Here is a 66,083-nt window from a genome sequence, read left to right as displayed (position 1 = left end):
ATCCAAAAGTCTAATAGCTCTCAAAATTGGCCCAAAACACCTTTACAAACAATAAAACCTGTGGGTACAAGCCACTTCTCAACCCCACTTCCCAACTTCACAATTTTTTGCAAAGTTCAGGATACTACAAAACCCTAAACCCTAAACCCTAAACCCTAAACCCTAAACCCTTAAACCCTAAAACCCTAAAACCCTAAACCCTAAACCCCTAAACCCCTAAACCCTAAACCCCTAAACCCTAAAAAAAAAAAAAAAAAACCCTAAAAAACCCTAAGCCCTAAGCCCTAAGCCCTAAGCCTTAAGCCCTAAACCCTAAACGGGCTCAAAAGCCCCTTAATTTCTTAAAGGCCTTTAAAATGGCCCCAAGTCCATGCGCTTGAAGCCCGTACCCCTCAGCCCGAAATCCTAAATCCCCTAAAGGTCCTAAAAGCCCGAAGCCTGAAAGGCCTTTAAAAGGCCCCAAGGCCCCAAGCCCCAAGTCTCGTACCCTTAAGCCCGAAATCCTAAAACCCCTTCAGGTCCTAAAAGCCTGAATCCCTAAAAGCCTTTAAAAAGCCCCAAGGCCCCAAGGCCCAGGGCCTTACACCAAATAAAATTCAAATAAGTAAGCCCCTGAAGGCCCTAAAGTCCGCAAAGCCCGAAAGGCCTTTAAAAGACCCCAAGCCCGAAGGCCACACATATAAATGAAATTCATAAAGGTAGGCCCCTAAGGCCCCCAAAGCCCCCATGCCCCCCAAAGCCCCCAAACCCCAAGGCCCCACACAAAATGAAATTCAAAAAAGTAATTCCCTAAAGGCCCCAAAGCCCGAAAGCCCCCCAATATGGAACATGGAATGAGACTAACCTGTATGCAATATGGAATGAGACTAACCTGTATGCATTCAAGTCAAACCACGATGCATTAGAGTGGGACACGTCACCTCTAGGATATTCACTCTCGGGATATTTATTCCATACTATACATTGGATGGTTGATGTAATTTAGTATGTATTACAAACTCCATATCCTGATATGTAATTCTTAAAATGTTAAACTCTAAACCCCAAACTCTAAAGGTCAAATTGTTTATTTTATTTTAATGTATTTATTTGTTTATTCTTTTCTTTTTTTTCCCTGCCCTCTTTGGAAAAGCGAGTATTTGCATTAGGTAAAATATCCGTTGTTTTTAGGGACAAAATTGAATCTATAAAGAAAATCATATGGAACTATTTTTTTTTTGTATATCTTCTGGCGATAAACCATTAAAAATGATTGTAATATGTAATATTTTATCAGCTCTCAATGTGATCATAAAAAAATTGCAAAATAGACTGAAGAGCCATGTGATTTTCCTCGATTCGGCCTAAAAAACGGGATTGGGTTCTCTTAACCGTAGCCCATAGGCCTAATAAAAGGGAAAGTTGCAGTGACTCCAAAGACACCGGGGCCCCTCCTTGGGTATTTTCCTCCCAATGACCATAGGGCCGTAAATAATAGATTCAAAGGCCGTGGGCCCTAATTGGTTTGGTACGTTGTGAAATCCAGGGTTCAATAGGTTGCGAATGCAAGCCCGATCCAACTATAAACATATATGTTGGGTACTGCTGCACTATAATAAACACCAACTCCATCATCGGAATTAGGCCCAATGTTCGTTGACCGGGCTTCGATTTTCTGTTAACATAGGCCCATTGGCCTAAAACATTTGTTTAATAAAAGAAATAGAGGCCGTGAACCCAAGCCCAAATATGAACAGAGATGAGAGGCAACCTTTTTCCAAAAGAAGGTCCAAACTAGTTTAACGGTGTGGTCTACCGTAGGCATATAAATAAAAATATATATAAAACAGGTTCGGGGTTTAGGGTTTAATTTTAAAAAATAATTAAGGGGTAGGTAAGGCCTACCTGGCTGATTGGCTCTAAGAAAGATATATTTCACCATTTCGTTGTTAAGCAGAGATGGTAATATTTATGGTGACTAATGAATCATCACAGAAATATATCTCTCTTTACTCCTTACTATAAGGGATGGAAATATTTCTTTTCCTTCTTAGTATTGAAATGTGTTTTAATTTGTTAATTGATTTTATGTTCTTTTGGTTACATTATAAAAAATTATATTTCAGTTTCAATAAAATCAGCTATTAAATAAGGCGGATTCATCATTATTAAATTTTCATATTCACTTCCTTCCACAAGAAAATCAAACCAACCAATTTTTGTAGGACAGATCAACTTAGGAAGGTCCTAAGAATAGAATAAAATGGGTTTGGACAAATATTTTTTGCTGGGAGATTTATTTTTTATTCTAAAAATAGACATTTCCAAACTCATGAGGATAAAATTATATGAGAACGGTCGATTTTGCTAAAATCGTGGGATTTATTTTTTTCTTTTGATTAATCACAAATTATTAAAATTTTGCATAATAGCATCAAAATAAAAAAGGTTCACTCAACTGCATGAAAACTTTGCACAATCCTTCAAAAATCTGATGCTTATCTCTTTGAACTATGAATAAAATTCATATAAATAAAACACGATTTGTTGAAATTGTTCCTCTTTGTGAGCGTAGACCACTTCTTACTTAAAAACTATCCTTAAATCACTTCTTTCAATAAGTAATTTCTTCACTGCTCAGGGCTAATGCTAGGAACTAAACATGACTTTGATTGCGTGGGATTTATTTCAGGTTAAAAAACGAAAACACTCCAAAGGTAGACAGACCAAAGCCTACTACTGATCAGGCTTTGTGTGGGTTCTAGGCCTCTTTTGCCCCAAGCTAAGTGCCTAGGCCCATTTTGTTAGACGAAATTGTGCACAAAGTCGGTGCGACGTTTTTGCGGCCCGGATTGAATCCAATGCTTACTTGTTCGGCCAGATTAATTTTTCAATGGCGCATAAACCCACAACGGGTTTAGGGTTTAGGATTTCGGGTTTAGGAGCTCGTTTTATTCTATGCGCATGCTAATTAGCCGGATTCTGTCTGGTTTAACGATTGCGTGCACAGATTTCCATCAAGCTGACTTCAAAGTTTAAACTCCGAACCTTACACGTCATTTTTGGGCCCTTCCGTATCTATAATCATTTTCAAGCAAAAATTTCTATCATTTCAATCCAAAATCCTAAACCTTAAAATCTAAAAATCCTTAAACCTCTTAAACCCTAAAAATTCTAAAATCCTAAATCTAAACAGAGCTCTTTTTTTTTTTCCAATAAGAAGTGCTAATATTCGACCAACATTATCTGGCCGGTGATGCCTTGGACGAAATTACACACCGATATTCGGCACTATCAGATTGTCAGACACTAGGTATTTTAATGGGCCTATTAACGCATTGGGTGTATTTAGTCCTTCGCTTAACACCGTATATACACTCCGGGGATTGGACCTACAATAAGGCCTGGATTTGTAGGCTGGACCAAAATGGGGCGTGTAAATAGGGAGCCGAGGTTGTAGCCCACCAGGCTCGTGCCTCAGCTGCGACGGAGCGGGCGGCAGAGGTAGGCCCGCCTCCCTAATCTACTTCGTACTAAGGCCATGAAGCGATAGCCTGCCAGGCCCGGCCTCTGATCATTACCGCCGTATGGGCCGGGAATGACCCAATGAATAGAAACAGGACCATGAACAATTTGTCCAATCTTCGTGCTTATATTGGGCCTAATAAAAAGGCAAAGTTGGGTGTAAAACAAATGTTACTCGGTACACAGTTATTAATGCAGAAAAAGTGTATTGTGTACAAAGGATCATTTATTGGTTATGCAATAGTTTGGGACCGGCTCTTGTCAACTGGATGAAAGAGTCCAAATTACGCATAGGCCGATCCAACGATCATTCGGCCGTATCTGGCCTCCTAGTAGCAGATTCAGGCCGTTGTTCTGTCGACCCGGTCTGTGAGAATACGATCAACAGGCCCAAGATTGGAACAAACTTTGGACGCAACATGCCGAGCATATTCAAGAACATAATGGAATTGCTTGGGCCCTTTCTTGGCCCAGGGACCTTGCATTATAAATAAAAATAAAAATATATAAAACTTATCTAAATTATAGACTATTTAGTTTTTGACTACCTAAACTTTCAAAATTTTAATTTTATTATCTAATCTTTCAATTTATTTGATTTGACTCAATCAATGGCACTTTTACTCTAAAATTGAAGCTAATTATTTACTTTAATGAACTTATAGTTGTGAGAATTGTATCAAATATATTAACCAAACTTATAAAGATGAACGGCGCATTTATTTTTTGTTTACAACGTGCAATCGACCAACTCAACTCAATTAAATTGAAATGTTAAGTAGTACAAATCAAAATTTTGAAAGATTGGATGGTCAAATTAAATTGTACATGGTTTAAATAAGTTCCATATGTTTTTACCATAAATAAATATATGTTCGTAGTTGGCTGAAAATTTGAAATAAAATTTATGCTTCAGAAGTTAGATTGGAAATTAAAGAATTTTTATTTTAGTATAAAAAAAAAAAAGAAACACTCCGGCCTTAAACCCTAATTTTTAAATTCTAACTCCTGAAAAAAGTCCCCTAACATTATTTTAATTATTATATTATAAAAGAAAGCCTAAGGGGTTTTTTAAACAATATATTTCTGAAAATTTTCCATCCAGTCTATGCCCTATTTGTGTCCTTGTGACCTTGTCTTGCAAGATGTCATCAGTGGCATTGAAATATTGATTGTTCCACAGGTTGTTTTTATCAAAAGGGCCCATAGGCCGGATGGGTTCGTTCATGTAAAGAAACATCAGGGGCTTTTGTAAAATGAAATTTGCTGTCAGAATGTCGGACAGAGCTCGGCTCACATATAGAATCAGGTCCGGTTCCTCAAACAAGTCCTACTGTACTCACAGTTCAGCCTAATATTCACCCACATCTGCAACTTGTAGCGTTGGGCCGAAAGAGAGAGCTACGAAAACATTGACTGACAAATGGCCCAGCTCTTTGCTTTATTTTATTTTGAATGCAACAATTAAATTAAATCTTTAATAGAAAATTCTAATATTTAGATTTTTTTTCAAGATTAATATATTCGTATATTATATTTTCGTATTTCTTTCTAACATAGTTTTCTAAGAAATAAGGTAAACATATTAAAACATCTACTAGTTGTTATTATTATGCCAGTAATTTTTTTAGTACAAAATAAATAAAATATAATTGTCTTATAATTTATGAAAATAGCCTCGTCGGAGAACAACGATTCACTGTTAAGTTCAATTTCTTTCTTCTTTTTTGTTTTTCCATCTTTGATTATGGTAAACTTGATTACTATATTAACAAATATTTAGTGTAACGATTTTAATTGTTTATTTTTTTCAATTACAAAATTATATTCCTTTATTATAGAATAGATAATATTTAGTCTTTAGTCATACATGATAAATCTTGGTTTTGTGATTGGGCTTTCGGACCGGACTGTGCCCGCCCCCGATTTTGAAGATAACGTGGCCGTCGTCGCCATTTTCCCTTCCCTCCTTCCCTCCAGGAGTGAAGTGAGAACCGCGCCGCCATGTTGATGAGCGGAAGCCGGCTCCCCTTGCTCTCCTCTTCCGCATCCTCCTCCGCCATTCGAAGACTCTTTTCCCCTCCTTCTTCTTCTTCTTCTTCTTCTTCTTCTTCTTCTTCTTCTTCCGTCCGACGCCGCAGCCTCCTCTCCCCGCTCCTCTATTTCCCCTCGCGTCGCCGCCGCTGCTTCTCCTCCACCTCTAAAGCGACCACCCAAACCCAAACCCAAACCCAAACCCTAACCCTATCCCAAGCGGGCTGATATGGGCCTAATCTGCAAGTGGGCTGGGCTCCTGCGAAGTTAGCGGATCGGGTTCTACCCGTTAGTTGCCCATTCACTCTACAGTGCGCCCGCTCCAATAAACTTATAATAATGTTTACTTACCTACTACGCCAGACTGATATAGATCCTGGCGGATCATTACTTCAACCCTGATCTTCTCATCTCCTTCCCTCTTTCTCCACTTCCTCTTTGCCACTGCTCTCGCCTCCTCCGCCCTCTCTCCGCCGGTCGGTACATTCTTGTTTTCTTTTGCGATTGGATTGGCGTGAAAAATTCTGGCTTAATCGGTGGCGATTCTTGCAGTTGTTGTCTGGGATCGGGCAATGTGGAGGCTCAAGATTGCAGAGGGCGGGAGCCCGTGGCTACGGACGACGAACAACCACGTGGGGAGGCAGGTGTGGGAGTATGATCCCGATCTCGGCACTCCCGAGGAGATCGCGGAGGTCGAGAAGGCCCGCGAGGCCTTCCGCAAGAATCGATTCAAGATGAAGCACAGCTCCGATCTACTCATGCGATTGCAGGTTCTTCTTCTTCTTCTTCTTCTTCTTCTTCCATGTACATATATAAAGAGATTTTGTATCTGGTTGTTAATTGCAGTGTTGTCGGAGTAGCTGGAGACAAAATTCTAAAATTCTACTTCTTAAGATAATTGCCATTTATAAATTCATCATTAACTTTCGAACTGAATTGAAAATGGACATACAAGAATGATGTTTTTCAATATACATATAAAGAAACTTTTAGTTCTTGCAATAGCACAGTCATTCATCATTAAATTTCCAACTAAAATGAAAATGGACGTGCGAGAAGGATGATGCTGATTTTTTCTCTGATGCTCCCATGAAATTTCCTTTTCGGAACTCCACCCACTGATCCTTTTTTTCCGATAATACGGCACGGAATGCATTTTATTTGATTATTGTGATAATTGCGAGTACTAAGGTTGAGCCACGCCAATTCTTTGGCTCTCTTGCTGCTGAAGCATGTATGTGCATTAGTTGGGATCGCCACTTTCTGCGTAAGATTTCAGCTTCATTTTAAGTATATGACAGGGCATGGGCATCAGAATTGCATATTTGGAGCTAGATCATGCTGACCCGGCCGGATTATAACTACTCATTTTGTACTACAAGTGAAATACCTCAACTTTTCAGCTGGCCAGAAGAATTTCATAAGATGTTTATGTAACTATAAGCTATTATCTATAGGATGTATGTTGCATGATTTGCGGGTACATGTAAATATCTAATCACGCATGGGTGAGTGTGCAAAAATAAACTTTCAATGGGCAGTACTACAGTTTTAATGTCTTCAGGGGTATTCAAGTAAATAATTTATAGAGTAATAAAACTAAAAGACCTTTTTTTTTTTTATGGGAATTTAAGTGCATGCACTTTATATCGTAGTTACATGTAAGTAATCTACTTCTTAAAAGGTATTTATGCAAAAGTTGCACACATGGGCCTTTTCATCCAATCACATCTATTGCATGCAGGAAAAGGGAATTATGGTAATTTGAACCCATGCAAGTTATATAGGAATAAAGCATATCATTATTTTATTACATGATATAAAATGTAAATTATGGTCAATAATATGACATATATAATATGCAAGGTACACTTCAATTTGCCTCGTTGTGGTTTAGCACATTTTCACTTCGCCACCCTGCAGTTCAAAAAGTTGCAATTAACTTCCTTGTGGCTTTTATTGTTGTTTCACCCTAAAGATCAACCGTAAAATAGGGTTGTAAAGTGATATTTTTTGCAAACCATAGGGTAGTAAATTACAAATTATGAAATGGTAAAACACTGCTCTTTGGTTTGCCAAAAACATCACTTCACTATCCTCTTTAACAGTAGGTATATATAGTGGAACAAAGATAAAACCACTGGATAGTTAAGTGCAACCTTTTGAACCACAGGGTGTCATAGTGGAAATGCGTAAACCACAATTGGTCAAATTAGAGTTTACCCAAACATATATCATATTGGAAACTAAGGAAGAAATAAACATTTGATGAATCCTTTAGTCTCCTTTCTCTGTTGTGTAGTAGATTTCATCAGAGGTGAAGTTGATGAAAATTTCTTTCAGGGGTATTAGATATGCTTTTCAATTTTCTTGCCTATCTGTCAATTCACTTACTGGGTAAAGATGTACAATTGTACACATAAGTATGCACAAAGTGTATATATGTGTGTGTTTATTTATGCACGTAGATATATATTTTTATGTTCATATGTGTTTGTGCATGCATATGGAATACACACACACACACACACACACACACACATATATATATACACATTCTAACTCTTTCTTTCTTTCTTTCTTTATGTGTATGCATGTCTCTGCAAGTATTTAACTATTTATTATTTTTCTATCTCTCTTTACCGCAGTATGCTAAGTTGAATCCTCTGGAGCTGAACCTCCCGATTATCAAGCTCGAAGACCACGAAGATGCTTCAGAGGAAGTCGTATTGAGCTCCCTAAGAAGGGCTATCGGCCGTTATTCTACTCTCCAAACACACGATGGACACTGGGCGGGTGATTATGGTGGCCCTATGTTCCTCATGCCTGGCTTGGTATTTCCTGGGAAACTTGACAAAAGAAGTGAACTCTTTGGATTGATTTTTGTTGATTAATTATTTGAACTTTTTACCTTCAGAATTCTTATTTATATCCTATTTTTTAGATTTCAAGATATACAATCATCTACAACGCCAAGTACTGACCTCTTGTCATTTATAAATTGCAATCCCTGCCATTCTGTATTCTGATCAATTACTAATAGCATGGGAATATGCGTTTTATTTAGCTTCTTTGATTTCAGTGACTTGGGAAAGCACTGTAGTGGTAGTTTTTTATATATGACTGGTTATTTCAAATTTTGGGTGCAGATAATAGTTTTGCATATCACTGGTGCAATAAATACCGCCTTATCTTCAGAACACCAGTGGGAGATCCGCCGTTATCTTTACAACCATCAGGCATGAATATCCTCTTCATTTTTAAACTTCTAGTTAAAGTTTCTTTGTTGGGCATGTTTTTTTTCTTTTGAATTTTAAAACAATAAAAACTGAAAAACAAAAATGTGGTTTTCTTATTGCATAATGCAGAACGAAGATGGAGGTTGGGGTCTGCACATTGAGGGCCCTAGCACCATGTTTGGTTCAACTTTGACATATGTAACATTAAGACTGCTTGGCGAAGCGGCAGACGGCGGTGATGGGGCGATGGAGAAAGCGAGGAAATGGATTTTAGACCATGGTGGTGCAACTTTTATAACATCATGGGGGAAGATGTGGCTCTCTGTAAGCAAACTGTTCTAAGTTTTTTTCATTTTGTTAGAAGGGAAAAACATACTGATTTTACTTGGACTTTCAATATGAGCACCTGAACTTAAAAACTTTTGATTTACTATTTAACCTTTCATTACTTCTGAGGAAAATTTTGTCAAGTTCCATTAGAACTTATTGGTTTCCTTCTGTAAAGTTATAGAATATTCCGTCGAGTGACAGGAAACTCCATTAGGTTATAATTTCCTTTAAAGTTTAATAGCAGTGTTAATTTTTGTGAAAAGTGAAGATAATTAAACCCAATAACTGATACTTTTAGCTAGTAATATAAAATTGAAAATATTAAAGATCAAGTAGCCTTTTCACAATGGACTATTTCAGTTAAAATCTGCATTTATTTACTTTTATAGAAAGATGGCTTCTTTCCATAGAGTGCATCTGCTGATGCTGACTCTCTAAATCACAGGTACTTGGAGTATTTGACTGGTCTGGCAATAATCCATTACCCCCAGAAATATGGTTACTCCCATATATTCTGCCGATTCATCCAGGTTTTTGCTCATCTGTTCCCTATAGATTGATTTCTTTTGGCATTTCGAGTCTTCTTTCTTTCTTCACTGGTTATAGTAAATGGTTAGTTTCAGAGAAAGCTGATAAGAACTAGATTATGGACAACGCATAATTGTCTTAACTTGATCTCAGTGAATAGAAGTCACCTTTTGCAGTTACCTAAATTTGTCTTTCTTATGTAGATCAACAAGAGGATTGCTAATTGATTGTAGTGTGAGCTGTCCATCATCTCGATCAAGAGAAGTCGCTTCTTGTAGTTACCTAAATTTGTCTTTTAGATGTAGATCAACAAGAGGATTGCTAATTGATTATATAAGTATAAGCTATCCATCATCTCTTCTAGCTGTATTGAATTGGAAGCACATGGTCTTTTAGCTGTATTGAATTCTCAATGTGTGTTCCTTGTATTATGCCATCACTAACTGTACAACTCGAGTGTTGTTTTGCTTCATTCAAATTCCTCTAGCTAATAATTTCATTCTTTTTTTTGTCTCACAGGAAGAATGTGGTGTCACTGTCGGATGGTTTATTTGCCAATGTCTTACATTTACGGAAAGAGGTTTATTGGTCCAATTACACCAACAGTACTGTCACTCAGAAAGGAGCTATATAATCTTCCCTACGACCAGATTGATTGGAATAAGGCTCGTAATGAATGTGCAAAGGTTTGTTTGAGTTGATACCTGTATGCCTTTCGTGTAACTTGAATTTATTTCGACAACATTTCCATCTTCAATCTGAGTAGTACCTTCTGTCTCTTCAGCATACTTTCTTTGTCAGTTTCTGCAATGTTTCTTAAGCCTTTGTGTTGTGATATTCTTAGTTTCTTTCTTTCTTTCTTTATTTATTTTTTTTGGGGCGAAGGCGCGGTGAATTAAGAAAAGACTTGATGTAATTGGTTTGATTTCATAAGTTTACAATATTAGAATTCTTTCTATAGTCAGTATCCTTTCTTTTATGCCTAATTATATGTTCTTAGATACAAATTTCCCATCTTTACATCCTTTTTTTTGGCATAAATTCTGCTACTCTGAGCATTCACAGTTCTGTTTTAACTCATGATTCATCCATCATGGCTTAGCAACTGAAGCTTTATATGTATATATCCTAAGATCTCTTTTGTCTGTCTTGATAAATATGATAATTCTCTTCGAGTTACTAAGAACCTCAATGTATCTCTTCTCAATTAACTTTCAATAAAACTATCTAAAAGCCAACTTAGTGATGATCTTGCCAAAGTTGTACGTAGATTATCATAAAGTGAAATCTATTGATAAAATATTGCCTCTGAGTAAGTTCACTTTTTAGGTATCTGGCTTTGTAAAAGTATCATTTGCAAAGAGTGGCATGTAGTTGAAGCTTTTGGCAATTGCTTCTGTGCAGGAAGATCTATACTACCCCCATCCTCTGGTACAGGATATTCTTTGGGCTACTCTTCATAAGTTTGTCGAACCTGTTCTGATGCATCGGCCTGGTAGCAAGTTGAGACAGAAAGCTCTAGACACCGCCATCCAACATATTCACTATGAAGATGAAAATACCCGATATGTCTGCATTGGTCCTGTTAACAAGGTATTTGATATTTTAGCATACTCTTTATTATTCGCGGATGCTAAAGTTGATCTTGGTATTCTTTGGTTAATGCCTCGGCATAGAAATGATGAAGGTAGAAAAGTTAGATCTATAATATGTGCGTGCCAACTTTATATTAGGTTTGTTAGGACATTGTTTCTATTTATGTAACTTCATTTTAACTCCTGGGTTCCTGCTGATAGGCAGAATACAATGGATTGTCATGTGATATCGCCGTTAGGTACCACCGATCAACCAACTGGATTCCTTAAAGGCTTTTTTCTTCCTAGTTTTCTGAAACTAGACTTTTTATCAATTTGAGAGTCCTTAGCTTTCTCTCATTGCCTTTATGCCAGTTAGTCCTTCTGGTAGTAAAGCTTGTAGTTATCATTTTACCATATGTCTACAATTAACGTGGATATATGCCATTAACTTTCATGTGGCCGTTGTCAACTTGATTGCGAGTATATTAAGTTTCAAACTCTTGATCATTTTTGGAACCCAAATGGCATATTTTTCTGTGTCTTTAATATGGTCTGCGTGAACTATTAAACCCGTTGTATTTACTGTATGGTTCTTGACATAAGATGCATGTGAGCTTGTACTTTTCCTAAATCATTCGTGTTGTTTTTCTTCATTCGTGCCATGAGCAAATGGCAAGACACTTTACATCCAATTTATTTCTGTGAATCCGCCGCTTGAATGTGAAGGTTGTCCATTCAGTATCTGGCCCTCATATTTGAGATTACTATGATCTTCTTTCTGCAATTAAAACATCAATCGAGGATAACAGGGAAACCACAAATTCCACAATCAGCAGTACCATATTGTATTAACTGTTGAAGAACTGACTGTTTCTTGTATGATGTTTACTGAGCAGGTACTAAATATGCTTTGCTGCTGGATAGAAGATCCAAACTCAGAGGCATTCAAACTGCACATTCCAAGAATCTTTGATTACTTGTGGCTTGCAGAAGATGGCATGAAAATGCAGGTTTTGACATTTATATTCACCTCATTCCCTCTTTTTGTTATTGATTGTGTGATCTTCCTTAGTTCATGCCCTTGTTAAGATGATTATGTTTCCATAAATATTACATTTGTAATGCTAGTTATGTAACAGTTTGCCGCGGCCTTCCACTACAGAAATATTTAATAGCTCAACAAGTATGTATATTGACATGCAGGGATACAATGGCAGCCAATTGTGGGACACTGCTTTCACTGCTCAAGCAATTGTCGCAACTAACCTTATTGGAGAATATGGTCCTACTCTTAAGCTGGCTCATGAATACATAAAAAATACACAGGTTTGTTCCATCATACTAGGGCATCTTTTTCCAGATGTATCTATTGCATTTTCCATACTATTTTTTATAATTATATATTCCAAATTAAAAAGGTTCGTGATGACTGCCCGGGTGATCTGAATTACTGGTACCGTCACATATCCAAAGGTGCATGGCCCTTTTCAACTGCTGATCATGGATGGCCTATATCAGATTGCACTGCAGAAGGACTTAAGGTAATAATTTTCCTATGAAAATGAATCTGTTGGGGTTCTTAATTTTCAATACCCCTCTTTGTTATCCAGGCCTCGCTGTTATTGTCCAAGATTTCTCCAGAAATTGTTGGCGACCCGGTGGAAGCAAGAAAACTATACGATGCTGTCAATGTCATTCTATCCCTGATGGTAAGCTTCTAGTGAATTGGATCAACATTGAAATTTTCCTTGTTGCAAGATTACTATACATGTCATACTTTTTGGCTGAATGTTCTTAATTGTCATTGGTGTCTTGTTTAATATATTTATATAGAATTAGGCTACTATACTATCTATAGTACCGGAGCTCCAATACTATAGTCTTGTTTTCGATCTTAGGGTGTTCAAATTAACGATCCACATCGTTAAATATGATCTAGGGTATATGAAGTTCTTAGGAATAAAATTTTAGTTTTTTTCGACATCGTTTACTTAATAAATAAATTATGTCAAAATGGACGGTGGAAATTGAATAATCTTTAAAATTTGGTCATAGGACTTTTAAATTCAAGATCAAGAATGTTAACCTTAATCTAGAAAGTTTAAAGTATTTTCTATCAAAATTTGAAGAAATTTAGATTCTTCTACACCGCTAAACTCCAAACTCGCTATAGTAGCCATTGAAAATTGACAATTTTGAAATGGTTTGATCATAAAGTAAACTATGTTGAAAAAATATAAAATTTTATTTCTAAAAACTTTAAATACCCTAGATCAGTTTTAACGGTATGGATCGTTGATTTGAATAGCCTAAGATCGAAAACGGGACTATAGTACCGGAGCCCCGGTACTATAGATAGTATAGAAGACTAGCTCTATATATATATATATATATATATATATATATATATATATGGAGTCCGGCTATGGTGCTTGTAAAAGTACCAAGCATTTGGTACTTGTAAATTTTTTACCGTTAGATCTACGCCTTTAATCATTTTCACCCGTTAGATTATACTATTCAACCAACCACCCACTCAACCCTAGGGGGCCCACATCATCCCTAACCGCACATTTCTTAATCTAATGGCTAAAAATCTACAAGCACCAATGACTTGATACTTTTAAAAGCATAGGAGCTCAATTCTATATATATGACATCTATTATCTATTATCTATCTATTACATTGTATTAAAGGAGAGTTGGGAGAAATTGGGAGTGACATTTGTCCCTCAATTTCTGTCAATTCTCATTAATCCCTTCCCTTCAACAATCTATTACACTAAATTATTATTGCCTACAGCCGGGCTGCTAATGCACTGAACCTATTTTTTAATGATTGAAATTATAAAATCAAAATCTATTATAATCTAATCTAAGAGATGCGCACTAAACTATATAAAAAGCCTATGTATAAGAAATTACAAAATTTAAATTTTCATAATGGGTTTTAGGAATGTGTTGTATAAGATTTTCTTATACTCCTGGTACGCGGAACAATTTCTCCTCGATCATCCCATCTCCCCCGTCTCAACTATTAAAAATTATTGCCTGCACTTGGTCTATTAGTGCATCGCGTGCATTGAACCTATTATTTAAAGATTAATATTGTGAAATTAAAATCTAATATGATAGGTACGGTCTACGCCATATAAAGAGTCTATATATAAGAAGTTAAAGAATTTAAATTTTTATAATAGGATTTCACGAATGTGGTGTATAAGATATATTTATACACCCGGTGCACGGAACAATATCTTTTCTGCTATTACTAACAATATTTTATTGATTATCTAAAAATATTTTTATAGTTTTCCCCTCTAACTTTTTTCACATATGCCTTATAAAATAATTTAATTACTAACAAGCTCTTATAAAATTTTATGCCGCACATATGCCAATTTATATTATTTTTAGTTAAAATCAATTAATTATTAAATATTTTTATTTAAACTTATTTAATTAATCAGGCTAATAAAATAATATAAAGAGATAAAAATATTAATTAAAATTTACTATTAAAATATTTTATATTTGAGGCATCATGCGGCTCCTTAACTAGTGCAGCTTTAATCCAAATTTCAATCTATTGCAATGCCAATCACCACAATTAATACATTGTTCTATAGAAGTATGATACTGCTGTGCTTATGAGTTCTCTTAGTATGTGATCATATTGTTTTGTTTGCGGCATTTGGACTATGCGTTTAGTGTATCATAATTCAAGAATGAGACAGTTTCTTCTGCAGCATGAAAAATCTTTTACACCGATTTTGAATATTGGTGCTCATTGTTGCTTCTATAGAAGTTAATATCTCTGCTTGCCTACTGGGAAATTCATGTGCTTCTTTTCTATGTTATTGCCAAGCCTGTTTAGTTGGGTTTGGAAATTATTCACCCTTATAATCAATAAGACAAACCATGCAGAACATGTAACATTTTTTGCATATCTCCTCGTGCAATGAATAGTTAAAATGTCCCTCTGTGATCATATGGTATCAACTAAGTACAAAATCTACTTGTATAAAATAATTAGCATTTTGGTGTTATAAAACGACAATACCATCTATTCTTTTACCTTTTTGAACTGTTCAAAAATGTTCAAAATTTACTTTGGATGGGCCCATTTACATGTGATCCCTCTGTCTCTATGTAGAATGAGAATGGTGGTTTTGCAACATATGAATTAACAAGATCTTATGCCTGGATGGAGGTATGTAGATTGAATTCTTTCTATTTTGCTATTTGTTTGCCTGGATGGAGGTATGTAGATTGAATTCTTTCTCTTTTACTGTTTGTTTATTCCTTTGCTATTTGAAAGCTTCTTGGTAATCTTTTGTAGATTAGTCTTAGTAATCCGAGACAAAACATTGTGCTTGGCTGTTAGTGGTGATAATATTGGCCTTGCAGGTGTAGTTTAAGTATCCGATTTTTTCTTTTCTTTTCAAATTCATACGAGACTTTCTATGAAGTAAACCATGCTTTTGGTCTGTTGAAGAAGACAATGTTCAAGGTTTAAGGAAATATATGATCATTTACTAACTACTGTAGAATAATAATGGGGAATGCTGACATATATCTTGAGTTATTATCATAGCCCTTTCAATAACGAATAACCATATGGCATTGGCTAGAAAAAGATCAAAGCTGAGAAACATACAAAGTTGCCAGATCTTTAGAAGGTTGAATTAAGTGAATAATTATCTGTTAAATCTTGTCTGTAGGCTAGAGTTATCTTTGCAGAGAAAGCCAATTAACATTTAAGAGGAGAAAATTACTAAAATTTGCCACTAGTATTGCCTTTGAAAGTTGTTTCCTAGCTAAGTTAGACCTTTGATGCACCTTTCAAGCCAGTTTATTTTCATCCAAGAATTATATGATAATTTGCAAATTATTCTAGAAAGATCAAGAAAAACATGCAGTGTTGGTTCTTGCGAATATTTTGATATATACACTTACGTGCATCTGTTGACACTTTCAGCTTATCAATCCTGCTGAAACCTTTGGCGACATTGTCATTGATTATCCGTAAGATGACATGGCTTTTAGTTCTTTTAATAAAAAGTTTGTTTGTTGTATTCTGTTGGAACAAATACCACACAGAAATCTGATTGTCATTAAAAATCTAACTAACTTGTGATAAAGATAAAATCAAACTTACAGATAAACGCAAATATTCCAATAAAGATATTTATCTTATCCGGAAGCGTGCGAAGCACTGCCCTAAGGCGTATTCCCGTCCTTACGTGCTGAATTAACCGGGAATAACACTCCAAGGTACGACCGGTATTCCTCCTCCTGCGAGCACGATCGTGAAGGTGGTTGACGAAGATTCTTTCAACATCCGGTAGATAAGAAAATATTAGAATAATATGAATAGATAAGGATTAATTAATTATCTGATATCCATCTTAACAGGGGAGAAAAAGAGATATATATAGAAAAGAGAATTCACGCTCTTTCTCGTTACGAGAAAGGAGCGGAACCCGCGCAACAGAATTGAATTCCGTTTGGCGGAAGAAACGGAACGGGAAAATATCCCGTTAGTTTCTTACTAATTAAGAAAGATAAAAATAAAATAAAAAAATAAATAAATAAATAAATAAAATAATAAATAAATAAATACCAAATAAATTTTAAGTTCAAATAAAATAAATTCAAATTCAAATTTTGAGTTTTTCTCCAACATATTCTTCCCTTACCGAAGCAAATTAATACTACAAGATCATTTTCAGATATGTTGAATGTACTTCAGCGGCAATTCAGGCTTTGATATCATTCAGAAGGTTATACCCTGGACATCGAAAGGAAGAGATAGATAGTTGCATAAAAAAAGCCACTGATTTCGTCGAAAAGATTCAAGAACCTAACGGCTCATGGTCTGTATACAGTTTCTCATCTTCTTATTTGAAGTTTCAATTGACACTATAATTCGTTGTTAATTACAAATTCAGTCAGTGAAGAATGATTTAGATTTCAATTTCAACCGATTGAATTATGACAATATAATCCCTGAAGTTGTTCCCCAATTTTTGTTTCATTCTAGGAGTTTCAATTTTAACCTTGAATTTTGACCTTCACTTCAATTTTATCATGAAGCTTGATCTTGATTTCAGTTACATTCTTGGAATTTCAAACTCATAGTGCTGATTTGGCATTTTTCTGATTGTAAACCAAGTAGACTTATTGTTATGCCAAACAAACTTCAAGGACTGAATCTTTACAATTGACACAATGAAGATGGAATTGCCACTTGGGTCAAACTTGGGGCATTAGATTGGCAATTAACCCAATAAGAAATACATTAATTTTTTCAGATTTTACGAGGAAATTTGGCACTGCTTTTTGACAGGTATGGTTCTTGGGCTGTTTGCTTCACATATGGCACATGGTTTGGAGTGAAGGGATTAATTGCTACAGGAAGGACTTATGAGAACAGCTCTTGCATCCGAAAAGCATGTGACTTCTTGCTGTCAAAAGAACTGCCTTCAGGTGGTTGGGGAGAGAGCTATCTTTCATGTCAAGATAAGGTCAAATTTTCTGCTTAATTTTTTCTCAGCTTTGTGCGTGAGCCTTTATATTTTTGTGATATTAGTCATATAGTGTTGGATTTATGTTTTACTTCTGATATTTGCATGACTATTGCAGTACTGCTAATTCTTCCTCCTTTTTAATTTTTAATTTTTAATTTTTTGGGTTGGTAGTTAGCTATGCTTTATATGCATGAATCAACAGACTTCTAGAGAACAGTGTTCTAATATTTTATATGTTAAAATATGATCCAGGCTTTTTATGATTTTATCTTATCCATTGGTATATTCTCTTGCTGATACTTAAGAATAAGATTCTTCTCCATACTCTTTAAAGGAAAGCTTAATTTACTCAATTTTTGTTCTTATATATGTATGCTTACTGCAGGTCTTCACTAGGCGGTAAAATCTAGTGAACTAGATTATGTTCCTGCCTGTAAAATCATAAAACAGATATACTTCAGGAAAACTGTTCCTTTGAGTATTAAGGATACTTACAGTTTCTTTTCTTTTTGAGAAAGATTCTTATGGTTTCTAATGTCTATAAGATGGTGGCCAAATAATAGTGTGAAGAAACATGATACTAGTGATACTAATCGACCAAATAAAGATTCTAAACCCGTACATAACACGTATTTCCAATTGAATACCCAGTTTCATCAAACTTCAAACTACTTGAATATAATGAAATTGCGGAAATCAACCTTTGCCAAAATTACTCCTCATTTTAATCAAACTTGGTCATTGAACGTCTTGAATAGAATTGTCGGAAAGGAGTGCGAAGCTCTTTTGTTTGAAAACAAGCGGAAAAGAAATTTTTTACGTGTATTGATACGGAAAATATATCTTTGAAGAGTATTTTCCTAATTGCTACTTATTTATGTTCAACAATTGATACATGAGATCTCTCAAAAAAAAAAACAATTGATACATGAGAGATTTTCTTGGTATGAGGACATGTTACTATTTAAGTCTTTTTTTTGGTTTTCTTTTCCATACATTACAGCAGCTACATCGGAAAGCATCAGAGTTTCTTTTAAAAAATTGTGTTTGGCTTGCTTTTTGACTTATTGGACAAATCAATTAATCTGTTTTGATCTGTTTTGCCTTTGATGGTAGCCCTGTTGTTTTACACTGTCAATATGATCAAAGCTGAATATGGCATAGTGGGCATGCTGATAAAAGTTGCGACTGGAATACTCCTGAAAAGTGTTTTTAACACCTGACGCAAGTATTTCTCTTGAAAATAGGTGTATACAAATCTTGAGGGCAACCGACCTCATGCAGTCAACACCGGATGGGCCATGTTAGCATTGATTGATGCTGGACAGGTTAGTTCTGTTATAACTTCTAGACATTCTAGATTATTGATTGTGATACTTATCAAATAAAACAAGGTATCATTATTTTTTTCTTTTTTGTGAACAGGCTGAGAGAGATCCAAAGCCGTTGCACCGAGCAGCGAAGGTTTTGATCAACTTACAAATGGAGAATGGCGAGTTTCCTCAACAAGTAAGTGGACTGTTATCACTGTCAAACAAATAACGATGCTTTCGTCCAATTCATGGGTGCATATTTTGAGCAGCTAGCAATATTTCTATGGGGAATTTCTGCAATTTAGTCTTTTAATAAAGCATGAAAGTTAATAATGCTATGTTCATTCGGAAATATATATTATTCTAGAAAGAAGTAAACAACAGTAAATTGAAAATGCTCTTCAGAATTAGCTAAATCTATTGTTTTATTAGGGCCTGTTTGGCCTGACTGGGGCTTTGATAGAAGTGCTAACTATTGGCATGGAGAAGTTCAAAGAAGCACCAACAGTTTGTTTCATGAAACCTTCCTGCTTAGCTAGCAGCAAAAGTTTCAAATTGGAGTTTTTGCATTTGTAAGGATCAAAAGCTGGTTTGAGCTTGAAGCCATTGCGAGCAGCTTTTCACTTGTTGTTTGCCAGAACACCTGGTTTCTACTTCTCAGTGTAGAAGTTTTTTCAGAAACCAGGCACAACAACTACTTATTAAGTTTAAATCTGCTAATTGGAATTGACATCAGAAATGACGTGGCAAGTAGAACTAAACATTTTCTGCACATAACAAAGTGCAACTTTTCTCATTTCTTTGTGTCCAACTACTTATAAATATATCAACCTAGCTACCTAGTTTATGCACGCAGAAAAAATAAGTAGGATAAATATGCATAAGCACCCATCTGTCTATCTACACCTTATGGTATGGTGACAGATGTACATCCATCTGCTACACTTTTGCTGCTATGTAGGTCTCCATCTTGATCTTTATTGCTTTGTAAGTTCTTACTGAGTATAAATTTCATTGAACCTGCTTAACAAAAAACAGATAATTTTTTTTTTTAAGAAAAGCAAGCCTGCTGCATAGAAAACATTTGGAAGTAACTCGAGGTTTGCACTAATTCATCACTTGAGATTTCTAATGCTTGCTTTTGTTTGTCTTTGATCCCTTGCGGTAGGAAATAATGGGAGTATTCAACAGAAATTGCATGATCAGTTATTCGCAATACCGGAACATTTTTCCTATATGGGCTCTTGGTGAATACCGTTGCCGTGTGCTGCTTGCGAATAAGAACAAGTGAATGAGGTTTGCATCTCTGCATTTACATTGAGATCAGAATGTTCGCCATTTCGCCTTGCTTAAGGCTACTTGGCTAACACCAAGAGGAAAATGGTATTAGGACGATTCTCTATTCTAAAGATATTTTCGATAAAAAACCATGTGGTCTAATGATCTGAAGAGAATCTCGTGTTCAATAGGTTGTTTGTTGGGTATCTCTTGTATTTCTGATCAGACAAAATGTTGTTCCTTGAATTGTATGCTCAGAACTTTTTGTTAGTTTAGAGGGCTCGATCCTGATAAATTATTGGGACAATTTAGTTGGGAAGATAATGAATGGTTTGAATAGCCATTTGGCTGAAGATAGTGGCAGGTTAAAACGTAACAAATATATATTTTGGTCCTCTGCTACTGTTTATCTGGAGGCACACCAAGTTACATATTTTGTTCCAAGTTTTGACCACTTTTGCTGGGTAACAGAAAGCAGATATGTTGTGCTTGGAGTGGTTTGCTATGTAAATAGTTATAAGTTTAATGTGCTTGCTCTCATCGGTAACAACTGCTTTGTTAATATTACATTTGAAAAGAAAGGCCGATTATGTTTTGTTTATATCATTAGAGATGTCAAGGTGGCGGATTCGGGGCGGATTTTTAAAAATCCGAACCCGAACCCGACTCCAAACCCGAGACAGACCTGAATCCGAATCCGAACCCGACGAATTTTAAGAATTCATATTCAAATCCGAACATGACCAAAAATTCGAAATCCGAATCCGAACCCGAACCCGAACCCGAAAATTTGAACCGAAAACAATTATTTTTTTTCAATATTTTAAAATATATTATTATATTAAATTTAAATTTTTAAAATACAAATTTAAATATAATATCAAATTTATGTATATATATTATATAATACAAAATAAATTCGGGTTTGGGTTAGATTCGGGTTGGGTACAGTTAAAATTCATATCTGAATTTATATCCTTCGGATTTTTATTTTTGATATTCATATCTGAATTCATATCCATTTAGCATTGGATATATTCGTTTTATTCGGATTCGGGTTCGGATTGGGATAAAATTTCGGGAATCTGTACCCCCAACTACCCCTGCGCTGCGCCCCACTCGACCCGAGCCTCCATTCTCGCTTTCTCTCGCTCTCTCTCTCTCTCTCTGTCTGTCGCTCTCGTCTCACATGCAGTGAAGCACACCCCCTCCAAACACCTGCCGCCACACACCGACATCCATCATCGCACCATCCCCCCGCCCGGCGACCAAGAGACCCCAGCGCTCCGTTTCTGGGGTTACGATTCCTCATTCTCGTCCTCCTCTTGGCCTCTTGCGCGATTGCCGCATCTCCGTGATCGCCGCCTCTGCAACGCTCGGTAAGTTTCCGTCCTTATTTGCCTTGTTTGTTTTTTCGTTGTTTGGTGAGTTTTTTTGTGATTTGTGGCGGAAGCAATCGGTCTAGAAGTTTGTTGTTTCCTAGGGTTGAAGCGGTCGATCTTTCATTTGGATTTTCGTATTGGATTAGGAGAAGATAGGGTTTCGTTTGATTTCTTTAGGGTTTCGTCGCCTAAAAACTAGGGCTGCTTGATCCGATGGGGGATATCTTTGGGTTTTTAGGGCTTTGGATGATGGTATAATTGGATGTTTTGATGGATGAGTGGGCATGATCTAATACAGAGGTTTGTTTTTATTGTGAAGAATATAGAATTAGATGATGTATCATCAAGTGTTCTTGTTATAATTGCTTTATTTGCCTTGCATTGTGATTGAAATTGGAAGGGGGCGTTTTCTGTGTTATACTGATCCGACATGTTTTTGAATTAATTTATTCAGGAATTTGGTGATTAATTAATAAAATATGTTTGAAGAACTTCATTTCCTCTCTCAGCTCGATTGATTGTCTTCTATAGTTGTTTGAGGCTATTTCACAATTTGCTTTCTTGTCTCTTGGTTTTATGCCCACTTTAGTTGTTTGGCTAGTCAGAAATAAAAGAAAAAAAACATTTGAAACTTACCTAAACTATGGACCATTTGGATGGTTATCCAAATTTTGATTTTACTATCCAACCTTTCAATTTGTTTGATTTGAACCAATCAACAGCACTTTGACTCTAAAATTTAAGCTAATTACTTATTTTAATGAACTTATAATTGTGAGAATTATATGAAATATACTAACTAAACCTGTAAGATAAATGATGCATTTGAATTTTTAAGTCGAAGTGCCATTGATTGACTCAATTTGAATAAATTGAAAGGTCAGGTAGTAAAATCAAAATTTTGAAAGCTTGGATACCCAAATTCAAATGGTCCATAGTTTAGGTAAGTTCCATACGTTTTTATCGAAATTAAATTTGCCCGTAACTTCACTTTCCCAAAACGGCCTGATTGACTTTGTCTTGGAAGTCAACTACAAAAAAGGAGAGATAGAAAATAATAATAATAATAAAAAAAAAAACATTAACTATTGTAACTCTTTCGTTCTCTTGTGTGCTAGTATGAAAAATTATAGAAAAATAAATAAAAGAAGTGAGATAATTTCAGTTCCAAAGTCATTGGCTTATAATATTTCACCTAAACTTCATTTCAATGAAGAGTCATTTCCAACTGGAAAATCACTTACGGCCAAACAAGCGGGCCCTTAATGCCTCTCATTGTTCTTTTTGTTCTTTACTCATAGCATTGTGTCAAGCTCGCGTTTGTTTCTTTGTATAAGTATCATATGCATAGATTCTACTTCGTAATACATATGATTATTATTAGCCTAAATTCTATCAGCTTTCCAAGGAGTCTAGAAGCTTTTGTGATTGGAGATGAAAAAAAAAACTCAATTTTTATATAGAAAGAAACTCAATTTTAAAATTCCAAGATAAGAGCTAAAATGTGGAATATAAAGTTTGAAGACGAGAATGAAACTTGAGTTGAAGTTCATGTATTAGTAGTGCAATTTACCCATTTTGATAGTCTCCAAAGGCAGTTAAGATCCATTACATTTAAGGGCTAGCCTGGTTTAGGCTCGTACAACCCTTCACTTTGGAGCTGGGTTTTACAATGTTATAAGATTGGGCCTGACGGTTCCCACAGTGATCTTGAAATTCCTTTAATTCATTTGTTAGTTATTATAATATCTGTTTGACAAACTTGATTTCATCTCTCTGCTCAATTGATTGTCTTCTATAATTGTTTGAGGCTATTTCACGATTTGCTTTCTCGTCTTGTGGTTTTATGATGTAATCCGTAATCTTGGCGTAACTCAAGCAGGTCCTAGGGTGCAACAGTTTCCTGGTGTGTTTTTTTGCACGTTGGAGAGGTATCTTTGCTAATTGATTTATGCTTGCATATCTTGCGATTTATTTTTTTTTATTTTTCTTTCTATTTTTTGCTTTTCTACATATACGGTGATTTGTTTGAAATATACAAACTGCATATTTTGTTTGATTTGTTTGACTTCTGAGTGTTGGAGGATTTGTTTGGTTACTTGCACACTGGAGGTTTAGTCATACATAACAGTATAGAAAAATGGCTTGTGACAGAGAAACTGGTTAATCGGTTTGCCCGAAATAGTTAACACTGGTGTAGAATGGCTTTCTATAACATTAGGGATTAAGGGAAACTGAATAAGGGCCAAATGTTCTATATACGTGGGGTAATCTATTTTGAACTCTTGAGATGATAATACAACAAATTAATCAGCATAGAAGTACTGCATTAAGAGAATTCATTCTTAATTTCTGACTTAGTTGAATGGAAAATTTGTATGCAGATATCAATGATAGGAAATACAAAATTGATAGGAGATGCTTCTGTAATACCCCCTTCCCCTAGAGACCCCACCTTGGCGCAATGACACTCTACTCCCTTTTCCTCGCGCCTGCCACTGCCCTGCTCTGTCAGGGAAAGAGGGCTCTGCCTAGGAGAGAGCCTTCGATTCCATCTTCTGCTGCATCCTCCTGATAGTGACCAGAGCATGAAGGAGAAGCACTTTTGGAACCCTCCGACTGCTGCCTTCGGTTGAAGTCCCTGCGCCTCCTGCCTCATTCCGTCCGCTGCTCTATCAAAAGCCATAATGTGTGTTGGGGTTTGGAGACCTGACCTTTGATGGCTGTCAAGCACCACATCCTGTTTTCCAGGCTTAGAGTTCTTGGATTTTGTCGAGTTCTGTCATCCTGCACCCCTCAGGCGCTCTCTGAAGTACTTGCCTCCATCGGCAGCCTTGATGATATCGAAGCTAGCCTTAATCAGTTAGATGTTGAGGTTACACCAGCAATTATCACTCAAGTCATCAATTCTTGTAACTGCAATACGGGCGGCGGCAGCAGCAGCACCCGAAAGCTTCTTCGTTTCTTCTCCTGGTGTCGGTTGAAGAACCCTGCTGCCCTGGGGGAAGAGGCCTTCAACCATGCGATCCAGACCTTTGCAGAGTTGGGCGATATCACTGCCGTGGGCATCTCTATCGCAGATCTGCACAAGGAAGGAGGGAAGTTGTCCCCGGCAACATTCTCTTTGGTGGCTGAGACTCTTGTCAAAGCAGGCAAGGAGGACGAGGCCGTCCGCCTATTGAGGGACTTGGAGAGGAAGAAATTGTTGCCATGTTGTGATGGCACGGGGAAAAGTGTCTGGTCGAGCAGCCTTGCGATTGTCCACGCGCTGTGCGCTAAAGGCCATGCCCGCAAGGCACAGGGCGTCATCTGGCACCACAAGAGCGAGCTCTCAGTGGGTTTCGCTGCTAGTGTTGTGCAACGGAGCCTCCTTCATGGGTGGTGCGTCCGTGGGAACATCAAGGAGGCCCGCCGAGTGATGGGTGACATGAAGTCACTAGGCATTCTGCTGGGTCTCCCGTCGTACAACGACCTCCTCCGATGCATCTGCTACAGAAACCTCAGATTCAATCCTTCTGCCCTCGTCTCAGAAGCCACAGATTTGTTGGCAGAGATGAGGTCCTGTGGCATTCTTCCCACTGCCTCCAGCTTCAACATCTTGCTATCTTGTCTTGGCAAGGTGAGGAGAGTAAAGGAAGCTTATGGAATCCTCTACTTGATGCGACAGGGAAAGGCAGGATGCTCCCCTGACTGGGTCAGCTACTATCTTGTTATCAGAGTACTGTATCTTTCAGGGAGATTTGTTAGGGGTAATAAGCTCATGGATCAGATGCTTGATGATGGGTTGAGTCCAGATGTCAAATTCTACCATGGTCTGATTGGTGTTCTCTGCGGAGTGGAGAAGGTGGACCATGCCCTCAACGTGTTTGAGCAAATGAAGAAGTTTTGTGCACGGAACACTGGACCAACCTATGATCTGCTGATAGCCAAACTTTGTAGGAATGGAAAATTTGAGCAAGGAAGGAATCTATGGAATGAAGCTGTGCAGAGGGGAATCACTCTTAGATGCTCAAGAGATCTGTTGGATCCTCTAAAAACAATAGTTTTTAAACCAAGGCGACCGGTGAACAAGTTGCACCCATGGGACTACAAGAAGGTAGGGTATAGGCGGATTAAGAGAGCTGCTCGAACCAATATGAAGATGAAAAGGAGAAAGCCACACAAGTTTATTAGGTAATAACTAAACTCCATTCATCCCACCACTTTTTAAGTATCTAGACCCGCTTTAATATTTCTCTTCCACATTAGCTGAGGCCAAATGCTTTTGCGGATTGCTTGAGAGCAGAGTAATAAGGTAATAGATGACGAATTTTGCTGATTAATGATACAGCGTGGTCTCCATTTGACATATTAGACCATTTTAAATAAATTTTATAACTTTTCAACATTTAAATATTTGGGTGTGTACAAATATATGTGCGTGTATAAAGCTTCTCTGTGCATATCTTAAGGTTTGTTCTAATGTTGAGCCCATCAACTTGGTTGCTAGTAATTTTCTATTTTCCCAACTTGTTTCTAAATCCTATTCACTGGGATATAAGAAAATCAGTGTGTTTGTGTACTCATATGAATGCTTGTGTTTGCATTTAGGGATGCATTAATGATTAATGTTGCTACTATTTGTCTGTGAACTTGTTATTTAAAGGTCTTGAGTAAGATCTAAGCCACTTCTTGGACTCTCTGTTAGAAATTATCCAATATGCCATGCATTTGACTTGTTTGGGTTCTTTTGCAAGGCTTCTCTTGTCGGTTTTTCATTAGGTTTATTCACAACATACGTGTGTATACAGGAATGTTTTCGTTCGGTTGCATTCAGCTTGTACAGATGGTTTACAGATGTAAATTTTTTACAAAACTCTCTTGAATAATTCGGGTGCTTCTTTTATGGTTAGGTTGTAGCGTCTGATCTTAATTTGGATCCGGGATTGCACATGAAGGACGTACTAATAAGCACTCAACCATGTTGGACTCTCTTCGCTCTTCCGACGTCACTCTTGTTGCCAATCAAATGCATACCATTTTTTGCCTGGTGGAATGAGACCTGGGAATAGTTTTTTAGTCTCAATTATTTTTCCACCGAGTGTATCAGAAAATGTTCGGATGAAATCAGGTGTGCTAGGTAAGTGTGTCATGTATTTTCAGGACTGGCCATATCGATTGATAATTCTCAATCAAGTTTGCTTTCAGGATCTGATATTTGTCTTGTAAAAACTGTCTGCGGAATCGGCAGTTACTCTATTAGATCAAGTCAAATGAAGAATTACTGAATCCTCCGTTTAGGAAACCTCCTTAAACTGGATGGAGTTGAGGAGCTAGTTCTCCAAATCGTGAATACAGGTGAAGAACTCTACCTCTACGCACGAATATGAGTGAAGAGATCTACATCTACCGGAGGATGCCCCTGATTAAGCGAGGTTAATGTATTGGCCCTAACTTCTTGGAAAGACCCTCCCTTCCTTTATTTGAGGAAAGTGATCGAAAGGGAACAAGAGAATTTGCATGCTAAGCACAATTCTGCTGTTTACAGATAGCTGGTCCCTTTTGCTTAGACGTGCAATCCTAGAAAGACAAAAGATTAAGTTCCCAAGGTTGGTTATTGTTTTGATTTTCCATACGAATTTACTGTACATGTTGTTGTCACGATGTGTTGACACATTTATTATAATAATTTTAGAATGCGTATGTAAATCAATTATAGTCTTCCACCTTGTGCATGACTAGTAATATATTACTAATATATAAGAATAATATTTTGAAGGATATGTATTAATGGGCTTATAATATCAACGAGAAGAAGCGACATGGTGGTAAGGATCCTATTCTTTTATTATTTTATCAAAAATTAAGTTGTACTCAAATATGGCAATGAAAAGAAGAAATATGCTGAAAATCAGCGTTGGAAATTTGAAAACTTCCCAGAGGGTCTCGGAACCCTTCGACTCAAAATCAGCCTATTAAACATATCTCATTTTTATATGATTATATGATTCTTATATTATTATTGTTGTTGTTATTTTTATTGTTATTATTAACGTTATCTCTCATTGTTTGTGCCACACGCGTACTAACGGGATGGCCACGTCTCCCACTAGATGATAATAAGATGAACGGTGATGGGAAATTCATAAAAGTTATGGGACAAGCAAAGCGCAAATCAAAGAACTCATTAATTATAACCCAGCTAGCTAGTAGCATGAATTACCACCGAGCTCCCTCGTCTGGTTTGTTTATTAATTTAGATATATATTTATACATATTCACCACACAACAGCTAGCCTTCCCGCAGGAAGAGTTGCCCCAGGTAGACTTGCCCCAGGTAGGGTAGAGCTAAAAATCAGGAGACTTTTTCCCTTGCGTTTCCGTTCGACTGAAATTAATTCGAACAAATTAATAAATGATGTTACAACAACAAGATGTGATTTTAACAGAACTTTGTGGTCGATGAATAGAAAAAACGAATGATGAATTAATTAATCTCTGCAAAGAAAACAACAAAAGGGAAAAAAAAGAGAGTGCATGTGCAAAAACAAGCTAGAGGAGGAGGAATTAAGAGGATGGAGGCCAGGGAGAAGAGTCATGCATATGCATGCATGGGGGCATGCATCAATCAATTAAGGAATATGGTATAGCTTGGAGGGCTTCAAGGCCTTGGTGACCTCGAAGTAGCTGAGGGTCTTCGCCCACCTTGCGTTGTTCTTGAGCTTATGCACGGCGATGGTGTCCGGCGCGAAGTCGCGGCGGAAACAGTTGGGCTTCTCGAACGGTCCCCTGAAGTCGTACATGGCGGGGGCGGCGTCGAAGCGGTTCTTGGCCTTGTCGGCGAGGTTGAACCACCTGCCCACCCACATGTCCTCGGGGCCCCTGACGTCGTTGCGGGCGATGTCGGACGTGGCGATCCACCGGACCAGGTCCCACGACACCACGTAGCCCATGCCCTCCATGAAGGGAGGGAAGGGGAAGAAGTTCTCGTCGTCGCAGGGCTCCTGCAGGCCGAAGTACATGTCCTCCCTGGGCTTGTCCCTCAGGGCCGCCACCAGGCGGGGCAGGCGGAAGTAGATGTCGTCGTCGGCCTTCATGACGAAATCGTAAGGCGGAGGCGGAGGAGTACTGCCGTCGCCCTTTTCGCTGCCGTCGCCGGTGCCGTTGAAGAGCGTTGGGAGGCTGGCGAAGTAGGCGTAGGTCTTGCCGTCGTCCATGTTCTCGGCGCAGTCGAGGATGATGATGTCGTCGTAGCGCATGATCTCGAGGGCGACGAACACCCGCTGCTCCTCGGTGGTGAGGTTGCATAAGACGAAGCGGACGTCGACCTGGGCGCCGAGGAGGTTCGGCTGCTCCTGCTGCAGGGAGTAGACCATGCGGAGGAGCTGCCGGCGCTCGAAGTAGTCGGGGTGGGTGATGACGCCGATGAGCAGCCGGAACTCCGGCGGTGGCGTGGGTGAAGCTGCAGCCGAGCTGCTGTTGTCGAAAGAGGAGAAGGAGGAAGGTGTGCTGCTGCAGGCCGTGAAGCTCGGCAGGAGCCGGAAGTCATGCTGAGTGTAGGAGATGATCAGGAACGTCAGAGCCAACAGAGGGAGGAGGAGGAGGAGGAGGGACGCGAAAGAGATGCTGCCCGGAGATTGCTTGGAGAAGGAGAACATTTCTGATTCCTTTCTCGCTCGATCGATATATCTTTCTTGCTTAGCTGACGATGGAAATTAACCAACGTCCGTTCGGTTGTTAATTGACATCTACGATTAATACCCGCGACTCTGCTCATAATTCGTATGTATATATTATGGAGTGGTTAGAAGAGTTGTTGGATCGTGTAATAATTGATAAATAGCAGAGAAATAATCCTAGCTTGTTATAACTTCTCACCGCTGATGAGTTTGGTCGGGATCGGACAGACGAGTTGCGCAACGTGCGCGGCAGAAACGGTCTCGTTAATTCCTCGTGGTATATATAAATCTTAGTTACATCTTTAAACTTAATTTTGAAAGTCTAAATTTAAACATTTCTTGTATTATTTTTTTAATATTAAAAATTTTCAAGAAAAAATTTAAATTTGTGATGATGAGTTATAAAACGCACATCTTGAAATAAAATGTGTAGATAATGTTTTTCAACAGAAGTTATTTTTAGAAGAACTCTCTATTTCCTTTCTTTTAGTAAAAAAAAAATCGCTATCCGTTGAAAATTCTTCTGCAATGTGGGTGCCAGCTTTAATATTTTTAAATTATTGCAGGATTAGCTGTTAAGTTGGGATACCCACATGTGTTCGTGGTCCGAGTTACCAAGGTCTCGTAAGATACCACTGGTTTTTTTCATTTTCTTTGAAAACACTAATTTTATACTTTTTTTATACTTGCACTGGAATTTGCATTAAAGATTTGCATATAAACAATCTAAACGCTCCATCATGTAGATCTCCTATACTATTTTGAAAAAATAAAAAAAATCTTCAAAAACATAAAAAAGAAAAAAAAAAAAAGAAAAAAAAGGGTCAACTGTGGGAGGCCCAAGCCTGCAATATTTCCGCTGTTCGACAGGCCGGCGCTGTTTCTGTGACCCTCTCCAAATATCAAATTATTGATGATCACCAAAAAAAAAAAAAAAAAAAAAAAAAAAATCAAATCTCAAAAAATTATTTATTTATTTAGAGAAAATATTTAAAATAACTAAACTTGGAGCTTACAACCTCGAATGTCTAACTCTTGTCAAATTATTTATTGCGAAGAGGGATTGGATTCGGGAGAGAGACGCTTCTGACGCCAGCTAAGGGGTTCTATAAATTCCACGGCCCAAGGGCCAAGGCTGACAGGAGTAATGCTTATCCACCCTTAAAAAAAAAAATAGATGAATATTCTATTTCAGATCAACCATCCACTTGCAATTAAATTAGGGAAGATATATAAGAGCTCTTACTTGCAGTTGCTTTCAGCACAATTAAACCACCGCCTTCGGCTGCTTGCACATGCTGACGGACCTTCGCCCACCGTAAAGTTTTTTTACAGACGCTGTTGGCACATCGACAATTTCATACAACGACGTGCACAGGCCACCTCATTTTTATATATGTACGTATGTATACCCTAAACCCACGATTCATTCATTCATTCATTCGTTCGTTCATTCATTCATTCATTCACAAAGACAGCATTATACTAGAACGGCGCAAATACGGGTAATGTCATATTTATTCGCATGCATCAGTGAAGTCGCTTATCACAGAGCATATTTTCCCAAACGCCCACTTTACGACGTTAATGATACATAATGATAAATGTGCATACTAAAAAAAAGAACAAAGAAGAGTAAATCCAATATGCCGAAGAAAAAACATATGGAAGCATTGCGAGGTGTTAGTTAAAATAAGAATAAACACAAGTTTAACCCTTTTTTAGAACGTGCAACTGCGTAAGCAAGTGCTCAAATAATAAATCAATAGAAACATGTTTCAGTTTTGTTTGCTTACTTTGTCTTAATACCCTATTCAGTATTGAGGGCCGTCCAAATCTATTGGGCCAATTTTAATTTGATCGACAACATCGTGGAAAATGCAAAATCCCTTCAATCTTTTGCCGAGATTGCACTACAAAAATATTACAAACTATAACAAAAAAAATATATTCGCAAAAGATAATGCATCCAGCAAACAACAGCATTAGATAATGGCTGCTTACCTAACCAATTTAACCATACATTTTCAGGGCAGAAAGAAAGGGTATGCGTCGGTCTCCAATTTAAAAACTCAAAATCATTATCCAAATTTTGCAACAGAAGGAGATAGATCTTGTTTGTCCTGGTAGAGAGCTCTGCAAAAACATTGGCAAGTATTTGGTCTCTTAATATTAACATATCCAAGTAGATAGAAAGCAATAAAAATTAAGAACTCGCATACCAAAGTTGCAAGAGAAGTTGTGAGATAGGGCCAACTACTGCTATTAAGTTGCCTTGTATGAGTGAATATATTCACATTTTTATGCTCGACGCCTTCAGTTTGAAGGGCTCTGATTCTTACTGGATTTTCAGCATTCCTCTGCTCAAAAGAGTAAGATCCAAATTCCTTTGTAGCCTGTTTATATCACTCCTCGAATGTTAGAACTAAATTAAATAGAGAAATATTTCAGAAAAGAGAAAATTAGCAAAGCATTATCTTGACTACCTAGTTTGGAATAATCAAGGAGAACAATTCAGATGATAAAGGCCCATAAATTAGAAGTGAACTTTCAGTTAAACAAGCAAAACTAGATACTTCAGACCAATAGCATAAAGGTTTATTCTCTACATTATCGAGACTGTAGTCAGGGGTGAGCCTCAATTGGTTTAGTTCTGTTTTTGCGGATTTTTCCAAAACAGAACCAAAAGGAAATAATTCGGTTCAGTTTGGTTGGCTTACTAATGTCTGATAGGCACACTAATGTCTTCAATTATTTGTATAACCAACCATCACCACAGACCCACAAACCTTTTCAAGCGTCCTTAAGATATTACCAAGTCCGCATTGGAAGATGTCTTGCAAACTACTATAAATCTGTCAAAATGAAGTTTGTACTGCTTCTATAGCAGTAAAAGCTAATTTAAATAGTCATTTGAGCTACATGAAAATGCTTTCAAGCTCCTCAAGCAGTGGTTCCTGCTGGGAGAAAAGAAAAAGGAACAGGCGCTCCTGGAAATATGCATGATTCTTTAAGATTTCAATCTTTAATAATGTCATTTGGATCTTACTCGAGTTTCGGAAGTGTGGCACGACAACTCAACTATCTTTATAAAGAGTACCTCGTGTTCTGTGGCGCAGGGCCGGCCCGCATGCAAGTTATTAAGTGTGCCGCACTGCCGCCACCATTTTCTCATTTGCAGTCTTCCTGTTGGTATGACCATCTAACCAAGGCTTCTCATGGAAGCAAAAATGTTCAACAGGATACAGAATTCAATAGATTTTCTGTCTAATATAATTTTAAGTGCTGTCGCTGGTGGCCTCAGAGCAGTCCAAATACCCTTCTAGCTATCCTCGATAGGGGTTCTCTTTCCTCGTGTTTGCAAGGTTTCTCTTTAACCTCTTCAGTTAGATTTGTCTCTATTGTAACTGGACGGCCTAGATCGATCTCATCCTCCTCAATTGACACGGTAGATAGGGACAAATCTACCAGGCCTTCTAATGAGTCATCATGACTTCCTACACCGACATTATCTCGTTCGCTGGCTTCTTGTCTGAGAGGTGAAATTTTATCCTCGAACTCTATGGGCATCACTCTCTCCTCTATATTCGCTATAGATTCGGAGCTTTCATCACGGATAATGTGCTGCATGCTCTCCTCCTCGTGCAACTTATCCAAAATCCTCCAAGTAACAGCGTCTGGTTTTAGACCATTCTTCCTCATCTCATGCACTATCTGATAAGCCTCTTTCTTCGAGCGCATCTTGCAAGCGCTGTCGATGAGTATGTTGTAGCTTACGATGCCCGGAGAGACACCGCAATCCACCAATTCGTACAAGAAATCACAGGCCCGATCCAATTTACCCAGGCGACAAAGACCTCTGCATATCGCAGCATAGACGTAATCATCATGGATCTTGGACGGCCAGACGACATCATCCCAAAACTTCTTTACCTCCTCAATCCGGCCCCGTTCACACAATCCTTCAACTATGGCTGTGTGAGTAGCACAGTCGGCAGCAACACCCTCGGACAGCATCTCATTGAAAACATCCATCGCTTTGTCAGCCTTCTGCAGGTTGAATAACCCCCTGATGACAACATTGTAAGTCACAGTATTTGGAGCGCAACGGTGTTTGGGCATCACACGATGCAGTAGATGGAGCGCTTCCTCTGCTTCCGCGACATCGAACAGCCCACGGATTAGGGTAGTGAAAGTCACCACATCAGGAGCACAAAAAGTTCCCTCGAGCATGTCGCTCATGATCTTTTTCGCTTCTCCGACCCTGCCCAACTTGCAGAAACCATGGACGAGAGTATTAAGGGTGATTACATCGGGGCGGCATTGTTTCCGGAGCATCGTGACGACAACGTTTAGCTGCTCGCTAGGATTGTCCACCATGCGCAGCGCGGCCAGAAATATGTTGTAAATCCTAGTCCTGTCGGCGTCCCCGTCACTCCTCCGTAACACGAGCTCTAGGACGTCCTTGGCCTTGACGAGATCCTTCTCCCGGCAGAGCCCCTCGACGAGGGCTTTGTAGGTAGGCTCCGGAGGGAAGTAACCGAATTCGGCTCCTTCCTTCAACAGCTGATAGGCCCTCATGCAGCCGCCTCGCCTGCGCTTGCTCAGGCCGTGGACTATGCAGTTGTAAGATACCGAGCTCGGGGCGAGGCCCCTCTTCCTCATTATGTACACTATCCTGGAGGCCCCGTGATGCCGGCCGGCCCGGCAGAGCGAGTCGATCATCTGCCCGTACGCAAACTCCTCGGCGACGCTCCTCCCCTGCGGCATGTCCTCGGCGATGCGGAAGACCTCTCGGAACAGTCCTTCTCGGCACAGGCAGCCGACGAGGTTGGCGAAAGCGGCGGCGGCGGCGGCGGCGGAGGGGTGTTCTTCTCCGCCGCCTGGCCGTTGCTGCTTGTGGTGCTCCATCGCCGGCCAGAGGCGGAGCATCAGCTGCCGGGCCTCCTCGAGACGGCGGGCGCGGAGGAGGGCCTTGACGAGGACGGAGCGGGTGAGGGAATTGGGGGCGACGCCGGCGGAGGGCATCTCGTCGAGCAGGCGGCGGGCGGCGTCGGCGTCGCCGCGGCGGGCGTAGCCGTCGAGGAGGGCGGTGTAGGAGACGGCGTCGGGGGGGCGGCCCCTGGAGCGCATCTCGAGGAGGAGGCGGTGGGCGTGGAGGGGGAGGGGACGGGGGANAGTCTGCTGCTGCTGCTGCTGCTGCTTTCGAGAGGACGCCGACGAGGAGGGGCAGGGGGTGCGTGGAGTGCTGCCGGAGCGGGCGGCGGGGGAGGCGAAGGAGAAGGAGCGCGCGCTGAGCGGAGACGCGCCGACGAGCGAGGGGCTGGCGATGCGGTTCGAGGTGGCGGAGGTGGAGGTGGAGGTGGAGGAGGAGGCGGCGGTGGGCCTCGGCGGAGCGGCCGAGGGAGCAGAGGGCTCGGAGGACGGCGGCGAGGTCGGGGCCGTCGGGGCGGTAGCCGCGGAGACGGAGGCAGTCGAGGAGGCGGAGAGCCTCGTCGGGGTCGGCCGCGGAGCAGAGCGCGCGGATTCGCCTCGACCAGTAGGACCGCTCGCCCGCGCTCTCTACTTCAACAACTTTTTCCTCGCGTGGTGGCGAAGCGGCACAGCTGGAGCTGCGAACGCAGACCGGGGCATGACGGTGACGATGACATAAATGATGATGATGATGATGATGATGCTGATGATGATGAGGAGGAGCAGGAGGAGGAGGAGGGAGGCGTCCGGACAGCCCCACTGCGGGTCGGAATGCGGTCGGTGCTCTCATTTCTAAGCCCGACTGCGGGTCGGCTTGGCAGTCTCCGTTTTCAAATCTGCATCCAATTTTTTTTTTTTTTAATTTACATTAAATAGTTCAGTTATATTTTTTAATTTTTAAATTTTAAAAGAATTTAAACTGATCGTTTTATTTGAATACGGACCTCCTTAGAAACCAACACGTCATTTGATGCGAGAGAGATTTTGTACGGGAATTCTCAATGTTCGTCTTAAATTTTCGGACCTTTTTTTTTAAAAAAATGGCCGATAGAAATAGTGCTGGGCGCTCGTTCGCGCTTGGACTAATTNAATTCTCAATGTTCGTCTTAAAATTTCGGACCTTTTTTTTAAAAAAAATGGCCGATAGAAATAGTGCTGGGCGCTCGTTTGCGCTTGGACTAATTTGACCGACCCATTCAAAGTGGCCTTCTAAATTTCTAATTGAGAGGGCTGCGTAGATTTTGGGCGCTCGTGCGGCCAGAAAGAAGTAATAAGTTTTATAATAATGATAGAGAAGAAGCAAGGCGTACAGTCGAGGATGGATGCACGGGGGTGGAAATATATATATATTTGTATATGAATGGTTAATTAATTTGCCGGCCGGTTCGATTAGTCGTAGCTATGCGTTAACCATTCGAAGAAGGTGCAGATTCGTCCGGCCAAGGGGCGGGTGTGCTGCTTCTCCTCGCAACCATAGGTGAAGCCTACGAAGTGTTTGCAGTGCTTGAGCGCCAGGTCGCCCAGCAGGAATTTGCCCCTCTTGGTGAGCTTATACAGCGAGGAGTCGGAGCTGATCAGGAAACGGCAGTCTTCCACGTCGGGCCACCGCATGTCGAAGAGCACAATGTCGGCCATGTAGTTACCGCTGAAGGAGTAGTAGCAGGTGACGACCAAGTACTCCGCAGGGTCCGCACGGAAGTAGTACCTGCGGGCCTCATTTGGCTGGAGGGCGAAGTGGTGGAAGTAGCCGTCGGACGACCCTGCCTTCTTTCCGCCGCAGCTCAGGCTCACCTCTTGCGACAGGTGGGTCTTCACCACCAGCAAGAAGTCGTTCGGCGTCGGATTCGGAAGGTGCAATCTAAATATATCACCAAGAGACCAGTTGAAAGGCCAGAAGGCAGCCACCTCGTGCATTTGTAACTGGATGATGATCATGAAGAGGCCCACGAGGGCCCTCATCATGAGCGGGATCCCGTGGGTCCGGCCGCCGGTGCCCGCCATTGATCTATTTATAACTTACTAGCTAAATAAATAACTATCCCAAGTACTCGGGTCGTCGGCAGCGGCGGGCCGACAGACCGATGGGTGTCCAGCTAGCTACTTGTTAAGCACGGGTTTCCCTCGCCTTTGCCCTTGGCTCTGCCTGCTACGGGCAACATTTATATACACACCACACAAACTAACAGCTGCTGCAGTTACCCTGCGCCGGTTGTTGATCGAGCGTTCAGCTTATTCAGAGAGGGACCTTAAATGAGCCCTTTTACTGGACAATTAAATCTTGAGCAGTTACCGAATTGCACTTAACTCGCCAGTTTTGTAAGTAACATTCAATGTCGCACGGCAGTTTTCCAAAAGTAGAAGCTGGCAATCAATCAAATAGTAATCTCATTAATTAAAGACAAATTATTATCTGAGCATCTCACCTGCAGGCCCAAGAGGAGACCTTGGTTTTGATTACTTGGCAAATTCAATGACTCACAGGTCAAGGCAACGATGCAAGGGAGCGTCGAATCATATGCCAATCTAACTGCCTTGCCAGATCGAATACTCAACATGACAAGCTTGCAACGTCTGCATACTGCCTATCCAGAGAGTCTAAATATGTCATGCCATATGTACCAGGTGATCTCTTCTCTCCGAGGCCAAAAGTGAGAAGAACCAGATCATCTCTGAGTCACTTCATGGCCAGCATAGCTTATCACCCTCAGCAGTCAGGAGGCACTTATTAAAATGTTACAACAAGCACGGAATGAGAAACTGAATAAAATTGCTAGCAGACATGGTAGGGCAAGACAGTTGAGGAGAGTTGCATTTATCAGGTTTAACCAGTGGCACTGGAAGTAAACAAGTAATAATTAAATAGAAAGGAATTGTAAGCTATGAATTTCTGACCATTTGTTTGAAACCTAAGCCCTAATAAAGGGCAACATTGCCAATCTCTCTCGCTCGAAACTACATCTCAGATTGCGCCAACTATCAGAAAACAACATTGCCTGCACCATTTGTACCGCCTGCCTATACACTTATACTGAGCCACTACACTATTTGATTATTTTTTACTTTACTTTTTTCCTCTTTTTTTTTTTTTTACATTGTTGTAATTAAAGAGATGGCGTTGTTGTGAAGCGGATCAGACACATGTTCAAGAAGGTTCTGTACAGGACCTTTGCCAGTCAGAGCTGCTTGAATGTAGAAGCCCAACCAAGCAACCATCGCCAAGCGGCCGTTTTTAATCTCCTTCACCTTAAGCTCTTCAAACGCAACAGGATCTTTGGAAAGTCCCAGGGGATCAAAAAGAAAACCACCTGGATAATTTATGTCACCTGGAAGATAGATTCCCAATGGCTCTAACGCCTCTATCCCACAATATCTGGCATATTCTGGTCCAACCTGTAAAGCCATTACCAAATAAAAGAATAACACATATCATCCAATCAAAAAGCCAAGAAAAGAAAACATTAGAGATGACAGCGGTCATCACAAACTTGAAACAAATTAGCCTCAGCTTGAACTGGTTTCAAGCCAGCTTTTGAGACATCAAGACCAAGTTATGGTTCTCACAAGCTGCAAATCTAGAGGCCCTCTTTGAGTGGTGGAATACGATTAAATAGAAACATGTTAATTCCAAGTTTGTATTGCCAATTAAAATGCTCATAATCGACATTCAACAACTGAATTATTGTTTTACTACTGTAAATATCAAGATTTCCAGCAGTAGCTTAATGAGCATTAACATTTTCAAACTTAATGGATCCACAAATCTTACTGTTGACTGTTAAGGACAGACATGGTAGACTATTGGAAGAACAGTAGCTTTGTCTTTTGGCTAACAATAAATTTCAACTGCCCACACTATAAAGGATAGATAAAAATGGAGAATTTCAACGTATACATTGATGACATTTTTCCGTCTCCTTATCCATATTTATATTTTTCATGCATCGAACTAAGTAGAAATATAAGGCAGAGAATCCAACAGCTACCATTTCCCCTCTCAAGAAATCACACGTAGCTACTTGCGAAGAGTAAGTCTCAGATTATACTCTTCGTTAAATACAGAATCTCTTCACACATAGCTTCCTCTTTTCTTCTTCTTTCTTTTTCTTTTTTTTTTTTTGTCTCTTTGTTGTTATTGTAAGAGGTGCTGAAGGTTTTCGTGGTGAAAGGAGTTTAGAACCACAAAGAGCAGTGCCAGAGCAGATATTAAAGACAAAAAGCCACAACAGAATTTTACCAGTAAAGCTACCCAAATTAAGGCAGCTACGGGCCCCAGGATTACATGATGCCCACAGGGCCAAGCCTATCCTGGAATTGGCCAAACATGCTTGGCAAAGGCCCTGCACCAAATGTGTTTGGACCATGCAGGGTCAGGCCTGAGCAAGATCTGGGCTCTCACTCTCCAACAATGCACTTTACCTAATAATCTCTGTGCTAATACTGGAAATTTCTGCAGTGCCAGGTAAAGTGGCATCAAGCCAACCATTGTCCTAGATTTGACAAGTCATCAACTCACGAGGTCTGTTGATGATGGACTAAATTCAACTTCTGAAGAAGCTCAACAAAGATATATAAATGATATTACTAGAAGCTCAAGAAAGAAAGGATAGATCTTAGTACCATTAAAAGAGCTTGGCAGACAGCTATGACAATGACTCCTTGACTACCAGCAATATGAAGTCCTGGAATTCCAAGATAGTCAAGCGTATCACCCTAGGAAATGTAGTTCATCAGTTTCATTAGCATTTTAGCAACACATTATACTTTACCCTATTGTGCTAAAGTACTCTGTACATAAAAACTAAGAACCATTACATCTTATCCTACCTTGATAAAGTACTTGTTACATCTAGAATTAAGATACAAGTACCACATCGATTAACTTGAAAAGATTAAACATAGTCTTAACTTTCTAAAAATGCAAATGGAGCATTACTCAAATTGCACAAAATTGAATCTCGAGTCATATGAAACTTTTAAATATGCAAAATAGAGGAAACAATTAGCATCAATTATTCAGGATATCTTCTAATGATCCTCCACATAACTTCCAATGGACAGATCTGTTTGTTCAGATCAGTGAAATTATTCCATAGCGTCTTTAGAAAGTACCTATAATCTGCACTACCATAATGAAGTACTCTGTTCTTTTTATATTATTTTGAAGTCTCTCACCCAAAAAGGATTTGATATAAAAAAAGAAGGCATATTTCTAAATTGACATGAAAGTTCACCTGAAGTTTGGCATACCCAACTTTCCACCACACAGGCTCAACAAAATGCACAATACCAAGTAGATCCAATAATTCAGGAATAATGACACCAACAGATGCAAGCATGGCCCAACGAGCATGCAGAATCTCAAAGCTGCAAGGGAGTCATGAAAACAACATACATTTCAGCAATAAAACTACTATGTTGGAGGAGAACATTATCTTCATTACGGCAAATATCCCACTTTCTAATCCATGTAAAGTGTCAGATGTTGCAAAACACTATTTTTTTAATCAACTTAGAACGACATAACTGTATGTTCAACAAGATTCCCATCAATGAGAGTGTACGAGAAGATGACTTCACCAATGTCTCCAACCAGTAAAGCAAATCTAAGAGAAAAGGCAACTACGCAGAGAGCAAATCCATTCTTAAGTTCAGCACATTTATCTCATTACGCACTCTAAAATGATTATTTCTGTATCACTTCACATAGTACAATCATTTCAAATTGAAAAAGAACATCACGTAAAGTGATCTGCAAGAAGAGAAGCCAGCGCCATGCAGTAGGGTTTGGTTTGGTGGTCACAAGAAACTGGGTGTTGTACAGTATAAACATATCTGAGGGGGTGGGGCCAGTCCCTAGACATCCCACTTTACAATTCTTTTTGTCTTGTTGCATCAAATCCTCTCTTTGTTAGAATCCACAGTTATAGATGACTTTGTGAACTTTGCAATACGGCCATAGCATGCACTTTTTATGAGTCGCTGCATTTCCTGGACAGGCTACTGTGACGCAACATTATTTTCTGGATTTTATTATTATTATTATTATTATTAATTTACTCCTGACAGCTAGAAATTGGAGTCTCATTCTCTTTGACCTCTAACAGATCTCTCGACCATTACTTCATTTTCGAAAATTAGCAAATTCAAGTATCTAAGTTAGCAAGAGGGAAAAAATGAGATACAAGGTGCCAGAAACAAGCAACTTTGTCAGATATAGTAAGATCGAATGTTATTTCATATATAAATATTAATTAACTGCGTCATCTATCTGATTGGCAAACAGATTCACACAGCATTTACTTCAATAGCTCGAACAAGCACCATTTCTATGCCTAAGGCTAGCATTGTAAGTATGAACTATCATTATGATATTCACCACCAGACATCACGAAGAAGGTGATGACAGCAAAGAAGAAATAATGTTATCGAAAGTTCGTACATCAGTGATAATGAAAGGTAATCAACATACTTAAAGTATTTTTGGAAAGCCGCAGGATCTTTTCCCAGACCTGCAAGGTCAAATCCATAATCACCAGGAAAATCTCCAGTCAGATAAGGAGGGTAATCATATGGAATTGGACCAAGCCAGCGAGGACGATCTCGGCCATACCAGAAACTGCAAATAGTTGGGATTAGTACTTGACTAGTAAGATGAGGAGGAAAGATAGTAATTTCAGATGTAAAGCAGTTCCACAAGTTAAGGTATCCAATTTCAGAACAGGAAAACTCATCTATAGAGACATTATGTGTAGCCCTGGTCTGGTAGGTTAAAGTATATATTCTTTCTTCAGAACTACACTGGCTTGTTTCGCTTAACTGAATTTGCATTTCAATAGCCTATAAAATATGAAGTGTGTTTAATTGGTGACGTCCGCCAAATACATAAGCAAACATAAAAGTTCTAAGTTCTTTCTTCCGCAATCTAAGTTTTGTTCGCTCCGACTATAGTGCGTGTTTGGCGCCGATTCTACTTCCTTTTTCAACTGCAATTACCTATAATAGGGTGGATAGCGGAGAGAAAAGTCTGAAACTTCCGTTAGGCAGGAAGCAGAAATGCAATTTTGAGGCCCAAAAAAGCAGAAGCCCCGGCTCGGAGCTCGTAATTCTGCGGCGAAGGGAAACTTACGGAGGGACTTCAATCTAGTGCTTCTCCCAGAAGAAGCACTACTCAAAACAGCGGTTCATTGACCAGCACTACACCAGACAAGCTCCTTTTTGAAGTAACTGGAATGCAGACGACTATAAGAATATACCTGGCTTCCCTCGCCTGCCGGGCGAGGGCCTGGAACCTGGCGGAGCTGTCGACGGCGGCCTTCTTGGTGGCCTCCAACCTCCGGCGGAGGCGCTCGCCGAGGGAGCTGTTGGCCACGGCCTTCACCGCCGCGAAAGGGATGGCCGAGAATATCAGAACCCCCGCGAGCTGATAATTTGTACTCGCACCCAAACACAAGCATAAGAAAATGACCCAAGGAATACTAAGAAGAGGAACAGAACAGCGACAGCGACAGCGACAGCAGCAGCAGCAGCCGAGAGGGATTAGTATCGTACGGAAAATACCTCTTGCCATGAAGCCCTGAATCGGCCGGCGAGGGATCTTATTCGCCTGCGACGGCCTGAAGAAGAAGAAGAAGAAGAAGAAGAAGAAGTGAGGTGGGGAGGTGGAGAGCGGAGCAGCAGAGCCATGAAAATTGGTAGAAGAATCTCCGCCTGATCTTCTTTCTGGTTGCCGCCAGACTCTGGACTGAGAAGAAGAACGACAACCACATCAACAGAAGTCTTCTAGGCGTCAAAGTCGGCTAAACCGATTCGCCCGGCGCCGACATTCCGCCCCTCGGAACTCGGGACCGCAGCCACCGACTTTAAAAACTTATGTCGGTGGTTTCCGAAAACGGGTCGAACATTATTAATTACTTAAAAAGAAGAAAAGGAATATATGGCCGCCTATCCACCCCAGCCATTCTATCCGCGTCCGATCATTTATCCTACGGCTGCAGTTTTAGCTCCCCTTCCACTAATAAAGTGCGTGCGGGCTGATAACGGGTGGTTGTGTCCGGATCCGAATCCGAATCCGAATCCATAATAATAATATCGATTATTACCCCGTCGCCTCTCTATTTCTCTTTTTGATCCGAGTCTTTGTTTCCTCTTCTTTATTATATTAATAATAACTAAAACCCTAGAAGCAGCTAGAGCGGGGACTTCTTTTTCCTCCCCATCGACGACGTTCGCTCCTCCACCGCCGGAGAGAAGAGAGAAGAGAGAAGAGAGAAGAGAGAAGGGAAGAGACGACGTCGGCTCCGGTGGTACTCGGAGATCTCTAGACATCGCCGGAGGTTGGTATTTTCCCGACCTTATTTTCCTCTCCGTGTCGCTTCATCTCCAATCTTATTTAGTTGGATGGATGCTGCACCCCATTTTTGAGCTCTAAGAACCTCGGCATGTATTGGTTTCGTTTCATCTCTTTTTATGTCGTAAAGTTTTTCTGCCCTAGACTGCTATCTGTTTCTTCTGCTGGAGTGTGTTCTAAACTTGTCCTGCCGCTCGCTTGCTTATGGGCTGGGGGGTTTATCTTATAAAACAAATAACACGTGGGCAAGATGCTATCTCTAGGATGAGCTTACTATCAAACTCTGCAGGTTCATTTTCTCATTTGTTTTGCTAATTTGTAACTTGTAATTTTCTGCTCAGTTCCTAAGAGATGGCCCATTTGGGCGGTGGTGCCGAAGCTCATGCACGGTTCAAGCAGTATGAGTACCGTGCCAACTCGAGCCTCGTATTGACCACGGATTCACGGCCGCGCGATACCCACGAGCCGACCGGCGAGCCTGAGTCTTTATGGGGGAAGATCGATCCGAAGAGCTTCGGCGACCGGGCATACAAGGGCAAGCCTCCCGAGCTCGAGGAGAAGATCAAGAAGTCTAAGAAGAAGAAGGAGCGCGAGACGGCTCTTGAGACCGAAGGTGCTAGGAAGGACAGCAAGCGGCGGCGCATTCAAGAGGAGAGTGTTCTCTCGCTAACAGACGATGCGGTGTACCAGCCGAAGACCAAGGAGACTCGTGCAGCCTACGAGGCACTTCTCAGCGTGATCCAACAGCAGTTTGGTGGGCAGCCGCAGGATATCCTCAGCGGGGCAGCGGATGAGGTGCTCGCCGTTCTGAAGAACGATAAGATCAAGAATCCCGACAAGAAGAAGGAAATCGAGAAGCTGTTGAATCCCATCTCAAACCAGCTCTTTGATCAGCTTGTGTCCATTGGACGGCTCATCACGGACTATCAGGACGGAGGTGATGCTGCAGGTGCAGTCTCTACGGATGTGAACGACGAGACGTTGGATGATGACATTGGTGTTGCTGTGGAATTCGAAGAGGATGAGGAGGAAGAAGAGAGCGACTTTGATCAGGTTTGTTTTTGGATTTCTGAACTTATTATTGCATTTCTTTTATTTAGTGTCGCACAAAGAAAAAGAAAAAAACAATGAGGTGTTGATTCTTATTTTGCTCGACATGTGCATATGCTTTGTCAGGTGCAAGAGGAGTCCGAGGAGGAGGAGGATGCTCAGGAATCCAATGGTGCTGGGGGTATGCAGATGGGTGGGATAGATGACGATGACATGGAAGAAGCCAAGGAAGGGCTGACCATAAACGTTCAAGATATTGATGCTTACTGGCTTCAAAGAAAGATATCTCAGGCCTACGAGGAGATCGATCCGCAACAAAGCCAGAAACTTGCAGAGGATGTTCTCAAGATAATTGCAGAGGGTGATGACAGGGATGTGGAGAACCGTCTGGTGATGCTCTTGGACTACGATAAGTTTGATCTTATCAAGTTGCTCCTCCGTAACCGGCTCAAGATAGTATGGTGTACTCGCTTGGCTAGGGCGGAAGATCAGGAGCAGCGAAAGAAGATCGAAGAAGAGATGGTGAATATGGGTCCGAGCCTGGCTGCCATCTTGGAGCAGTTGCATGCAACAAGAGCTTCCGCAAAGGAGCGACAGAAGAATTTGGAGAAGAGCATAAGAGAGGAGGCTAGGCGCTTAAAGGATGAAAGCGGTGGGACAGATGGTGATAGAGAAAGGAGGGTTGTGGACAGAGATACGGAGAATGGGTGGTTGAAGGGACAGCGTCAGCTCCTTGATCTCGACAGCATGGCATTCCACCAGGGAGGCCTACTAATGGCAAACAAGAAGTGTGAGCTCCCTCCAGGCTCTTATAGAGATCCCCACAAGGGCTATGAAGAAGTCTATGTCCCAGCATTGAAGCCAAAAGCCTTTGCTCCAGGTGAGGAACTCGTGAAGATATCTGATATGCCTGATTGGGCACAGCCGGCTTTTGAAGGGATGAAGCAGCTCAACAGGGTTCAGAGTAAAGTTTACAATACTGCCCTTTTCACTCCAGAAAACATACTCCTCTGTGCACCCACCGGTGCTGGGAAAACTAATGTCGCTATGCTCACCATACTTCATCAGATCGGTTTGCATATGAAGGATGGGGTGCCGGACAATACTAAATATAAGATCGTCTATGTGGCACCAATGAAAGCTTTGGTCGCCGAAGTGGTTGGAAATTTGTCTCATCGCCTGAAATCATACAACATCGTTGTGAAGGAACTTAGTGGAGACCAGACACTCACCCGCCAGCAGATTGAGGAAACACAGATTATTGTTACTACACCTGAAAAGTGGGATATAGTCACCAGGAAATCCGGGGACAGGACCTATACACAACTGGTGAAGCTTTTAATAATAGATGAAATTCATCTTCTTCATGATAATCGAGGTCCTGTTCTCGAGAGCATTGTTGCTAGGACTGTTAGACAAATTGAGGCAACAAAGGAGCATATTCGTCTGGTTGGTCTGTCGGCTACTCTCCCAAATTATGAGGATGTAGCTGTGTTTTTGCGCGTCAATGATCCCGGTCTGTTCCATTTTGACAATAGTTATAGGCCCTGCCCTCTTGCCCAACAGTATATTGGTATCACGTTGAAGAAGCCTCTACAGAGATTCCAGTTGATGAACGAAATCTGTTATGAGAAGGTTATAGCTGCTGCAGGAAAGCATCAAGTGCTTATCTTTGTGCACTCGAGGAAGGAAACAGCCAAAACTGCTCGTGCAATTCGAGACACTGCTCTCACCAACGATACGTTAGGTCGATTTCTGAAGGATGACAGTGCAAGTCGTGAGATCCTTCACAGCCAAACAGAGTTTGTCAAGAGTAATGATCTTAAAGAGCTCTTGCCGTATGGGTTTGCAATTCATCATGCAGGAATGGCTAGGGTGGACCGTGACCTCGTTGAGGAGCTTTTCGCTGATGGACATGTGCAAGTGTTAGTTTCTACAGCCACCCTTGCATGGGGTGTAAACCTTCCTGCGCATACCGTAATTATAAAAGGAACACAGATATATAATCCAGAGAAAGGTGCATGGACAGAACTAAGCCCACTGGATGTCATGCAAATGCTGGGTCGTGCGGGCAGGCCACAGTATGATTCTTATGGAGAAGGCATAATTCTAACGGGACATAGTGAACTTCAATACTATCTGTCCCTTATGAATCAGCAGCTCCCGATTGAGAGCCAGTTTGTGTCCAGGTTAGCGGACCAGTTGAATGCAGAGATTGTACTGGGAACTGTTCAGAATGCTCGGGAGGCATGTCACTGGCTTGGGTACACTTATCTCTATGTCCGCATGATTCGGAATCCAACTTTATATGGTTTGCCTGCAGATGCTGTTGATAGGGATAAAGGGTTGGAGGAAAGGAGGGCTGATTTGGTAAGTCTGAGTGCATTTTCTTATTAGTAGTTATCTCTTCATGGTATCGTTGCTTCTCTTCTGATGCAAGTATTATTCAATCTCCAATATATGCATCTGTTGTGGTTCCTTTTTCTTCTATTTGTCGTACCTTCATTACGAGCAAAATTAACTTCAATAATCTAGCCTATTCAATGTTTTGTTCCGTGTAGCATGAAACACATGCGTTTAACATATGTAAGTTTATCATCTGTAGTTACTAGTATTAGGCACAGAATTAGGATTATCGCTATATGATTTAGTCCTGTCCAGCACATCTACGCTGGTTTAACTAAGTTTTTCCTTCTTTCAAGTGGCTATAGAGTAAAAGTACTCTAGCGTTGTATGATATTAGGTAGTTGCACATAGTTTTCTCCTTCCTACAAGTACCTTACGTTCACTTTTCCTGCGGTACCTTTTCTACTATGTTGCAGGAAAACATATATAGATCCAGTGGTAATAATAGCTTAAACTAGTATTGGTTCTGGACATTTGATTCAATTTTTGTTGCATTTATCAAGTCGCTATATGTTGCAATCTAATTGATTCAGCATTGACCATGCTGTGAGCTTCTTGTCGTGCAACATTTTTTTTTCTTATGCATTCACGAGAAGTTTCTCTCATCTTGTTCGTACACACTTAGATTTTCATTTTAATTTGTGCATTAGAACCAGTTTTCTCCCAATGCTTGATGTTTAACTTTGCTTTTCTGTATTCTGCAGATCCATTCTGCCGCAAATATATTGGATAAGTATAATTTGATCAAATATGACAGAAAGAGTGGGTACTTTCAAGTAACGGACCTGGGGAGAATTGCAAGTTATTACTATATTACTCATGGGACAATTTCCACATACAATGAATACCTGAAGCCGACAATGGGTGATATTGAGCTTTGCCGGCTCTTCTCTCTCAGCGAGGAATTTAAGTACGTAACAGTGAGGCAAGATGAGAAGATGGAACTGGCAAAGCTTTTGGATCGTGTGCCAATTCCTGTCAAAGAAAGCTTGGAAGAGCCTAGTGCAAAGATCAACGTTCTGCTGCAGGCTTACATATCTCGGTTGAAACTTGAGGGCCTCTCTCTTACTTCCGATATGGTTTTCATTAGACAGGTAAAATGTTCTCTTTTTGTTTCCCTCTCTTTCTATATTGTTTGAGTTTCACAACTCGTTTTTATAGGTAGACTTTCCACCAGGCTTACATTTGTTTGTTTCGATAATTTGTGCAGAGTGCCGGTCGCCTTTTACGGGCACTTTTTGAGATTGTGCTGAAGAGGGGATGGGCTCAACTGGCTGAGAAGGCTTTGAATCTTTGCAAGATGGTTGATAAGCGGATGTGGAGCGTGCAAACTCCACTGCGCCAATTTGCTGGTATACCTAATGAAATTCTGATGAAGCTGGAAAAGAAGGATTTGGCCTGGGAGAGGTACTATGATCTTTCTTCTCAAGAGATTGGCGAGCTCATTCGTTACCAGAAAATGGGGAGACAACTCCATAAATGCATACACCAGTTGCCAAAACTAAATCTCGCTGCACATGTTCAACCTATCACTCGTACTGTTTTGGGTTTTGAACTGACTATAACACCGGATTTCCAGTGGGATGATAAGGTCCATGGCTATGTGGAACCTTTTTGGGTTATAGTTGAGGATAATGACGGTGAATACATCCTTCACCATGAGTACTTCATTCTAAAAAAACAGTACATAGATGAGGATCATACTCTTAACTTTACTGTTCCCATCTACGAGCCGCTTCCCCCTCAATATTTCATTCGTGTTGTCTCAGACAGGTGGCTCGGATCTCAAACTGTTCTACCTGTCTGCTTCAGACACTTGATTTTGCCAGAGAAATATGCGCCGCCAACTGAGTTACTGGATTTGCAACCTTTGCCGGTGACTGCATTGAGAAATCCTTCATATGAAGCTCTTTATGATACCTTCAAGCATTTCAATCCCATCCAAACCCAAGTATTTACCGTCTTGTACAACACCGACGACAATGTGTTGGTTGCTGCTCCGACAGGAAGTGGGAAGACGATATGTGCAGAGTTTGCATTGCTGCGAAATCATCAAAAAGGAACTGAGAGTGTTATGCGGGCTGTGTACATCGCACCCATTGAAGCTCTTGCAAAGGAAAGATACCGCGAGTGGGAAGAGAAATTTGGGAAGCGCCTGGGTATTCGTGTTGTGGAGTTGACTGGTGAAACCGCCACTGATTTGAAGCTCCTGGAAAAAGGACAAATTATAATCAGTACTCCGGAGAAATGGGATGCTCTCTCTCGCCGGTGGAAGCAGCGTAAGCATGTTCAGCAGGTCAGCCTGTTCATAGTGGACGAGCTTCATTTAATTGGGGGAGAGATGGGCCCTGTCCTGGAGATAATTGTCTCTAGGATGAGGCGTATATCGAGTCACATCGGTAGCAATATCCGTATAGTAGCACTGTCAGCTTCACTTGCTAATGCCAAAGACCTTGGAGAATGGATCGGTGCCACCTCTCATGGGCTCTTCAACTTCCCGCCAGGTGTGCGTCCTGTGCCTCTGGAAATACATATCCAAGGCGTGGATATATCCAACTTTGAGGCGAGGATGCAAGCGATGACGAAGCCGACGTACACTGCTATCATGCAGCATGCGAAGAATGGCAAGCCTGCCCTTGTATTTGTACCCACGAGGAAGCATGCGAGGCTGACCGCGTTGGACTTGTGTACCTATTCGAGCGCTGAGAGTGGGGAAAGCAAGCATTCTTTCCTTCTTCGGCCAGAGAATGAAATGGAGGCTTTCCTTTCAGGGATCAAGGAAGATGCACTCAGAAGGACGCTGCCTCTCGGCGTGGGTTACTTGCATGAAGGTCTCAGTGAGCTTGACCAGGAGATTGTGACACAATTATTTCTTAGTGGGACTATTCAAGTGTGCGTTGCAACCGGCTCGATGTGCTGGGGAAGGGCGCTGCCGGCTCACTTAGTCGTTGTCATGGGGACCCAGTACTATGACGGGAGGGAGAATGCTCATACCGATTATCCGATAACCGACCTGCTACAAATGATGGGCCATGCCAGCAGGCCTTTAAAGGATAATTCTGGAAAGTGCGTTATCTTGTGCCATGCTCCTCGCAAGGAGTACTACAAGAAGTTCCTCTACGAAGCCTTCCCTATTGAGAGTCATCTGCATCACTTCTTGCACGACCACATGAATGCTGAGATTGTTGTGGGTGTCGTCGAGAATAAGCAGGATGCTGTGGATTACCTTACCTGGACATTTATGTATCGGAGGCTCACGAAGAATCCGAACTACTATAATCTGCAGGGTGTGAGTCACAGGCATCTCTCCGACCACCTTTCTGAGCAAGTGGAGAATGTGCTGAGCGACTTGGAATCTAGCAAGTGCGTGGCTGTTGAGGAGGATATGTACCTTAAGCCCCTGAACCTCGGGTTGATTGCTTCTTACTATTACATCAGTTATACCACAATAGAGCGGTTCAGTTCGTCGCTGACCCCGAAAACCAAGATGAAGGGCCTTCTGGATATCCTGTCGTCTGCTTCAGAATATGCGAACATTCCTATTCGGCCTGGTGAGGAAGAGTTAATTAGGAAGATGATTCACCATCAGAGATTCTCTGTTGAAAATCCCAAATGCAGCGACCCCCACGTGAAGGCAAATGCGCTGTTGCAGGCTCACTTCGCGAGGCATACGGTGGTTGGAAACCTGGCGGCAGACCAGAGGGAAGTGCTTCTTGCCGCTCACAGGTTGCTTCAGGCAATGGTTGACGTTATCTCGAGCAATGGCTGGCTCAATCTTGCTATCTCTGCGATGGAGGTGAGTCAGATGGTGACGCAGGGAATGTGGGAGCGTGATTCCATGTTACTGCAGCTCCCGCACTTCACAAAGGAGCTAGCCAAGAGATGCCAAGAGAATCCAGGCAAGAGTATTGAGACGGTCTTTGATCTGGTGGAGATGGAGGACGACGAGAGGCGCGAGCTGCTGCAGATGTCGGACTCGCAACTGCTAGACATCGTCAGGTTCTGCAACCGCTTCCCGAATATTGACATGGCGTACGAAGTGCTCGACGGCGAGGATGTAGGGCCCGGTGAGAACGTTACCTTGCAGGTGACCTTGGAGCGCGACCTCGAGGGCGGCCGGGCTGAGGTGGGTCCAGTCGATGCACCGAGGTACCCCAAGCCCAAAGAGGAAGGATGGTGGCTTGTAGTCGGAGACAGCTCCACCAATCAGTTGCTCGCTATCAAAAGGGTCTCGCTTCAGAGGAAGGCAAAAGTCAAGCTTGTCTTTACGGCTCCTGCAGAAGCTGGAAAGAAGACCTACACGATTTACTTCATGTGTGATTCCTATCTGGGCTGTGACCAGGAGTATAATTTTACTGTTGATGTCAAGGAAGCTGCAACCGATTGAGGGGTGTGGAAATATGTGTGTCGTCTACTTGTTCTTATTGTCGCTTACCCTGTCCTTGAGGCCTGCGCTCATTTACTCGGTTTTGTAATGTACGATGAGATATGAGACCTGTTATGGTATTTACAGTATTTTCTTGATAGGACCGGCGTATTCCACTTGTAACGTCGAATATATCTTTGGTTTTCTGCTGTAAAATTTATCTATGAAGTTCGTTCTTTTGGAGTAACATGCTGATGTCGTGTGCATGATGAACGTGGTCTGATGCAGCGCAGCCATTTTATGGCTTTTGTAATGGATAAATGTTACCCAAATATGATGCTTAAAGAAGTGCATTCTCTATTAATCAATGTTTCACTCGCTGAACTGTGAATTGCTATGAGAACTTGCATTTTATAAAAGAGCTCCGAAAGCATTTTATAAAAGAGCTCTGAAATTCGCCGTCAGAACTCTTAGCCTTTTTTGCAAACAAGCATTTAAACTTACTACTTTGGGAATTAGACTCCTTCAACTATAGTTATTAATTGTTTCTCTGTTTTGGTCGTGTATTATGAACGTAATCTTGTAAGCTTTTAAAATTATTAAAAATAAATAATCTTGTAAGCTTTTAAAAGTATTAAAAAAAATTTTATTTTTTTTCTTTGACGGGATGAATCTAACTTCAATTTTTTATTTCTATAAGATTATATTCAAAATATCGACTTAAAGGGACAATGAATGCAATTCAAGTGGGGAGAGAGGCCTATGTATTCAACTATTTAATAAAATTTAAGAAATCTAATTAATTTGCTAATGTTAAAGTTTCCAAGCGTTTGCAAAAGAGCTAAATTTTTTTATTAGGTTAAAAGCATGTATTTGAAGCTAACCGACATTTAATTAATTTTGTTTGTTGCAAAACAATACGTATCGCTTAATTAATTAATAGCAAACGCAAGCATAACAATTATGTCATACTCAAATACAAAAATTTATCTTCAGCAGGATTATGAAAATATTGGCATTAGATGTAACTTAAGTATAAAACTTGCTTGCTACTACCAAACTGTGTCTATAAAATGGCATGCGCCGCAATCCTAAAAAGGCAGAGAGAGGAGAGCAATAAATTATAGAGTAATCGAAAAAGAAAAAAAAAAACAGGGAGGGATCGAGGAGGGGATCAACTACTTACGAAGAGGATGACGACAACGAAGAGGAGCGGGTGGTTGGCGGTGGCGGCGGTGGCGTGGCTAGTGCTGATGAGCCAGCCGGAGCAGGCCGTGGCTTGGCCATCATGGAGCTGGGCCTTTTCCAACGTGATAACGGACATCAAGGTGGACTTCATGTGCTACAAAGAGATGTACAACAGAATCAGCAAATTCAACCCTCCGGAAACGTCGGGCCTCAAAAAGTTCGCCTCCGCCCTCGATGCCTGCGGCTTCCGACGATACACCGGCGGCTGGTGGCCTCTTGGCTTTCTCGAAGAGGACGTGCAGATCCACTAATTAACTGTATACACACATGATCATGGCTGCTAGCTAGCTGCTGCAAATGCCCGTACGCGCATCTTCTTAGACATGCATCTTGCTATAACAACTGTATCTATTACTACACTACATGTAAAACATCTACATGCATCACCCCTGCCTCTTCCTCTTTCTCATTCTGACTATTGAAATGAAAAAGTAATAATAGAGAATAAAAATTCTCTCTCTTATATTATTGATACGATCACTATCTATGTCTCTTTGCACTCTCCCTGTGCGTACTCCTGTGCAATTAAATAATAAAAAATTTATAATCTAAAATTATTTATAATTTGATTATTGTATGATTTACGAGAATAATAAATTAATCAATTGCTAAATTTGCATGTACGTGAGCTTTAGGCAAATTCGAAAACGGATTGAAGTGAACAAGGTCCATAAATTGAACCATTAATTGGAATGACTCACTTTGATTTTCGATCTGGTTCAATTTGGTTTCATTGTAATTTTACTGTATACACGTGCTCACATAAATAAGAAACTTATTTTAACTATATGGGTGCGTTTGGTTCACGCTATCTTTTTAAGATTTCTAGTAATTCAATAGAAATAAAAAAAAATATGATGGTGTTTGGCTAAACGCACTAAGTAATTTAGTTGGTAACGTTAGATTTATTTGAAAATCAAATTTATCCTAAAGTACTAATTTTATTCTTTCGAGTGTGGATGGTTATCCTTATATTAGAGTAATCATAATATGTCTAATCTTTTTCTTTTTCTCCACCCGTCGGCTAGTTGATGTTATTTTTCTTTACTCTCTAACCTCATATCTCTCTTTAAGCTTATCTTTCTCTCTCTAAATTTTAATTCTCTTTCTCTCTCTAAGCTAAGATTTCTCTCCCTCACTTTTTCTAAAATCTCAACTCTCTTACTCCCTCTAATTTCCGCTATCTTTCTTCCTATTTCTGTAATTATACTCTCTCTTTAATATGTTCTCTCTCCTTTTTTTTCTAAACAGATGTTAAAAATTTTATAGCATTATCTAAAATTAATTAAAGAAACAAATATATTAATTGTATATTTTTCTTAATCTTTAATAATATAACTAAATAATATGATTGTACGAACTAAATACTAAAATGTCATATTCTTAGTCATAAGATGAAAAGGAATAAAATTTTTGAACATTCTTTTATTCCTAGCAATCTTTTATAGTGCATGCGAACCAAACGCACCATATTATTTGTTGGGTTGAAATAGTATGAAGTTCATGTAGTGGCTTTCCAAGTAAGGTATTCTGGGTAACGAAATGTCTAAAACCCACATTAGCTAGGTTATAATACTACAACTTTTTCTTATATGAAAAGTTAGTGAACCTCACAATTCTTAGATGAAGGTTTGTGGAGATTTTTTTTTTTTTTTTTTTTTTTTTTTTTTTTTTTTTTTTTTTTTTTTTTTTTTTATAGACTTTGCATTTCTCTAAAATTTTAGGTTGGATGTATAGCTACCATAATATCTTTAAAGACATGGATCTACATTGGACCAAAACTTTCTAACAAGTGCTTATATGAGCTGATGATTTAACAACAGTGAAATTATAGCCCATCAGACGGCGTTGCTCAAAAACCTTCTCTCTCACTATAGCCTATCAGATTCACAGGACAAACTAAAGTGGCGATGGACCGCCAATCAAATTTTTACCGTCAAATCACTTTATGATTTTATTACCGACGGAGGATAGATTGATACTGTGTACGATCAACTATGGGGGCTAAAAATTCCGCTCAAACACAAAATTTTCATTTGGATTCTACTTCGAAAGAGATTACCTACGCCTGACAGACTGCTGCGCCGAGGGTGCACCGTGGATCAGCACTGCAGGTTTTGTGTGTTACTAGCCGAAACAGGTGACCACCTATTCCACGACTGTATCGTTGTCAGATTTCTTCGTTTTAAAACAGGAGCCTTAGTTGAGGAGAATTCGGATGTGGGAGATGTATGCCAGCTGTGGACACAGATTTCGGTGATCCTCGAGGCCGTTACAAGATAAAAAATTTTAACCAAGTTGGCGGCAATTTGGTGGATTGTTTGGACGGAGCGTAACGGCATTTGTTTCCGCGATGTGCCCCTTAATGTTTCCAGGGCTCTCGAACGTGTCGCCGTGTTGATCGAAGCCTGGAACGAAGTACTTTGAATCTCTCCCGGCCTCGGTGCTTGGCCCTCTGTTTCCCCTTTGTTTATTTTCGTTTGATTGTGTTTTCTGGGTTGCATGGACCTGATTTTTGTTCCCGTGTCTTTTTTACTCCTGTTTTTTTACTCTTGTTCCCGCGGTTCGGAGGCCTTAGCTGCTTCCAAATTGTAAGCTAAATTCATTTCGCTTAATAAATGAAGCAGGTAGCTTGCTACCTATTTCTCAAAAAAAAAAAAAAAAAAAAAAAAAAAAAAAAAAAAAAAAAAAAAACAACAACAACAACAGTGAAATTATTCATTGAGTGGTGTTGTACAATTTTAGATATTAGGTTCAAGAAATACAGATTTATTGACTTTGAATGATTGGTGTACTTAAAATAGATGCCTTAAAGAGGCGCGAGTTATATAGGAGCAACATGTCTAATTTATAAAAGAACAAATAATTGAGATATGCTAATAGGTTTAATTAGATCTAAAAAGTTTAAAACTCTTAGGTTTGATCAGTTCATATATAATTAAATATTTCATGTCCTTGAATCGCATCTGGGTCTGATTAGACCGAAACTCTCCAATAGATAAATATAGATGAAAGGAAACAAAAATAACAAAATTAATAAATAAAATTCTAACTCAATTTATATTAATTTTAAAGGTACGTACCAAATATCTAGATAAAACAAACATTAATTTATTTTACCTAATTTTAAATTGTTAGAAAATGATGGTTTAATATTTTGTATTAAACACTTGTAAGTATCATGTGAAATTTCTAACATATTACTCTTCAATAGATATAAATGAAAGTTATAAACTCCATCCTCTTTTCTGTCTCGCACATGACATCTAGCTACTTAACAATTATATTTTTAGAGATAAAAATAGTAGCGCGTTATCTGCTTCATTAAAAAAAAAGAACTTAACCACGACTGACAGGCAATTAGACCTCTTGGATAGAAAGCCAAGAGGGGGAATAAATAAAATAAAATCTAAGGGGCTCTTTCCCTTTTTCAAAAGATCACATTAGTACATTTCAACCAAACAATCCACCACGTTGGAGCCAGAGTGGGTAGCCTCTTTCTTGATCCAACCATGTCTTTATTTTACTTAAAATTAATCTACTTCGTTTCAATTTTGATCTAGATTTGTACACATTTATATTAGTTTCAGTTTAAACTATGGCCAGCATAGGATATTGTACAAATCTTGGATTAAGTGTACGTTGTAATCCGATATACAATCTTTTTCGGTTCGTAATTTAACTTAACATTTTTCGTCGTGAAATATTTGAGAAATGCTAAGTTGACGACCCATTTCGGATTGTAGTTTATATAAGTAGTAATAATTAGACTAGTGTAAAATTCACAGTCGATGGATGAGGGTTCCGTAAGATTACAACTAAAAGATGGCTGTAGAGGTAGCATTGCTGTAAAATATTTACACCAACACGAATTACATAACATTCAAATTAGACTAATTACATAACATAACATTCAACTTAACACCGGATTTCCAGTGGGATGATAAGGTCCATGGCTATGTGGAACCTTTTTGGGTTATAGTTGAGGATAATGACAGTGAATACATCCTTCACCATGAGTACTTCATTCTAAAGAAACAGTACATAGATCTTGTAAGATTTTAAAATTATTAAAAAGAAAATTATTTTTTCTCTTTGACGGGATGAATCGATCTAGCTTCATTTTGTTATTTCTATATTAGACCATGGGGAAAAAAATCGTGTTTTGAAGCTTTATACGATTATATTCAAAATATCGATCTGACTTAAACGGCAATGAGGATTGCAATTCAAGTGAAGAGAGAGGCCTCTGTATTCAACTATTTGATAAAATTTAAGTATTCAACTATTTGATAAAATTTAAGAAATCTAATTAATTTGCTTATGTTAAAGTTTCCAAGCGTTTGCAAAAGAGCTAAATTTTTTTATTAGGTTAAAAGCATGTATTTGAAGCTAACCGACATTTAATTAATTTTGTTTGTTGCAAAACAATACGTGTCACTTAATTAATTAATAACAAACGCACGCATAACAATTATGTCATACTCAAACGCACAAATTTATCTTTAGCATGACTATGAAAATATTGGCACAATATTTATTGTCGTTAGATGTAACTTAAATATAAAACTTGCTTGTTACTACCAAACTGCGTCTATAAAATGGCATGTGCCCAATCCCAGAAGAGGCAGAGAGAGGAGAGTAATAAATTATAGAGTAAGTGAAAAGGAAAAAAGAAAGGGAGGGATCGAGGAGGGGGATCAACTACTTACGAAGAGGATGACGACAACGAACAGGAGCGGGTGGTTAGCGGTGGCGGCGGTGGCGTGGCTAGTGCTGATGAGCCAGCCGGAGCAGGCCGTGGCTTGGGAATACTGGCCGTTCTGGAGCTGGGGCTGGCCCAACTTGATGGACCTGACGGTGGACTACATGTGCTACAAAGAGATGTACAACAGAATCGCCAAATTCAACCCCCCGGGTACGTCGGGCATCAGAAAGTGGGCTGCTGCCCTTGATGCCTGCGGCTTCCAGCGATACACCGGCGGCTGGTGGCCTATCGGCTTCCTCGAAGAGGACATCGGGCATCAGAAAGTGGGCTGCTGCCCTTGATGCCTGCGGCTTCCAGCGATACACCGGCGGCTGGTGGCCTTTCGGCTTCCTCGAAGAGGACATGCGGATCACCGAACACGGTCCTAGCGGCTAGCTGCTGCAAATGCCCGTACGCGCATCTTCTTCGACATGCATCTTGCTACAACATCTGTATCTGTTACTACACTACATGTAAAATATCTACATGCATCACCCCCGCCTCCTCCTCCTCTTTCTCATTCTGACTATGGAAACGAAAAAGTAATAAATGAACAGAGAATAAAGATTCTCTCTCTTATATTATTGATATGATCTCTATCTATATCTCTTTGCACTCTCCCTGTGCGTGCCCTGTGCAATTAAATAATAAAAGATTTATAATCTAAAATTATTTAATTGGTAATTATACTAGTTATAATTTGATTATTGTATGATTTACGAGAATAATAAATTAGTCAATTGCTAAAGTGGCATATATCTGAGCTTTGAGGCCAGTTCGAAAATGGATTGAACAAGGTTCATAAATTGAACCATTAATCGGAATGACTTACTTTGATTTTCGATCTGGTTCAATTTGGTTTCATTGTATACACATGCTCACATAAATAAGAAACTTAATTTAATTATACAGGTGGGTTTGGTTCACGCTATTTTTTTAAGATTTCTAGTAATCCAATAGGAATAAAAAAAATATAATGGTGTTTAACTAAGCGCACTAAGTAATTTAGTTGGTAATGTTAGATTTACTTGGGAATGAGATTCATCCCAAAATATTAATCTCACTTCTCTGAGAGATGATGGATATTCTCATATTGGAGTAATTATATATAATATGTCTAATCTTTTTCTTTCTCCCCACCCGCCGGTTAGTTAGTATTATTTTTCTTTACTCCCTAACTTCATATCTCTCTTTAAGCTTATCTTTCTCTCTCTAAATTTTAACTCTCTTTCTCTCTCTAAGCTAATATCTCTCTCCGGCCCCACTTTTTCTAAAATCTCAACTCTCTTACTCCCTCTAATTTCGGTTCTATCGATCTTTCTCCCTATTTCTTTAATTATACTCTTTCTCTAACCTATGTTTTCTCTCCTTTTTTGTCTAAACAGATGTTAAAATTTTTTATAGCATTATCTAAAATTAATTAACGAAACAAACATATTAATTGTATATTTTTTTTAATCTTAAATAATATAACTAAATAATATGACCATACGAACTAAATACTGAAATGTCATATTCTTAGTCATAGGATGAGTAGGAATAAGATTTTTAGACATCCTTTTATTCCTATAGCAATCTTTCATAGTGCGAACCAAACGCACCCTATTATTTATTTGGTTGAAATAGTATGAAGTTCATGTAGTAGCTTTCCAAGTAAGGTATTTTGGGTAATGAAATGTTAAAAACCCACATTAGGTTATAATCCTACAACTTTTTCTTATATGAAAAGTTAGTGAACCCCACAATTCTTAGATGAAGGGTTGTGGAGAATACAATTTTTTTTTTTTATCGTTATAGACTTCGCATTTCTCTAAAATTTTAGGTTGGATGTATAGATACCATAATATCTTTAAAGACATTTGGGTCTGGATTGGACCAAAACTTTCTAACTAGTGCTTATATGAGCTGATGATTTAATAACAGTGGATTATTAATTGAGTGGTGTTGTACAATTTTAGATATAAGGTTCAAGAAATACAAGTTTATTGACTTTGAATGATTGGTGCACTTAAAATAGATGCCTTGAAGAGGCGCAAGTTATACAGGAGCAACATGTCTAATTAATAAAAGAACAAATAATTGAGATATGCTAATATATAGGTTTAGATCTAAAAAGTTTAAAACTCTTAGGTTTGATCAGTTCATAATTAAATATTTCATGTCCTTGAACGCATCTGGGTCTGGTTAGACCAAAACTCTCCAATAGATAGATATAAATGAAAGGAAACAAAAAGAACAAACTTAATAAATAAAATTCTAAGTCAATTTATATTAATTTTAAAGGTGCCAATTGAATATCTAGATAAAACAAACATTAATTTATTCTACCTAATTCTAAATTGTTAGAAATTGATGGTTTTATATTTTGTATTAAACACTTCTAGGCCTCATGTGAAATTTCTAACATATACATTACTATCCAATAGATATAAATGAAAGCTATAAACTCCACCCTCTTCTATGTCACGCACATGACATCTAGTTACTTAACAATTATATTTTTACACCGACTGTCCCTAGAGTAAGTGGCAGAAGGCTTGGTGGTTGGTACTCGAGGTCCCAAGTTTGAATCCTAATTGATTCACATTTTCAAGAGGGAAAAAAAATTAAAAATCTAAGGGCCTCTTTCCCTTTTCAAAAGATCGCATAATTACATTTCAACCAAACAATCCACCAAGTTGCAGCAAGAGTGGGTAGTCTCTTTCTCCAACCATGTCTTTATTTTACTTAAAAATCTACTTCATTTCAATTTAGATCTAGATTTGTATACCTTTATATTAGTTTCAGTTTAAACTAGGGCCAGCATAGGATATTGTACAAATCTTGGATTAAGCGTTATAATCCAATATACAATCTTTTTCGGGTTGTAATTTAACTTAACATCTCTCGTCGTGAAATATTTGGGAAATGCTAAGTTTACGATCCATTTCCGATTGTAGTCTATATAAGAGTGATAATTAGACTATATAGTGTGAAATTTACAGTCCATCGATGGATGAGGGTTCCGTAATATTACAACTAAAAGATGGCTGTAGAGGTAGCATTGCAGCAAAATATTTACACCAACACTAATTACATAACATTCAAATTAGGCTAGTAATTATTATATATAATTCTTGTTTCCCATGCCTTTTTCGTCAAAATAATTAATTCGGTCGATATATATTATTTCGCTTAATGCGTGCATGTATGCAGCAATTAAACCAAACGTACGCACACTTTGCACGTAGTTAATAAGTCATAAATTCTCGCTAACACCCGATTTAATTAATATTTAAGTAACATATATATATATATATATACAGATCTAATAAATTAATTAATTAGAAATTAATTAAGCCAGAACGAAAGCCAAGCAATAACTACAGAGATCAATGTTAAGTAGCAGTTAGATGAAAGATATATAGCTAGCGTTATGCATATATGTTTCATAATCATTAATTTAGTGAACCAACCAATTAATTATATTAATCAATTTCAAGAATAAATTAAATTAAGTATGTATAATAACAGCCATGCAGGGGTACGTACGTGCATGCAGGTTAATTACATGTAAATATGTAATAATAGTATGTTATGCAGTTTCACTTTCAGATGGAATTAACGCGCGATAAGAATAATAATAATTAGCTCGTACGTTATATATTTCATGCCGTGATCGAGCATCGATCGATCGAACTCTGAACTCTGCATGCATGTATATAAACGACGCGAGAGGGAGGGGTAGATCTCGTGCTCCAGTTTCATATCTATCGGAGAAACTCATCAAGCTAGATATATATATATATATATATATATATAGCGTGCAGATCGGTCGAGAGATCGGATCGATGGCCGCGGGGAGGAGCAGCAGCAGGAGCAGCAGGAGCAGCGGCAGCGGAAACTACGGGGGGGCGGCGGTGGTGGCGGTGGCGTGGCTGGTGGTGCTGAGCGGGCTGGCGGGGGAGGCGGGGGCGTGGTCGCTGTGGCCGCACTGGTTCTGGTGCTTCCCGGACTGCCTGGTGGGGGAGACCTGCTACTCCCGGGTCTACAGCACGTGCCGCCGCCTCCACCCGGGAGGCGGGCTCGCCGAACCCGAGACCTGCTTCCTCGGTGCCCTCGACTGGTGCAACGCCGACCACTTCTTTCCCGCCGGATGGCCGCTCGAGATCGTCGTCGAAGACAAGGACCCCATGTACGTTAACGCGCACGCACAACATACCTGAACTACAGACTATTTTAGTTGCACTATATATGACTTCAACATTTAATTAAGCTAGCTAATTACTTACTTTAATAAATAATTCATAATTATCAGGATTGTATAAAGTATACTAACTAAATATGTAAAAATCAATGACTCATTCAACTTTTTAAGTTAAAATACCGTTGATAGACTCAAATCAAATAAATTAAAAAATTGGATAGTAAAATCAAAATTTCGGTAGATTCAAAATAGATTATTGTTCTGGTAAGCTCTGTATGCATGTTTGTTTCTCATTCAAAAGTGTTTTTTTCCCTTACTTTTTGCTGTTAATCACATGTATATGTTTTTTTTTCACATGTGCAGGGACCAGTACTGAGATGGAAGATCAAGGGAAAGGATCGGATGATCTGCAGCGAGTAGTTTGAAGAATTAATAAATCAATTAATTACTACTGTAACACGCAGATCTGAATTATGTTAAATCTCACTTATTATATTAATGGTCGAAACTATATATATGATTTATATTAGTTTTCAGACTAATTAACTTACTTGTGATGATATTCTACAGTGGAATATTTACGCCCAAAAATAATGAGCAGCATTTAACATTGCGTCCATTATAAGATAGTAAGATACAAATAATGAATAAAACATTTTGAACTAATTCAATATCCGGACCTCCTAAATTAGTCAACTAATATTGATCAATTGTGAGTTTGACATACTAATTCGTCTTTCATATGGTGTTAAAAAATTTATAAAATTTTGACAAATGATATTAAAACATTATAAAATTTTGACAACTTGCTGTGAGTTTAAAATTGCTAGCTGATTGCATTACGTATGGTGAGAAAGTTCGACAATAAAATATTCTGGTTGTTTATGCATATATGTGATTTCATATTACACATATCAAAATGAGTCAATTAGGACATGTTTTTTGCAATCAAACTGAAAAATGGAGAAGCAATATATATCCATACCAAGTTTTCAATTAAGATAGGTCCGCAATCCCCTCTGATTACATAATATGATAACATGAAAAAGCTAAATGACACATTGTGCAAATAACAGAGCACTTACTCTTTTATAACTCTCGAAAAGATTGCAGCATATACACAATGCCAATTATTTTTCATCCTCTTACTTTACAGTCGTCGGAATCTCAAACACTTCACACATGTAGTTACTATATAGCAATTAACCAACTCAATCCTGAGATTAAGAATCACAGGAAGTGTCAGAGGACTATATATGATCAGTGACATTAAGCAGATGCCTGAATGAAGCATCTGGTGTTGTAGATAACATTTCCAATATAATAAAATAAAAGGGTTGCGAAAAGCTTTCAACTGGAAGAATGATACGGCAGTAAAGATGACGATGACGATGACGACAGCGATTATAAATGCGAGTGGCAACAATGATTGTGGTCAGAGAGGCAGCTGGCCGTTCAAAGAAGGGGCGGACATTACTGATAGCACGTCGGTCACAGAGACCATGGAACTCAGAGCGGCTTTCAGAATATCCTGTGAGCACCCGGGCTTCACGATGCTTCTCACCTGTAAATATTAAAACAGAAAAAAAAAAAAAGAAAAAAGAAACATAAATATGTGTCGCAGTATAGAGAACAAAATGGCTTGATTTCACATGTCCATTGAGTCAGATTATGAATTTTTTGGTTTCTCGATCATTCGTCAGTGCTTGTGGAAGAGGAATTGAAAGATATCAACAATCGAACAGGACAAAAGAAAGCAAATCTCAATGCTAGGGAGCGTCTCTCTTTTTTTTTATTTTTACCAACTCTTTCGGATAAACCTTTGCAAGTCTATAATGCAGTCAATTTGTCACCAACATAGTGGGAAAAGGCTCAAGAGTTCTGATATAAGACACTAACCTTATCAAGATATTCCTGGAGCAACTTTATTCTGCCCATGTAATCTAGATCTTCGACAGATAATGTAAAGGGTTTGGCATCAACACCGGGTCCTTCAAATTGAAGGGGTCCTGGGTTTCTGTACAAATCATCCATCAGAAAACTTGAAGCCTTTTCTCTCAACAACCTGTAATCAAAGAACAAAGCAAATATAAGCACAGTTGAAGGGAAAACTTGAACATCGGCTGTAAGTCACAAACTTAGCAGCATCAAGAACAAGTTAGAATTCGGGATCATATCTCACTCTGTACAAGTTTTTTAAAGAAAAATGAAGGTCTCAGAATGCAACATTTTAAACATGCAGCTGTAACAGATACTTTGCAATAATGAAAAGACAATAATACGAGAAAACAGTTCTCATTGTTTGAGTGCCATGAGAAGGGAAGCATCAGAAAATGGGTAAAATATTGCACTAGAAACGTACTCGTATCCTTTTCCTTTGAGGTCGACGACAGCAGGATGGATAGCGGGCTTGCAAATAGGAATGGCTCCAGGCCCACGTGAGTATTTCCTCACAGTCATCATTGCCTGGCAAGTCCAAACTGATATATGTTTAATCAATCAGACATTATGAATGGCTTTTCTACACCAGATTATATGCCAAACGCACACATACTCGCAAATAACTGAATTTTCGAAGAGTTTAAGCAATGATTAAGTTTATAAAAAGCTATCAATTACAATGGCCAAAAATGATCACGTTGAGCCTATTAAAGCATTATGAAAATGAAAATACTACCGTGAGTGGAGCAGCGCCACATCTCCAGTTGTAAACTGGGTGCTTCAGGTTTGTTACAGTTGCCATATATCCGTTCAAACCAGCTGCGAGTATATGACAGCAGATATGTCCGAGAACCTGTAAGTATTCACCTCACACAAGCTGATCATGACATGAATTTGACATTCAAAATGAAGATTCCCACAAAAGTGAAACTCACATAGGCATAATCACAATCAAATTTCGATGGTAGGGATCCCCGAGCTTGATAGCCAAAAAAGTGGCATACAGCATTAAACTTTTTCCCCTTGTATGTCCCTTGTTTCTGGAAGAATTAGTACAAAATATATTATAAATCAAAAGGAACAGGACAAACAATCATTCGCAACTCAACAGCCTTTAATCAAAGCACAAAGCATAGAAATGTTCAAAGGAAATAACAAGAAAGCCAAGACAAATGATAGCATTAATCAAATATATGTTTTGCAGATAAAAAAGTACTCCTTAAGACTTTATCAGCTATGTACAATAAGTTAGGTCTGAATCTTTGAAGTCCTAACTTGTATACAGATTTTAAAAAAGTAAAACCTACCATTCGCCTGTCCATTTCTGCTTCGACCAAAGTGGCTAGAAGTTTCTCTGTCTCAATCTGCACATAATTACAATAAATAAGTACATAGACATATAAAACAATTTCAAATGCATAAAGCACTTGAAAAGCATCTACCTGGGACAACTGTGCAGTGTTGTCAGACTCTGGCTGGAGAAGCAGCTGGATTAAAGAAGATGTTCTTATTAGTCAAGCACCAAAATATTCAGTTAAAGGAATTAGGAAAGTATAGAAAGCCATTTCATTACAATGGATAGGAGGGAGTACCTCCTTTCTGATGAATGATGGCAAAAATTCGAACAACGCAGATGCCCAAGGCGAAAGATGAGACGAAATATCATCTGTGGAAACACCTTCATTCTGGAGACTATGAATTTCCTACAATAGTTATAGAGCATCCAACATATTATTTAAATGTCTAACTCACCAAGGGCTAGAAGCTGTAGTCTACAGTATAATGAGTAGTAGTACCTGCAAGAGCGCATACAGTTCCGGAATACTTTCAACAAGTCCCTCAGGAATAAGAATGACACCATAGTACTTGTCTGCACCAAAAAAGAGCATCTTATATACAAGGAAACTTATGACATCGCTAACTGCTGAATCTGAACAGAGTTGGAACTAACCTTTCTTCGCTCTAGCTTGGACTACATCACAAATCTGCTTTGTAATGTCTAAAATAGTCAGTTTCGACAATGCCACCACCTCACCTAGGAGGAGCTGATATAAAATTGAAGTGATTCAAGATATGAAAGAAAATGTGACTTTATTGTAATGGAATCATCTCCTATGAAATCAAACCATGTTTGGGTGTGATTGGAGTGCACACTCCAAAGCCACATGTGATGCTTTGCGACCCATCAACCGTATGAAGTGATAGTACTGCAAAGTAAAATGGAATTTGTTCATTTCGGAAACCATAAGATAAATACTTGGAAGGATCACAACAATGATACGCATCTCACGCCATATAAGAACCATTCTCTACTAATAATTGCACAAAATTCAAATAGAAAGAGTGATCGCAAAAATAAAACTACTAATTGCAAACACTAAACAAGTGATAATCTTCTTCTAATGATCCAATTAATCAATTTGGAAAATGTTTCTCCAATATCAAATAATAAAATCCCTTTTAGAGGCGATTTTTCTCTGTTCAGGAAAATCATTCAAGCAGTGTAACGACCGAAAGATGTTCCACAAATTGTACACAATATGGTTTCTCCATGATCTATGTCCATTCAAAACGAAAAGATTAACTTTTCACGTAGTCTATAACCTACATAAAAACAACGGTTTCAAAAACATAAGATAGTAATCCATACCTTGCCAGCTGAGATGGCATCTAGGCAAACATTGCTGACGAGCTGCGAGTTGACCTGGAAGTATATAAAATTCAAGCCTACTATACCAGTCATTTATGAAGAAAAGATGTTGATTGTTAAAACAATATTGTTCAGCAAAAATAAAATATATATATATAAAAAAAGAGAACTACGAAAAATGTCTGCTATTAAATTCATTTCTCTTATTTGGCAAATATGAATGAAATTCGACAATATTTTCAACAACTATACATGGATCTGGGTTACCATGGAGTAAAAAAATTATTTTATAAGGAATCATTAAAACATAAAAAGAATTTCAAAAAAAAAAGAAAAAAAAATCTTTAGACCATAAAAAGATGGAGAATGAAACAATAAACAGTTACCAGATAAATTTGGAGAGCCAAGAGCAAATTTTATATATATATATATATATATATATATATATATATATATATATATATATGTTATCTCGGGAACCCAAGAATTGAGATAATACAATAGTGGCTAAAGGAGTCGGCTTCTTTTACCCTGCATACTGTGTCAAATCCAACATTTGTCTCCAAAAACTGATTCTTGAGATCTCCGTTTAGAGTGACAGGAACACCAACCACCTGTTCAAAACATTTGTTCTTTAGTTGTGGAAACCATCCAAGTTTATAACAGGTTTCAATGACGATTAAACTAAGTGTTGCCCAAGGTGTTTCAAATTTCAATTATCTTCATGTTACATAGTTACTCTTTTGCAATAGCAGTAAGAAGAGAAAAAAAAAAAAAAAAAAATCTTAGATC

At 39.2% G+C, this 66,083-nt stretch overlaps 7 protein-coding genes across 11 annotated transcripts in view; 3 read left to right on the top strand and 4 right to left on the bottom strand.

Annotated features, from left to right (window-relative positions):
* LOC109720263 (cycloartenol synthase) lies at nucleotides 5,449-20,767 on the top strand. The gene is made up of 19 exons (XM_020247251.1): nucleotides 5,449-6,014; nucleotides 6,091-6,308; nucleotides 8,187-8,372; nucleotides 8,688-8,777; nucleotides 8,907-9,101; nucleotides 9,553-9,637; nucleotides 10,155-10,321; nucleotides 11,040-11,228; nucleotides 12,109-12,222; nucleotides 12,416-12,538; nucleotides 12,631-12,753; nucleotides 12,823-12,921; nucleotides 15,369-15,425; nucleotides 16,194-16,240; nucleotides 16,948-17,091; nucleotides 17,565-17,742; nucleotides 18,993-19,073; nucleotides 19,171-19,254; nucleotides 20,227-20,767. The coding sequence occupies exons 2-19, from the start codon at nucleotides 6,111-6,113 to the stop codon at nucleotides 20,347-20,349; spliced, it is 2,283 nt and encodes a 760-aa protein (XP_020102840.1). The 5' UTR covers nucleotides 5,449-6,014; nucleotides 6,091-6,110; the 3' UTR covers nucleotides 20,350-20,767.
* Nucleotides 21,419-27,480, top strand: LOC109720457 (pentatricopeptide repeat-containing protein At5g61370, mitochondrial). 5 transcript variants are annotated; one of them, XM_020247588.1, is made up of 4 exons: nucleotides 21,419-21,715; nucleotides 24,103-25,891; nucleotides 25,967-26,012; nucleotides 26,611-27,480. In XM_020247588.1, the coding sequence occupies exons 2-3, from the start codon at nucleotides 24,438-24,440 to the stop codon at nucleotides 25,968-25,970; spliced, it is 1,458 nt and encodes a 485-aa protein (XP_020103177.1). In that variant the 5' UTR covers nucleotides 21,419-21,715; nucleotides 24,103-24,437; the 3' UTR covers nucleotides 25,971-26,012; nucleotides 26,611-27,480. The 5 variants fall into 5 exon arrangements, 3 of the variants coding, with proteins under 3 accessions (XP_020103177.1, XP_020103176.1, XP_020103175.1); XR_002218974.1 differs by lacking the exon at nucleotides 25,967-26,012 and having other exon boundaries at nucleotides 21,428-21,715; nucleotides 26,611-26,837; nucleotides 26,949-27,480; XR_002218973.1 differs by lacking the exon at nucleotides 25,967-26,012 and having other exon boundaries at nucleotides 21,428-21,715; nucleotides 26,611-26,837; nucleotides 26,906-27,480.
* On the bottom strand, nucleotides 27,963-29,593 carry LOC109720148 (beta-1,3-galactosyltransferase pvg3-like). The gene is made up of 2 exons (XM_020247040.1): nucleotides 29,576-29,593; nucleotides 27,963-29,466 (listed from the first exon to the last, which is right to left on the bottom strand). Exon 2 carries the CDS (start codon nucleotides 29,353-29,355, stop codon nucleotides 28,330-28,332), a length of 1,026 nt encoding a protein of 341 aa, XP_020102629.1. The 5' UTR covers nucleotides 29,356-29,466; nucleotides 29,576-29,593; the 3' UTR covers nucleotides 27,963-28,329.
* Nucleotides 31,251-35,366, bottom strand: LOC109720144 (pentatricopeptide repeat-containing protein At3g18020). Its single transcript, XM_020247038.1, is given in 5 exon segments — nucleotides 31,251-31,512; nucleotides 31,599-31,772; nucleotides 32,477-34,553; nucleotides 34,555-35,186; nucleotides 35,295-35,366. Coding segments are annotated over 3 exon segments (2,532 nt in total). The 5' UTR covers nucleotides 35,318-35,366; the 3' UTR covers nucleotides 31,251-31,512; nucleotides 31,599-31,772; nucleotides 32,477-32,676.
* On the bottom strand, nucleotides 37,421-42,201 carry LOC109720143 (chlorophyll a-b binding protein of LHCII type 1). The gene is made up of 6 exons (XM_020247037.1): nucleotides 41,908-42,201; nucleotides 41,604-41,770; nucleotides 40,820-40,966; nucleotides 39,582-39,714; nucleotides 38,968-39,060; nucleotides 37,421-37,740 (listed from the first exon to the last, which is right to left on the bottom strand). The coding sequence occupies exons 1-6, from the start codon at nucleotides 42,031-42,033 to the stop codon at nucleotides 37,438-37,440; spliced, it is 969 nt and encodes a 322-aa protein (XP_020102626.1). The 5' UTR covers nucleotides 42,034-42,201; the 3' UTR covers nucleotides 37,421-37,437.
* LOC109720142 (DExH-box ATP-dependent RNA helicase DExH12-like) lies at nucleotides 42,489-50,883 on the top strand. The gene is made up of 5 exons (XM_020247036.1): nucleotides 42,489-42,683; nucleotides 43,039-43,750; nucleotides 43,874-46,117; nucleotides 46,858-47,247; nucleotides 47,364-50,883. The coding sequence occupies exons 2-5, from the start codon at nucleotides 43,049-43,051 to the stop codon at nucleotides 50,538-50,540; spliced, it is 6,513 nt and encodes a 2,170-aa protein (XP_020102625.1). The 5' UTR covers nucleotides 42,489-42,683; nucleotides 43,039-43,048; the 3' UTR covers nucleotides 50,541-50,883.
* The window catches only part of LOC109720532 (pyrophosphate--fructose 6-phosphate 1-phosphotransferase subunit alpha-like), a 6,933-nt gene continuing 2,517 nt past the window's right edge, over nucleotides 61,668-66,083 (bottom strand). The window contains exons 7-19 of the mRNA XM_020247712.1: nucleotides 65,822-65,905; nucleotides 65,292-65,345; nucleotides 64,768-64,848; nucleotides 64,593-64,686; nucleotides 64,438-64,511; nucleotides 64,234-64,344; nucleotides 64,084-64,128; nucleotides 63,949-64,005; nucleotides 63,577-63,681; nucleotides 63,378-63,494; nucleotides 63,063-63,166; nucleotides 62,600-62,765; nucleotides 61,668-62,264 (exon numbers count right to left, since the gene is read on the bottom strand). Coding sequence (XP_020103301.1) covers nucleotides 62,136-62,264; nucleotides 62,600-62,765; nucleotides 63,063-63,166; nucleotides 63,378-63,494; nucleotides 63,577-63,681; nucleotides 63,949-64,005; nucleotides 64,084-64,128; nucleotides 64,234-64,344; nucleotides 64,438-64,511; nucleotides 64,593-64,686; nucleotides 64,768-64,848; nucleotides 65,292-65,345; nucleotides 65,822-65,905 — 1,221 coding nt within the window. The 3' untranslated portion in view covers nucleotides 61,668-62,135. The remainder of the gene's footprint in view (nucleotides 62,265-62,599; nucleotides 62,766-63,062; nucleotides 63,167-63,377; nucleotides 63,495-63,576; nucleotides 63,682-63,948; nucleotides 64,006-64,083; nucleotides 64,129-64,233; nucleotides 64,345-64,437; nucleotides 64,512-64,592; nucleotides 64,687-64,767; nucleotides 64,849-65,291; nucleotides 65,346-65,821; nucleotides 65,906-66,083) is intronic.

Source organism: Ananas comosus, linkage group 14, assembly GCF_001540865.1.
Source record: "Ananas comosus cultivar F153 linkage group 14, ASM154086v1, whole genome shotgun sequence".
In the NCBI taxonomy this organism is placed as follows: Eukaryota; Viridiplantae; Streptophyta; class Magnoliopsida; order Poales; family Bromeliaceae; genus Ananas; species Ananas comosus.
Note: the sequence above shows the minus strand (reverse complement) of the source record. Positions and strands in the feature narration are given on the sequence as shown.

What these genes read in the sequence shown, in the direction of transcription:
- LOC109720143 (XM_020247037.1), bottom strand. Translation starts at nt 42,033, where the DNA reads ATGGCTCTGCTGCTCCGCTCTCCACCTCCCCACCTCACTTCTTCTTCT. An exon ending in TCAGGGCTTCATGGCAAGAG is followed by an intron (nt 41,771 to 41,907) that starts GTATTTTCCGTA and finishes ACAAATTATCAG; the next exon opens with CTCGCGGGGGTTCTGATATT. An exon ending in TCTGCCAAGCTCTTTTAATG is followed by an intron (nt 37,741 to 38,967) that starts GTACTAAGATCT and finishes ATGGCTTTACAG; the next exon opens with GTTGGACCAGAATATGCCAG.
- LOC109720457 (XM_020247586.1), top strand. Translation starts at nt 24,438, where the DNA reads ATGGCTGTCAAGCACCACATCCTGTTTTCCAGGCTTAGAGTTCTTGGA.
- LOC109720148 (XM_020247040.1), bottom strand. Translation starts at nt 29,355, where the DNA reads ATGTTCTCCTTCTCCAAGCAATCTCCGGGCAGCATCTCTTTCGCGTCC.
- LOC109720142 (XM_020247036.1), top strand. Translation starts at nt 43,049, where the DNA reads ATGGCCCATTTGGGCGGTGGTGCCGAAGCTCATGCACGGTTCAAGCAG. An exon ending in AAGAGAGCGACTTTGATCAG is followed by an intron (nt 43,751 to 43,873) that starts GTTTGTTTTTGG and finishes ATGCTTTGTCAG; the next exon opens with GTGCAAGAGGAGTCCGAGGA. An exon ending in AGGAAAGGAGGGCTGATTTG is followed by an intron (nt 46,118 to 46,857) that starts GTAAGTCTGAGT and finishes TGTATTCTGCAG; the next exon opens with ATCCATTCTGCCGCAAATAT.
- LOC109720263 (XM_020247251.1), top strand. Translation starts at nt 6,111, where the DNA reads ATGTGGAGGCTCAAGATTGCAGAGGGCGGGAGCCCGTGGCTACGGACG. An exon ending in AAGATGGCATGAAAATGCAG is followed by an intron (nt 12,223 to 12,415) that starts GTTTTGACATTT and finishes ATTGACATGCAG; the next exon opens with GGATACAATGGCAGCCAATT. An exon ending in AATACATAAAAAATACACAG is followed by an intron (nt 12,539 to 12,630) that starts GTTTGTTCCATC and finishes CAAATTAAAAAG; the next exon opens with GTTCGTGATGACTGCCCGGG.